Here is a 72,089-nt window from a genome sequence, read left to right on the forward strand (position 1 = left end):
TAGAACCCGTCTCGCGTAAGCGTACGCGTAATGTCAGTCCGGGGCGCTTCATCCAACAATACCGCCGAACCAAAGTATGACATGCTGGTAAGCAGTATGACTTGTATCGCCCACAACTCACTTGTGTTCTACTCTTGCATATAACATCTACGCATAAACCTGGCTCTGATACCACTATTGGGGAACGTAGTAATTTCAAAAAAATTCCTAGCACACGCAAGATCATGGTGATGCATAACAACGAGAGGGGAGAGTATCGTCTACGTACCCTCGTAGACCGTAAGCAGAAGCGTTATGACAATGCGGTTGATGTAGTCATACGTCTTCACGATCAACCGATCCTCAGTACCGAACGTACGGCACCTTCGCATTCAGCACACGTTCAGCTCGGTGACGTCCCGCGAACTCACGATCCAGTAGAGCTTTGGGAAGAGCTTCGTCAGCACGATGGCGTGGTGATGGTGTTGATGAAGCTACCGACGCAGGGCTTCGCCTAAGCACCGCTACAATATGACCGAGGTGGACTATGGTGGAGGGGGGGCACCGCACACGGCTACACTAGTACAAAACCGGGCAATAGCACCAGTTCATAAGGCCCTTTAGTGTTGGGGAACGTTGCAGAAAACAAAAATTTTCCTACGGCTTCACCAAGATCCATCTATGAGTTCATCTAGCAACGAGTAATCGGATGCATCTACATACCTTTGTAGATCGCGAGCGGAAGCGTTCAAAGAACGGGGATGATGTAGTCGAACACGACGTGATCCAAATCACCGGAGATCCTAGTGCCGAACGGATGGCACCTCCGTGTTCAGCACACGTACGGTTAGCGTAACGTCTCCTTCTTCTTGATCCAGCAAGGGGGAAGGAGAAGTTGATGAAGATCCAGCAGCACGACGGCGTGGTGGTGGATGCAGGGCATCACAATAGTAGGGCTTCGCCTATACTACGAGAGAGAGATGTAACAGGGGAGAGAGAGGTGCCAAAGGCTGAGGTATGAAGTCCTCCCTCTCCCCCACTATATATAGGAGGGCCTAGGGGGGGCGCCGTCCCTAGGAGATCCAATCTCCTAGGGGGGGCGGCGGCCAAGGGAGGTTTCCCTCCCCCCCAAGGCACCTAGGAGGTGCCTTCCACTATTGGGACTCTTCCCTTTTGTGAAACCCTAGGCGCATGGGCCTCTTGGGGCTGGTGCCCTTCGCCCATGTAGGCCAAGGCACACCCCTAAAGCCCATGTGGCCCCCCGGGGTAGGTGGCCCCACCCGGTGGTCCCGGTACAATACCGATAACCCCGAAACTTGTCCCGATGGCCGAAACAGCACTTCCTATATATAATTCTTTACCTCCGGACCATTCTGGAACTCCTCGTGATGTCCGGGATCTCATCCGGGACTCCGAACAACATTCGGGTTACTGCATATACATATCTTCACAACCCTAGCGTCACTGAACCTTAAGTGTGTAGACCCTACGGGTTCGGGAGACAGGCAGACATGACTGAGATGACTCTCCGGTCAATAACCAACAGCGGGATCTGGATACCCATGTTGGCTCCCACATGCTCCATGAAGATCTCATCGGATGAACCACGATGTCGAGGATTCAATCAACCCCGTATGCAATTCCCTTTGTCAATCGATATGTTACTTGCCCGAGATTCGATCGTCGGTATCCCAATACCTCATTCAATCTCGTTACCGGCAAGTCACTTTACTCGTACCGTAATGCATGATCCCGTGACCAGACACTTGGTCACTTTGAGCTCATTATGATGATGCATTACTGAGTGGGCCCAGTGATACCTCTCCGTCATACGGAGTGACAAATCCCAGTCTTGATCCGTGTCAACCCAACAGACACTTTAGGAGATACCCGTAGTATACCTTTATAGTCACCCAGTTACGTTGTGACGTTTGGTACACCCAAAGCACTCCTACGGTATCCGGGAGTTACACGATCTCATGGTCTAAGGAAAGGATACTTGACATTGGAAAAACTCTAGCAAACGAACTACACAATCTTATGCTATGTTTAGGATTGGGTCTTGTCCATCACATCATTCTCCTAATGATGTGATCTCGTTATCATTGACATCCAATGTCCAGAGTCAAGAAACCATGACTATCTGTTGATCAACGAGCTAGTCAACTAGAGGCTTACTAGGGACATGTTGGTGTCTGTTGTTCACACATGTATTACGATTTCCGGATAACACAATTATAGCATGAATAAAGACAATTATCATGAACAAGGAAATATAATAATAATGCTTTTATTATTGCCTCTAGGGCATATTTCCAACATTTAGTGCCGGTTCGGTAACCGGCACTAAATTGTAGGCACTAAAGGCCCCCCCTTTAGTACCAGTTCAGCATGAACCGGTGCTAAAGGGCAACCACGTGGCACGAGCCAGCTCCGTGGGCGCGTAGGACATTAGTACCGGTTGGTAACACCAACCGGTACTAAATGTTTGGGTGTGTTTTGGTTTTATTTTTTATTTTTACTTTAATTTTGTGTTTTCAATTTAATTTAGTGATTGTTTTACATTATAATGAGTTGTTAAATTATTAGGTGATTAGTTTGACTGGATGTGTGGATCCTAGCTAAGTCATCAAGTATATGTCATATCCATATTATATATACTTGATCACCTACTTAAGTGATCGAGGTAATATGGATATGGCATATACTTGATCACTTAGCTAGAATCCATCCAGTTGAAACTAATATGCAATTTCTTTCATAAATGATATAATAACTCATCATCATCATATTAATTAATATGAAAACTCTTGCATCATATATATCATCACCAACGGTTTTCATAGCAAAGATATCATCGAGTTCAACATGGTAATGATATTATAAGCGTTCATAACACCACAAAAGCAAATCACTCTTTGAGATTAAGTTCAGAACGAAGAACACGGACATGAGAGGACAAGTACTAAGAGCATGAACTAGCTAATTAATCACTCCTGCTGCTCTCTCTCAGGTAAAATAGCATAGAACATGTATAGCTTTGCTGATTCATCATATTGGAGCATGCAGATGAACCTGTCTCCTAATCGTGGGTTGCACTTCTGATTGCTGCCCCCTAGTACTTCCCTGTGATCGTTCACAATTTTGCTCCAGTCTTTTACTATTAAGCATTCCTCGCTATTAGAAATCCTGAATGCACTAAAGTGCATTGTAGGATATCTTGGCCGTAAGCTAACAATATTCATGGTACCTTTAGTCTTGATCCAATCAGGCACAACATTCATCGGGAGTCCCTGTTGAAGAACATCGTATAGTAACATACTTAGCAATGAAGTTTAGCTTAAAAAAATAATGTATGCAAAAGATGCACTGAGGAGAAATAGTAGAAATCTTATCATCTTTCCTAAATATATGTGACTGTAGTTCGGTACGAACACTATTGGTCGCACGTTTTGAGTACTAACATTCCTAAGTGCAGGAAAGAAATTTGTCTTGACAGCATCAAGATCCTCAAGCCATGAAACATAATGACTTGTCTCCTCGCAGTTTAGTTCAGCCCCGGGACAGTGGACGGTCCTGTCTACCAAGCGCCGGACATGTTTTCTTGATTGGAAGTAAGCTGTCAATATAAATTGAGATCTATTAATTATTCAACTAGTTCAAATAATCTCATATCGAAGACATAAATATGGTTGAGAAACTCACATAATGGTAGAACTGGAGGCATCTGCACATCGACCCAGATGTCTCTGTTACCTTCAATATCATCTTCCGGACGAATATCAAAGGTGATAACCATATCAGGCTCAAATGCATAAGCGTTGCATAGTGCTTGCCAAGTTTTGCATTCAAAATAGGTGTATGTGTCTGCATTGTATAATTTGACGTTGAAGGTATAACCATGCTCGGTCTTCAAGTAAACTCTTTTTACCTCCATAGTTTCATTTGGACTGAAACCTATCTTATCCAAGACAAAAATTCTTGCATGGCAGGGGATACGCTAGTAGAATAGTGAAAAATTAAAATTAAAAGTTGAAGCAAATGAAGCATAAGTTATGCTTAATTACGAAAAAAGACTTGTCGTTGTGACTTACTGTATCCACTTCGAAGTTCTCATCCAGCTTGCTGCTGAAGCGTCTATCATCAACTAGAAAATTTCTGCCGCACAGGCCGCGCTGGTCTTCGCAGTATTCGCACATAATGAAATCGTGTTCGTCGTCAGACGACATTCCTATGTTCATAGGTGAAACATTAAACACTTATTAGTTCTATTAATTCAACTAATTCTGTTAATTCAACTAGTTCAACTAATTAATTAAACTAATTCAACAAAGCACTTACGAAGAATATACCTAATTAATTGAACTAATTCAACTAACTAGTTCAACTAATTAATTCAACTAAACTAGTTCAATTAATTTTCTTACTAAAAATAAGGTAGCTAGTTCTATATAATAAAATGTTAATTAGATAATGAAATCTCATATAACTAAATTAAATATATACCTAACATATAATTTATATCTAATTCATCTAACATTTGACATTAATATTTAACATATGTTCATATATAGGTGAAACATTAAACACTTACTAGTTCTATTAATTCAACTAAATAAACTAGTTCTATTAATTCAACTAAGCATTTACTAAAAATAAACTAGTTCTATTAATTTCTTACTAAAATAAAGTAGGTAGTTCTATATAGTAATATTTTGATTAGATCATCAAATCTCATATACCTAATTTTTTTACTAAAAATAAACTTGTTCTATTAATTTTCATACTAAAAATAAACTAGTTATATTAATTCAACTAGTTCAAATCTCATATATATACCTAATTAATATCTAGCTATACTAATTCAACTAGTTCAACTTGTTCTAATTCATGGAAAATATATTTGACATTAATACTTAACATCTTTTCTATATAATTCATCTAACATTAACATTCTAACATTATTATCTACGTAATTTATCTAACATTAATCTAAACAACAGAAAATAGAAAATAAGTAAAAACAATGTGTGTGTGTGTGTGGTGTGTGGTGTGTGTGTGTGTCTCTGTGTGTGTGTGTGCGCGTGTGTGTGTGTGTATGTGTGTGTGTGTGTACGAGCGGGGGGCGGCGGCGTACGGGCGACGACAAGGACGGGCGCGGCGGGCGACAGGCGGCGGCGACGGGGGCGGCGCGCGGGGGCGACGGCGGTGACGGCGACGACGGGTGGCGGGGGCGACGGCGGTGACGGCGACGACGGGTGGCGTGGGCGACGGCGGTGACGGCGACGACGGGCGGCGGGGGTGGCGAGGGCGACGCGCAATGGGCGACGGGCGCGGCGAAGAAGTTGGATTGAGAAGAAGTACTGGTGGTCGATGAAACTGATTTTTTTGTAAGTGACATTTATATAGGAGGGGTCTTTAGCACCGGTTGGAGCCACTAACCGGTACTAAAGGCCAATTTTCGCCAGGCCAAGGGGCGGGAAACGACCCCTTTAGTACCGCTTTGTGCCACGAACCGGTACTAAAGACCCCCCCCCCTTTAGTACCGGTTGGAGCCACCAACCGGTACTAATGGTTGTGCGCTGCCACCGGCGGTGCACAATGTTTAGTCCCACCTCGCCGAGCGAAGGGCAGACGCACTGATTTATAAACCCAGCCGTGGCTGCTCCTTCGAGCTTCTCTATATAGCAGGCTTCTGGGCCTAACTAGGGCGCGCTGCCCTGTGAGTCTGCTGGCCCATCTGGGCCTGCATTTGCACACCCTAGGTCTGGCAGGCCCACTGGGCAGCGCGCCAACAAATTTTTATATAGTTTTTTCTTTTCTGCATTATTTATTTTCTTCTATTTATATTGGAGTAATTTTTTATATAGTTTTTTTCTTTTCTGCATTATTTATTTTCTTCTATTTATTTTTTAGTAATTTTTTGTATAGTTTTTTTATTTTCTGTATTATTTCTTTTCTTCTATTTATTTTCTTTTATTTCCAGTTTGTACACGAAGTGCGTCCAGTTTTTGCCGTGACCCTCTCTACTCTTTCGCACATGCTATGCCGGTGAAATGATGATACCATGTCAAGTTTCAACATTTTCAGAATTCATTTTGTAGTGATTTTCAATTTCACGGTCATTTAGCTCTCTAAACTATTAGGTAAATGACCGAAAAACAACAAATGATGTCAGAACATGTTGGAAATTGATGACGTCGCTTCGAATGCTGCATACTAAACACAAAAGAAGTCCGGAGTTCAAATAAGTTTAAAAAACATTGAAGTGCCCGTGTAACAGATGAGTTCTCGTCCAAAACCCTGATACTCCGAAAGAGTTTGTCCAGTTTGTACACGAAGTGCGTCCAGTTTTTGCCGTGACCCTCTCTACTCTTTCACATATGCTATGCGGGTGAAATGATGATACCATGCCAAGTTTCAACATTTTCAGAATTCATTTTGTAGTGATTTTCAATTTCACGGTCATTTAGCTCTCTAAACAATTAGGTAAATGACCGAAAAACAACAAATGATGCAGAACATGTTGGAAATTGATGACGTCGCTTTGAATGCTGCATACTGAACACAAAAGAAGTCTGGAGTTCAAATAAGTTTAAAAAACATTGAACTGCCCGTGTAACAGATGAGTTCTCGTCCGAAACCCTGATACTCTGAAAGAGTTTGTCCAGTTTGTACACGAAGTGCGTCCAGTTTTTGCCGTGACCCTCTCTACTCTTTCGCACATGCTATGCGGGTGAAATGATGATACCATGCCAAGTTTCAACATTTTCAGAATGCATTTTGTAGTGATTTTCAATTTCACGGTCATTTAGCTCTCTAAACAATTAGGTAAATGACGGAAAAACAACAAATGATATCAGAACATGTTGGAAATTGATGACGTCACTTTGAATGCTGCATACTGAACATAAAAGAAGTCCGGAGTTCAAATAATTTTAAAAAACATTGAATTGCCCGTGTAACAGATGAGTTCTCGTCCGAAACCCTGATACTCCGAAAGAGTTTGTCCAGTTTGTACACGAAGTGCGTCCAGTTTTTTCCGTGACCCTCTCTACTCTTTCGCACATGCTATGCGGGTGAAATGATGATACCATGACAAGTTTCAACATTTTCAGAATTCATTTTGTAGTGATTTTCAATTTCACGGTCATTTAGCTCTCTAAACAATTAGGTAAATGACCGAAAAATAACAAATGATCTCAGAACATGTTGGAAATTGATGACGTCGCTTTGAATGCTGCATACTGAACACAAAAGAAGTCTGGAGTTCAAATAAGTTATTAAAAATAAAAAATAGGTGCATTGCTGGTTAATTTGCTTCAAGCCTTTCGGAATAGTGTAGACTACACTGCACATAGCTCAGTGCAATCTATGCTATTTCGAAAGGCTTGAAGCTAATCAATATGCAGGTGAGCATTGCGCCTCTTCGTCATTGTCTGTGCACTCACGGCTTATAAATTGCTCATACTGCCTCTCTCTTGGCGAGGTGGGACTAAAATTCAGCTTACTAAGAAACTCTAGTACCGGTTCATGGCATGAACCGGTACTAAAGGTCTTCGTGGGGGCCCCAGCCTGACCATAGCCTAACACAACCTCATTAGTACCGGTTCGTGGCATGAACCGGCACTAAAGGTTTCCCACAAACCGGTACTAATGATGCCCGCCCGCCTAGCTGTTGGAACCGGCACTAATGGTCACATTAGTGCCGACTCAAATTCAAACCAGCACTAATGTGCTTCACATTTGACCCTTTTTCTACTAGTGCTAAGAGATCAATGATCAATTGTTGTGTCTCCAAGGGGTGCCCCCTCCCTGTATATAAATGATTGGAGGAGGGGGAGGGGCCAGCCTCGTATGGCGCGCCCCATGAGGAGTCCTACTCCTCCCTTCCAAGTAGGAGTAGGAGAGGAGAAGGAAGGGAGAGAAGGAGAGAAGGAAAGGGTGCATCGCCCCCCCCTCCTTGTCCAATTCATACTAGAGGGGGAGGGGACGCGCGGCTGCCCTGGCCGCCCCTCCTCTTCTCCCACTAAGGCCCATTAGGCCCAATATATTCCCCGGGGGTTCCGGTAACCCCCCGGTACTCCGGTATACGTCTGAAACCTTCCGAAACACTTCCGATGTCCGTACATAGTCGTCCAATATATCGATCTTTATGTCTCGACCATTTCGAGACTCCTCGTCATGTCCGTGATCATATCCGGGACTCGAACTACCTTCGGTACATCAAAACACAAAAAATCATAATACCGATCATCACAGAACTTTAAGCATGTGGACCCTACGGGTTCGAGAACTATGTAGACATGACCGAGACACGTCTCCGGTCAATAACCAATAGAGGAACCTGGATGCTCATATTGGTTCCTACATATTCTACGAAGATCTTTATCGGTCAAACCACATAACAACATACGTTGTTCCTTTGTCACACTACAAGAAATATGTCAACTTGTGACCCTCACTATTGGTCTCTAAAAGGTCATTGATTTTCATTTGCGACCTTTTTTTGACCAAAAACATAAGGTCAAAAGCTGGCGGTCGTAAACTGAAATTAACGACCTTCTCTGTGAGAAGGTCGTGGAATTCGACGACCAAAACCGAAGGTCGTTGATTCTATGACCTTCTGTTTTGGTCGCTAGCTCTGTGCCCAGGCCACGTCGGATCCGACATGGCAAAATTGCGACCAAATGAAAAGGTCATTGATAAGATTCAGCCCGGTCCAATTCGACACTTTACATGGGCCGAGCCCAACAATTCAGCCTATTTGTGTTTTTTCTCATATTAATTTTGGTCGGGTAGATAGGCCAAGCCCAACATTTCAGCCTTGTTATTTTTGGGCCTAGGCCTTTTTGTTTTCTTGGCCTTCACCTTTTCACAATTGATTTTTAAGCGATTTTATTCATTTTCCTGAATTGTTTGATTTGTGGCCTTTTTAGGGCCCAAGTAGTATTTGTTTCATTTCTGATGTATCAGCAATTAATGAACTGGTCCTCAAAAAAACAATAAATAATCAACATTTCCAATATTTCAATCACCCAAATTTTCACAAATGGCGACCAAAATGAGTATATTATATATATTACAATCATCCATAGTTCACATCATCTAGTAATTTACAACACCCAGGAAGTGCAAACACCTAGGAACATCAAGGAACATCTCTAAAGTAAACACCCAGGAACACCCAGGAATAAACACCCAGGAACATAAAACACCTAGGAAGATAAAACTAGCTACAAAGATGAAGTGTTCCCTTCTTCGAACTTCTTTAGCCTAGAGCTCCTATAGAAGAGAGGAAATTATGTTATCATGGCTGTCAATGAAAGCAATATCTTCCAACAAAGAACAACTAGGAAAAGAATAATGAACAGAATAATAAACAGATACACAAGCAGCTAGGAGCATGGATAACAATAGTATACTGTTGCTGAGGCATTAGTATGGATAACAGAACAATGAAGTATGGATAACAGGAACAACAGCTAATATAGTATACTACTGCCGAGGCATTAGTATAATGAACAGAACTTCCTGAAGTATACTGCTGCTGCTGAGTTTGCATTAGTTTACAAATCTTACAGAATAATTTGTTTATGCTAGGAATGCATCAGTTTGTACAATACTATAAAGGGCAAATAAAACAACAGAATTGCATAGGGCAAATAAAACGTTTTAACCTGCTGTTGTTCTACACTTCAACATGGATAACAAATCTAACAACGATGGTTGTCGTCATCCTTGCATTGGCTAGTTAAAACTTAGAGCAGCAGAGCAAATAGGTGTATTACGCAGACAAACAGGGGTGCTCCTGTTGGGTTGCAACATGAAAGAGCCAGGTTTTTATTACTGCTAAAAAATACTTAGCAACCACAACAAATTATGATCAAAGGAATGGCAACGAATCTAAGGTTTTATTTTTGGTAAAATATCCAAGGTTGAGAAATCCAAAAATGCAAAAAACACCGATCAATTGTAGTTGTTTAACCATCACCACACTAACGAACATGTGTTCAAGAGAGTTGTTTGATCCAAAGAATTGAAGACAAATAAATGAAAGAGAAATGTTTCAATTCTATTCAGAAGTATAGTCCAAGCAATATCTGACTTATGATGAAATGCATAGGTCCAGCCGATGACTACACAGCAACAACTACTTCAGAATTGGCTGGAGAAATGCTTATCCTTTTTATTCTTCAACGACGTAAAAAGAAATGCCAACACAGCACCATCAACAACAGACTCTCACCCAACTAATATACTAGAACTATATCAACCAAGCATCAGTTTTAAAAAGCTCGGTTTAAGATACTTCAATGACGTAAAATCTCAGTAGCATCTCCTTGTAACATCATATGCTCAGCTGACAAACGATTCACATGCAACTCCTCTACATTATATCACACCAACATACGGAGCTGCATCTCTAGATGAGGAACAAAAAAACGTTGATGGCATGCTAAGCATCAGTTTTAAAAAGCTCAATTTTAGATCATCAAAGATCGGAAAGGCCGCAGCGGTCTAAATGTTTCACATCCTCTGCCAAGCACAACATCATCATCATCACGGAAAGGCCGCAGCGGTCTAAACAGTCAGCTATCCAAAAAAACATAGTGACCCACATCACCATTGAGCTACTGTGAGCATGTAAGGACCAGATACAATGCAGAGCTACTAAGCAAATGGGATCGGGCAGAAGGGCAAAGAGAGGGAGGTGGCTACCTTCTCCACAGGGGAACTTCCTGGTGGTGATGTTGAGCAGCATCCTGACTGGGCCCTTGACCTTCAGCTGCTTCTCCTTGGCACCCTTCACCAGATCTGAGGTCACTGTTCAACACACGCACGCACAAACGCATCAGATCGGAGGCGCACAAATCCAGCCTCATCCAACCAAGCACTAACAAACACATGAATGATACTAACATAAGCCATATAGTACTCTTGGAAGTGTGCAGTGAATACAATGAGGAATGTTTGTTTGGTCAAGGATGGGTCAGGCACCCTTGATCACAAGACGGGGCAGCCCAGGTTGTTGATGCAGTACTTGCTCATACTACCCAAGAACATCCTGTTCAACCAAAGGAACCGGATCAGCTTGTTTCTTTCATACGCGAAAGGTGACGCCTATCACACAAGCAGGCAGGCAACTGTCCTAGAAACTTCATGATCTAAATAGATTACAAGATGAACTCCCGGAAAAAAATCGCTAAATGAACTGATCTAGAAGGTTACTACAGTGCTACTACATGGCTGCACTAAAGAATGTGAAGATGCAGTTCTAGATACGTAGGATTTGAATCAATTTTGGCTGTACAAGTAGAGTTCTTCACTGTGACCGTGAGAGATTTCCATGAAGCAGTGCAAGTCAGTTTTCAGTAGCTACTACTAAGACAGACTGCCTGAATAGTTCTATCCGCGGCATTCAGTTCTATGGAAAGAAAAATGCTATGCCAAGGCGCAAATGCGCTACAGATCAAGAGAAATTTATCTATACACATGCAGTTTCATGTATGCAGGAGCAGATGTAACACATACTTCACACTGTATCAGATTCATAATGACACATCCTAGCAAAACTGAAGCTAATTTCGATCACGCAATTGCCTCCATGGGCAAAGCTCTGTAGCAGGCTTGCCTGGCCACTCAGACAATATCCTCGATCTGCAAGGGCAAGAACAAGAGTAAGTTTTGGTCACGGTAATAACATGATGATATAAAAAATGATTGGCGGATGGTGAAATGTACACAAGACAGCATGTTTTATTGCTTCCTTCTGATTGCTCACACCAATAACATCCCGGTCCTATGTTTGCAGTACAGAAAGCCACAAAGAATTTGGTGGCAGACAGAATATTTATGCTTCCCTTTTCAATGGAGCCCCAAACCAAATACACCCTCGTCAATAATGCAAGTCCGTAGATGCAATGCAACATTGGACCACTAAATGACTATGTAAAGCATGATAATGGCCTAACTAGATCTGAGATTTCACACAAGTGGCAACTATACTAGTACAGTAGTGCACCCATGTCTCATGAAAAGCACGATCCTCGTACTGCAATTGCTTATCAGATCTAAACTACAAAACGAAATGGCTAGACATCACAGATCACATGCTTAAATTAGGAACTACGAACAGTTCATGTTCCTGATAAATTCAGAAGGGTCGCACAGATCGAAGACTAATTGCCACATTCCTGGGGGGGGGAACAATTAGACCTACACGGGAAGGTAATCCAGTAATCCGATCATGGTTCAAATTGCGCATCAATTACAGCCTAAATATTCCATACCAGAGAAGATCTGACATCGAAAGGGGCGAGAGATGGGATGAGATGGGGTATGATGAACCAGGATGCCGTGCTCGAGGCAGTAAAGTACCCAGCATACATTGCCGAACTGGATTACAGGAAGTCGCCAGGATGCCGACGCCGACGAGCGTGGCCGGCAGGATGCCGAAGACGAAGTCACCGAAGGAGATGTTGTAGCTCCGTGGCGCGCGCCGTGGTGCTCCTGCCATGGGTCGGGCGCGCGAGGACGGTCGGGCTACTCCCGCTTCTCCTCCAGAGGACTTCGCCGTGCGCTGCTCCCACGTGAGCCCTGCATGTCACCCAAGGAGAGGAGAGGAGCAATATGTTAGGAACCGCGGGAGAGGGAGGGGAGGCGCGGAGTGTCGTGCGCGTACGTGGTCGTGGCGGGGCACGCCGCCATCCTGGCCGTGGACTACCTGCCTATGGTCGCCAGGACGGCGAGACGAGGCGCTGCGCGGCAAAATCCCAAGGACGGAGTGGTTGGTTGGCTCAGAGTGGATAAGGCTAGGGGAGAACGGGAGGGAGGGAGGAGCTCGATCTCGTCTATGGTGAGGGTCGTCGATGGTGGGCGACGGTGGATCGAGATCTGAGGGAGGGAGAGGGTGACTTGGAGATGGGGATATGGGATCGAGGGGCGTGGGAGAGGGTGGAGCTGCGGCGCTTGGGGGTGGGGGTCGAGCTCCTACGGAGGGAGGTGGCCGACGCACACAGGAGGGAAGGAGGAGAGGGGAGGCGATGGGGTTCACCATGGGAGGGAGCGGGGAGGGGAGGAGGAGAGGAGAGCGAGGGGAGAAAGAAAGGAGGCGGGGGGTGAATGAAAAATGTCCACGAGGACTAGGGTTTCGGCTTAGGCGGGCTTGGGGTGAGGACAGCCGTTAGATCCGCAAAAATCCAACGGTGTTCCATCCACGATCCGCGTGAAACGCCCATGGACCAGTCAAAATGCAGTACACGCATACGATGTCATGACCATCTAAATTGGTCACGGATAACTACAAAATTGGTCATAGTTAACTAAAAATCAATTTTCTATTTTTCGAGTGCTCGAAATAAGTTTTTTTGTGAAGGACCTATAATATATTTGTTGCAAAATTGGATCAAATCATTTTTCTAAAATACTAGGTCATATTTAATTCATAGTTAACCAAATAGTTGGGTGTAAAAAGTTTTGATCCACCTCTCGTGAAAAAAACAAATTTTCGCCGATTCAGTTGGAAGCGGGTCAAATTTGAACTGTAGCTGCCTTGTAGTTTGCTCTTTATTTTTTCCAAAAATCGTTTCTAGGTACATAAGTATCTATTAAATCAGAGAAAAACCAAAAGAATTTCTAAGATTCAACCACTAGCTAGCAACGGTTATTCCCGCCGTTTTGACCGCATTTTGAAACCGGCATAAAAATTCAAACAAATCAAAAAATTGGGAAACCTTCGCATTGTGTCGTTATATGTGGCCAAGTTCCCAGGAAAAATAACAAACTTGTAATACGGCAATTATTTTTAAAAAGTGTTCTCAGAAACGAGCTATCAAGTGTGGAGATCAATGGCTTTCAGGCCAAATGATCAATTTAAGGCCACATTCATGGCATAGTTTGTTCAAATGATCTCATATTGTGCAAAAGGGTGCATATTGAAATGGCAAACAATGTTGCCTAAGGAAGTTTTCATTTTCTTTGGACGAAAAAACCATTTTCCATTTTTTGAGTGCCCAAAAGGAGGTTTTTTTGTGAAGGACCTCCCAAATAATTGTTGCAAAATTGGACCAAATCATTTTTCTAAAATACTAGGCCATATTTAATGCACAATTTACCAAATGGTTGGGTGTCAAAAGTTTTGATCCACCTCTTGTGAAAAAGACAAATTTCTGCCGATTTAATAGAAAGCGGGTCAAATTTGAACTGCGGCTGCCTCATAGTTTGCCATTTATTTTTTCCAAAAATCATTTCTAGGTACAAAAGTATCTATTTAATCAGAGAAACACCAAATAAATTCCAAGATTCAACCACTAGCTAGGAACGGTCAAGCCCGCCGTTTTGACCACATTTTGAAACAGGCATAAAAAATTCAAAAAAAATCAAAAAATTGGGAAGCCTTCGCATTGTGTCATTATATGTGACCAAGTTACCAGGAAAAATAAAAAACTTGTAATACGGCAATTATTTTTAAAAAGTGTTCTCAGAAATGAGCTATCATGCGTGGAGATTCATGGCTTTCAAGCCAAATGATCAATCTTATGGCCACATTCATGGCATAGTTTGTTCAAATGATCTCATATTTTGCACAAGGGTGCATATTGGAATTCCAAACATTGTTGCCTAAGGGACTTTTTATTTTCTTTGCATGGAAAATTCATTTTCCATTTTCCGAGTGCCCGAATTGAGTTCTTTTTGTGAAGGACCTACCATATATTTGTTGCAAAATTGGACCAAATCAATTTTGTAAAATACTAGGCCATATTTGATTCACAATTGACCAAATGTTTGTGTGTCAAAAGCCTTGATCCACCTCTGGTGAAAAAGACAAATTCCCGCCGATTCAGTAGGAAGCGGGTCAAATTTGAACTGCAGCTGCCTCATGGTTTGCTCTTTATTTTTTTCAAGAAATCATTTCTAGATACATAAGTATGTATTTAATCAGAGAAATATTAAACTTTTTCCAAGATTCAACCACTAGTTAGGAACGGTCAAACCCGCCGTTTTCATCGCATTTCGAAACGGGCTTAAAAAATATAAAAAATATAAAAAATTGGGAAACCTTCGCATTGTGTCATTATATGTGATCGGTTGGCCAGCGCGACCAATTTCGATGATCGTGTACCTTTCATCCGAGCGCAACTTTCTCTTCGGGCCTCGTCTTGTTACCGAAGTGTTGCTCGATCCGGAGGGCTATACAAGAAGAAAAAGAAGAGAGTTAATATGTGTACATACCAAAAACAATTAATGCTTAATTAATATATATATATATACCTGGCCGGACTCCGTTCGGTCACCGAAGCCGTCATCACGGTGTCCTCCCCCCTCCATTCGGTCACCGGAGCCGTCATCACGGTGTCCTTCCCCCTCCATTCGGTCACCGGAACCGTCATCATGGTGTCCTTCCTCCTTCATTGTTTGATCATCGTTGTAGCCTGCTTATTCATCCTGTCTTTCCAGACCATCGGTGCATGTGTCGTTGAAAACCACAAGACGGCATCACTTCCGTGTCCGATTATCTCCCCCAACATCGCTTCTTGTGCTTCGTCTCGGGGGTGTGGATCCATAGTTTCTGCAAATATTTACAACATGGCAATTATTATTCAAAAATGACAGATGGATATATTAGTGGCAAACGTTGAACTAGCTAGCTAAGCACAATAAGGAATCATATTAGTGGCCTGGACTCGACGCTTCTCTAGGGTTTGGGATGGCCTCGACGACAACGCTCTTTTAACTTGGTAAATTTGGGTGGCCTCAAGAGAGTTTGTCGATAGGGTAGGGGCGCAGAGGGAGGGGGTAGGAGATCGGCATCATTTTTTTCTAGGGTTTGGGTGTCATCGAGAGTTTTAGTCGAGCGAGAGGGCCGGGGGGGTGCTCCCGTGGTATATATATCGACCGCCCCTCATGTCAAAGTTATCCGGGAGGGGGTTATATCGACAACGATGACATACATACATTCAACGTACGGCACCTCCGCGTTCAGCACACGTTCAGCTCGGTGACGTCCCGCGAACTCACGATCCAGTAGAGCTTTGGGAAGAGCTTCGTCGGCACGACGGCGTGGTGACGGTGTTGATGAAGCTACCGACGCAGGGCTTCGCCTAAGCACCGCTATGATATGACCGAGGTGGATTATGGTGGAGGGGGCCACCACACACGGCTAAGAGATCAATGATCAATTGTTGTGTCTCCAAGGGGTCCCCCCTCCCTGTATATAAAGGATTGGAGGAGAGGGAGGGGGGCCGGCCTCCGATGGCGTGCCCCATGAGGAGTCCTACTCCCACCGGGAGTAGGACCCCCCTTCCAAGTAGGAGTAGGAGAGGAGAAGGAAGGGAGAGAAGGAAAGGGGGGTGCCTCCCTCCCTCCTTGTCCAATTCGTACTAGAGGTGGAGGGGCCGCGCGGCTGCCCTGGCCGCCCCTCCTCTTCTCCCACTAAGGCCCAATATACTCCACAGGGGGTTCCGGTAACCCCCCGGTACTCCGGTATATGTCCGAAACCTCCCAAAACACTTCCTGTGTCCGAATATAGTCGTCCAATATATCGATCTTTATGTATCGACCATTTCAAGACTCCTCGTCATGTCCGTGATCATATCTGGGATTCCGAACTACCTTCGGTACATCAAAACACAAAAACTCATAATACCGATCGTCACAGATCTTTAAGCGTGCGGACCCTACGGGTTCGAGAACTATGTATACATGACCGAGACACGTCTCCGGTCAATAACCAATAGCGGAACCTGGATGCTCATATTGGTTCCTACATATTCTACGAAGATCTTTATCGGTCAAACCACATAACAACATACGTTGTTCCCTTTGTCATCGGTATGTTACTTGCCCGAGATTCGATCATCGGTATCTCAATACCTAGTTCAATCTCGTTACCAGCAAGTCTATTTACTCGTTCCGCAATGCATCATCATGTAACTAAATCATTAGTCACATTGCTTGCAAGGCTTATAATGATGTGCATTACCGAGAGGGCCCATAGATACTTCTCCAACAATCGGAGTGACAAATTCTATTCTCGATCTATGCCAACTCAATGAACACCATCAGAGACACCTGTAGAGCACCTTTATAATCACCCAGTTATGTTGTGACGTTTGGTAGCACACAAAGGGTTCTTCCGGTAATCGGGAGTTGCGTAATCTCATAGTCATAGGAACATGTATAAGTCATGAAGAAAGCAATAGCAGTAAACTAAATGATCAAGTGCTAAGTTAACGGAATGGGTCATGCCAATCACATCATTCTTCTAATGATGTGATCCCGTTAATCAAATGACAACTCATGTCTATGGCTAGGAAACTCAACCATCTTTGATCAACGAGCTAGTCAAGTATAGGCATACTAGTGACACTATGTTTGTCTATGTATTCACACATGTATTATGTTTCCGGTTAATACAATTCTAGCATGAATAATAAACATTTATCATGATATGTGGAAATAAATAATAACTTTATTATTGCCTCTAGGGCATATTTCCTTCAGTCTCCCACTTGCACAAGAGTCAATAATCTAGATTACACAGTAATGATTCTAACATCCATGGAGTCTTGGTGTTGATCATGTTTTGCTCGTGGAAGAGGCTTAGTCAATGGGTCTGCAGCATTCAGCTCCGTATGTATCTTGCAAATCTCTATGTCTACCACCTGGACTTGATCCCGGATGGAATTGAAGCGTCTCTTGATGTGCTTGGTTCTCTTGTGAAATCTGGATTCCTTTGCCAAGGCAATTGCACCAGTATTGTCACAAAAGATATTCATTGGACCCGATGCACTAGGTATGACACCTAGATCGGATATGAACTCCTTCATCCAGACTCCTTCATTTGTTGCTTCCGAAGCAGCTATGTACTCCGCTTCACAGGTAGATCCTACCACAACGCTTTGTTTAGAACTTCTCCAACTAACAGCTCCACCGTTCAATATAAACACGTATCCGGTTTGCGATTTACAATCGTCTAGATCAGTGTCAAAGCTTGCATCGACGTAACCATTTACGACGAGCTCTTTGTCACCTTCATAAACGAGAAACATATCCTTAGTCCTTTTCAGGTATTTCAGGATGTTCTTGACCGTTGTCTAGTGATCCACTCCTAGATTACCTTGGTACCTCCCTGCTAAACTAATAGCAAGGCACACATCAGGTCTGGTACACAGCATTGCATACATGATAGAGCCTATGGCTGAAGCATAGGGAACACTTTTCATTTTCTCTTTATCTTCTATGGTGGTCGGGCATTGAGTCTTACTCAACTTCACACCTTGTAACACAGACAAGAACCCTTTCTTTGCTTGATCCATTTTGAACTTCTTCAAAACTTTATCAAGGTATGTGCTTTTTGAAAGTCCAATTAAGCGTCTTGATCTATCTCTATAGATCTTGATGCCCAATATATAAGCAACTTCTCTGAGGTCATTCATTGAAAAACTCTTATTCAAGTATCCTTTTATGCTATCCAAAAATTCTATATCATTTCAAAATCAACAATATGGCATCCACATATAATATTAGAAATGGTACAGAGCTCCCACTCTCTTTCTTGTAAATACAGGCTTCTCCAAAAGTCTGTATAAAACCATATGCTTTGATCACACTATCAAAACATTTATTCCAACTCCGAGAGGCTTGCACTAGTCCATCAATGGATCGCTGGAGCGTGCACACTTTGTTATCACCCTTTGGATCGAAAAAACCTTATGGTTGCATCATATACAACTCTTCTTCCAGAAATCCATTCAGGAATGCAGTTTTGACATCCATTTGCCAAATTTCATAATCATAAAATGCATCAATTGCTAACATGATTCGGGCAGACTTAAGCATCGCTACAGGTGAGAAAGTCTCATCATAGTCAACCCCTTGAACTTGTCGAAAACCTTTCGCAACAAGTGGAGCTTTGTATATAGTAACATTACCGTCAGTGCCAGTCTTCTTCTTGAAGATCCATTTATTCTCGATGGCTTGCCGATCATCGGGCAAGTCAACCAAAGTCCACACTTTGTTCTCATACATGGATCCCATCTCAGATTTCATGGCCTCAAGCCATTTTGCGGAATCTGGGCTCACCATTGCTTCTTCATAGTTCGTAGGTTCACCATGGTCAAGTAACATGACTTCTAGAACAGCATTACCATACCACTCTGGTGTGGATCTTACTCTAGTTGACCTACGAGGTTCGATAGTAACTTGATCTGAAGTTTCATGATCATCATCATTAGCTTCCTCACTAATTGGTGTAGGTGTCACAGGAACCAGTTTCTGTGATGAACTACTTTCCAATAAGGGAGCAGGTACAATTACCTCATCAAGTTCTACTTTCGTCCCACTCACTTCTTTCGAGAGAAACTCCTTCTCTAAGGATCCATTCTTAGCAACAAATGTCTTGCCTTCGGATCTGTGATAGAAGGTGTACCCAATAGTTTCCTTTGGGTATCCTATGAAGATGCATTTCTCTAATTTGGGTTCGAGCTTATCAGGTTGAAGTTTTTTCACATAAGCATCGCAACCCCAAATTTTATGAAACGTCAACTTTGGTTTCTTGCCAAACCACAGTTCATAAGGCGTCATCTCAATGGATTTCAATGGTGCCCTATTTAACGTGAATGCAGCCGTCTCTAAAGCATAACCCCAAAACGATAGCACTAAATCAGTAAGAGACATCATAGATCGCACCATATCTAGTAAAGTACGATTACGACGTTTGGACACACCATTACGCTGTGGTGTTCCGTGTAGCGTGAGTTGCAAAACTATTCCACATTGTTTCAAATGCATACCAAACTCGTAACTCAAATATTCTCCTCCACGATTAGATCGTAGAAACATTATTTTCTCGTTACGATGATTTTCCACTTGACTCTGAAATTCTTTGAACTTTTCAAATGTTTTAGACTTATGTTTCATTAAGTAGATATACCCATATCTGCTCAAATCATCTGTGAAGGTGAGAAAATAATGATGCCCGCCGTGAGCCTCAGTATTCATTGGACCACATACATCAGTATCTATGATTTCCAATAAATCTGTTGCTCGCTCCATTGTTCCGGAGAACGGCATTTTAGTCATCTTGCCCATGAGGCATGGTTCGGAAGTACCAAGTGATTCATAATCAAGAGTTTGAAGAAGTCCATCAGTATGGAGTTTCTTCATGCGCTTTACACCAATATGACCTAAACGGCAGTGTCACAAATAAGTTGCACTATCATTATCAATGCTGCATCTTTTGGCTTCAACATTATGAATATGTGTATTACTACTATCGAGATTCAACACAAATAGACCATTCCTCAAGAGTGCATGACCATAAAAGATATTACTCATATAAATAGAACAACCATTATTCTCATATTTAAATGAATAATCGTCTCGCATCAAACAAGATCCAGATATAATGTTCATGCTTAACGCTGGCACCAAATAACAATTATTCAGGTCTAAAATTAATCCTGAAGGTAGATGTAGAGGTAGCGTGCCGACGACGATCACATCGACTTTGGAACCATTTCCCACACGCATCGTCACCTCGTCCTTAGCTAATCTTCGCTCAATCTGTAGTCCCTGTTTCGAGTTGCTACTGCGAGCTCTAGTAAGGTACACATCAATAACATGTATATCACATATACCTTTGTTCACCTTACCATCCTTCTTATCCGCAAATACTTGGGGCAGTTCCACTTCCAGTGACCAGTCTATTTGCAGTAGAAGCACTCAGTCTCAGGCTTAGGTCTAGACTTGGGTTTCTTCTCCTGAGCAGCAACTTGTTTGCCGTTCTTTTTGAAGTTCCTCTTTCTTCTTCCCTTTGCCTTTTTTTCTAGAAACTGGTGGTCTTGTTGACCATCAACACTTGATGCTCCTTCTTGATTTCTACCTCCGCAGCCTTTAGCATTGCGAAGAGCTCGGGAATTGTCTTATCCATCCCTTCCATATTATAGTTCATCACGAAGCTCTTGTAGCTTCATGGCAGTGATTGAAGAATTCTATCAATGACACTATCATCCAGCAGATTAACTCCCAATTGAATCAACTGATTGTAGTACCCAGACATTCTGAGTATATATTCACTGACAGAACTATTCGCCTCCATCTTGCAGCTGTAGAACTTATTGGAGACTTCATATCTCTCAGACCGGGCATTTTCTTGAAATATCAACTTCAACTCCTGGAACATCTCATATGCTCCATGACGTTCAAAACGTCATTGAGGTCCCGGTTCTAAGCCGTAAAGCATGGCACACTGAACTATCGAGTAGTCATCAGCTTTGCTCTGCCAGCAGTAGCATCTACAGCAGGCCTGGCACCTAGCGGTGCTTCCAGGACGTAATTCTTCTATGCAGGAATGAGGATAATCCTCAAGTTATGGACCCAGTGCATGTAATTTCTACCATCATCTTTCAACTTCGCTTTCTCAAGGAACGCATTAAAATTCAACGGAACAACAGCGCGGGCCATCTATCCACAACAACATAGAAAAGCAAAATACTATCAGGGACTAAGTTCATGATAAATTTAAGTTCAATTAGTCGTATTTACTTAAGAACTCACACTTAGATAGATATCCCTCTAATCATCTAAGTGATCACGTGATCCAAATCAACTAAACCATAACCGATCATCCCATGAAATGGAGTAGTTTTCAAAGGTGAACATCACTATGTTGATAATATCTACTATACGATTCACGCTCGACCTTTCGGTCTCAGTGTTCCGAGGCCATATTTGTATATGCTAGGCTCGTCAAGTTTAACCCGAGTATTCTGCGTCTGCAAAACTGGCTTGCACACGTTGTATAAGAACATTGAGCTTATCACACCCGATCATCACATGGTGTCTCAGCACGGCGAACTTTTGCAACGGTGCATTCTCAGGGAGAACACTTGTACCTTGAATTTTTTTTAGTGAGAGATCATCTTACAATGCTACCGTCAATCAAAGCAGAATAAGATGCATAAAGGATAATCATCACATGCAATCAATATAAGTGATATGATATGGCCATCATCATCTTGTGCCTTTGATCTCCATCTCCAAAGCATCGTCATGATCATTGATACGTCCCCAATGTATCAATAATTTTTGATTGTTCCATGCTATTATATTATCTGTTTTGGATGTTTACGGGCTTTACTAAACACTTTATATTATTTTTGGGACTAACCTATTAACCGGATGCCCAGCCCAAATTGTTGTTTTCTTGCCTATTTCAGTGTTTCGGAGAAAAGGAATATCAAACGGAGTCCAAACGGAATGAAACCTTCGGGAGAGTTATTTTTGGAACGGAAGCAATCAAAGAGACTTGGAGTAGACGTCGGGGAAGCTTCGAGGAAGACACAAGGCAGGGAGGCGCACCCTACCCCGCTAGGCGCGCCCCCCACTCTCGTGGGCCCCTCATGGCTCCCCTGACCGACTTCTTTCGCCTATATATGTCCATATACCATAAAAACATCGGGGAGCAGAATAGATCGGGAGTTCCGCCGCCAAAAGCCTCTGTAGCCACCGAAAACCAATCTAGACCCGTTCCAGCACCCTGCCGGAGGGGGGAATCCCTCTCCGGTGGCCATCATCATCATCCCGGCGCTCTCCATGATGAGGAGGAAGTAGTTCACCCTCGGGGCTGAGAGTATTTACTAGTAGCTATGTGTTTGATCTCTCTCTCTCTCTCGTGTTCTTGACTCGGTACGATATTGATGTATCGTGAGCTTTGCTATTATAGTTGGATCTTATGATGTTTCTCCCCCTCTACTCTCTTGTAATGGATTGAGTTTTCCCTTTGAAGTTATCTTAACGGATTGAGTCTTTAAGGATTTGAGAACACTTGATGTATGTCTTGCATGTGCTTATCTATGGTGACAATGGGATATCACGTGATCCGCTTGATGTATGTATTGGTGATCAGCTTGTGAGTTCCGTGACCTCGGGAACTTATGCATAGGGGTTGGCACACGTTTTTGTCTTGACTCTCTGATAGAAACTTTGGGGCACTCTTTGAGGTTCTATGTGTTGGTTGAATAGATGAATCTGAGATTGTGTGATGCATATCGTATAATCATACCCACGGATACTTGAGGTGACATTAGAGTATCTAGGTGACATTAGGGTTTTGGTTGATTTGTGTCTTAAGGTGTTATTCTAGTACGAAATCTTGAATATATCGATCAGAAAGAATAACTTTGAGGTGGTTTCGTACCCTACAATAATCTCTTCATTTGTTCTCCACTATTAGTGACTTTGGAGTGACTCTTGTTGCATGTTGAGGGATAGTTATATGATCTTATTATGTTATTATTATTGAGAGAACTTGCACTAGTGAAAGTATGAACCCTAGGCCTTGTTTCCTAGCATCGCAATACCATTTACGCTCATTTTTATCACTTGCTACCTTGCTATTTTTATATTTTCAGATTACAAAAACCTTTATCTACCATCCATATTGCACTTGTATCACCATCTCTTTGCCGAACTTGTGCACCTATACAATTTACCATTGTATTGGGTGTGTTGGCGACACAAGATACTCTTTGTTATTTGGTTGCAGGGTTGTTTGAGAGAGACCACATCTTCAACCTACGCCTCCCATGGATTGATAAACCTTAGGTCATCCACTTGAGGGAAATTTGCTACTGTCCTACAAACCTCTGCACTTGGAGGCCCAACAACTTCTACAAGAAGAATGTTGTGTAGTAGACATCAAGCTCTTTTCTGGCACCGTTGCCGGGGAGGTTAGCACTTGTAGGTATATCTTTAGATCTTGCAATCGAATGTTATTGTTTCTTGTTTTATCACTAGTATAGTCTATAAAATAAAAATAAAAAATGGAATTGAGGGTACCTCATATGCTTCATCTTTTTAATATCTTTCATGAAAATAAGGATTCCGATAATTGTGCCAAAATGCTAGAAGAAGAATGCATTAGAATGTTTGGCACTAAATCTTTGGATGATGAGCATGATTGCAATGTTGTTAGTATGAATTCTTTGAATACCCATGATGCTAATGATATGCAAAGCCACAAGCTTGGGGATGCTATGTTTGATGAAGATGATATTTTTGTCCCCCAAGTTTTGATGAGCAAATTTATTTTGATGATAGCATGCCTCCTATTTATGATGATTATATTGATGAATGTGGGTTTGGAAGAGTGTCAACTATAGGAAGTAATGATCCCACTATTTTGGAGGGTGTTGAATCTTATTGTGATAATTATGAAAGTGGGTTTGGAGAGGTCATGACTTTAGTTAATGTTAATCCCACTATTTTGGAAGAGTGTCAACTTTTCATACATGTGGATCGTGTTAAGAATATGTTTTGTGATAGCTATATTGTTGAATTTTCTTATGATCCTACGTGTAATTATTATGAGGGAGGAACATATGCTTGTAGGAATTGCAATAATATTGAGTTTCCTCTCTATGTGCTTAAAGTTATGAAGTTATGCTTGTTTTGCCTTCCTATGCTAGTTGATTATTGTTCCCATAAATTGTTTGCTCACAAAATCCCTATGCATAGCAAGTGGGTTAGTCTTAAATGTTCTAGTTATATTCTTCATGATGCTCTCTTTATGTTACAATTCTTATCTTTTATGTGAGCATCATTGAAATCATCATGCCTAGCTAGGGGCGTTAAACGATAGCGCTTGTTGGGAGGCAACCCAATTTTATTTTTGTTCCTTGATTTTTGTTCCTGTTTGGTAATAAATAATCTATCTAGCCTCTGTTTAGATGTGGTTTTATGTTTTAATTAGTGTTTGTGCCAAGTAGAACATTTGGGAAGACTTGGGGAAAGTCTTTGCGATCTTGCTGTAAAAAACAGAAACTTTAGCGCTCACGATATTAGCTTCCATTTTTTATTTGAGAGTGATATTTTGTTAATTATTTTTGCAGATGATTAATAGATGAATTCCTCACGTCAAGAAATTTATTTTAGAATTTTTGGGGTTCCAGAAGTATACGTTTGATCCAGATTACTACAGACTATTCTGTTTTTGACAAATTCTGTTTTCTATGTGTTGTTTGCTTATTTTGATGAATCTATGAGTAGTATCGGAGGGTATGAACCATAGAGAAGTTGGAATACAGTATATATTACACCAATATAAATTTATAATGAGTTCACAACAGTACCTAAGTGGTGATTTATTTTCTTATACGAACGGAGCTTACGAGTTTTTAGTTGAGTTTTGTGTTGTGAAGTTTTCAAGTTTTGGGTAAAGATTCGATGGATTATGAACAAGGATTGGCAAGAGCCTAAGCTTGGGGATGACCAAGGCACCCCACGGTAAAATCCAAGGACACCAAAAAGCCTAAGCTTGGGGATGCCCCGGAAGGCATCCCCTCTTTTGTCTTCGTTCATCGGTAACTTTACTTGGAGCTATATTTTTATTCACCACGTGATATGTGTTTTGCTTGGAGCATCTTGTATGATTTGAGTCTTTGCTTTTTAGTTTACCACAATCATCCTTGCTGTACACACCTTTTGAGAGAGACACACATAATTGGAATTTATTAGAATACTCTATGTGCTTCACTTATATCTTTTAGAGCACGGTGGTGGTTTTATTTTATAGAAATAATTGATCTCTCATGCTTCACTTATATATTTTGAGAGTCCTTTAGAACAGCATGGTAATTTTCTTTTGCTATAATAAAACAACTTTCATATAAGTTCATTGAATACTAAGAGAAGTTTGATACTCGATGATTGTTTTGAGATATGGAGATAGTGATATTAAAGTTTTGCTAGTTGAGTAGTTGTGAATTTGATAAATACTTGTGTTGAAGTTTGCAAGTCCAGTAGCATGCATGTATGGTAAACATTGTGTAACAAATTTGAAACATGAGGTGTTATTTGATTGTCTTCCTTATGAGTGGCGGTCGGGGACGGGCGATGGTCTTTTCCTACCAATCTATCCCCCTAGGAGAATGCGCGTAATACTTGGTTTTTGATGAATTGTAGATTTTTGCAATAAGTATGTGAGTTCTTTATGACTAATGTTGAGTCCATGGATTGTACGCACTCTCACCCTTCCATCATTGCTAGCCTCTTCGGTACCGTGCATTGCCCTTTCTCACCTTAAGAGTTGGTGCAAACTTCGCCGGTGCATCCGAACCCCGTGATATGATACGCTCTATCACACATAATCCTCCTTATATCTTCCTCAAAACAGCCACCATACCTACCTATTATGGCATTTCCATATCCATTCCGAGATATATTGCCACGCAACTTTCCACCATTCCGTTTATTACGATATGCATCATCATTGTCATATTGCCTTGCATGATCATGTAGTTGACATCGTATTTGTGGCAAAGCCACCGTTCATAATTCTTTCATACATGTCACTCATGAGTCATTTCCCGGTACACCGCCGGAGGCATTCATATAGAGTCATATCTTGTTCTAGTATCGAGTTGTAATCATTGAGTTGTAAATAAATAGAAGTGTGATGATCATCATTAATAGAGGATTGTCCCAAAAAGAAGAAGAAAAAAAGAAGAAAAAAATAAAGAAAAAAAGAGAAAGGCCAAAAAAAGGCCCAAAAAAGAAAATAAAAAGGGTCAATGCTACTATCCTTTTTTCCACACTTGTGCTTCAAAGTAGCACCATGATCTTTATGATAGAGAGTCTCTTGTTTTGTCACTTTCATATACTAGTGGGAATTTTTCATTATAGAACTTGGGTTGTATATTCCAACAATGGGCCTCCTCAAGTGCCCTAGGTCTTCGTGAGCAAGCAAGTTGGATGCACACCAAATTAGTTTCTTTTTTTGAGCTTTCATACATTTATAGCTCTAGTGCCACAAGTAGAAAACAGGGCTTTCGTTCGGGCCAGATAAGCCCATTAGTCCCGGTTCACTCACGAACTAGGAGTAATGTGAGAATTGGTCCCGGTTCGTGCGGCTAAAGGCATTAGTCCCGGTTCAAATGAGCCCTTTAGTCCCGATTTGAGACACGAACCGGGACTAAAGAGTGCGATGCGCTTTAGTCCCGGTTCGTATCTCAAACCGGGACTAAAGATTACACCTTCAGTCCCGGTTTGAGACATGAACCGGGACTAAAGGGTGCAATGCCCTTTAGTCCCGGTTAGTGTCTCAAACCGAGACTAAAGGTCCCAGTTTCAAAACTTCAAAAAATAAAATTCTTCGAGATGTAGTTATATTACTACATCTACTACTTAGGAAAATTTAAAAACTTAAATTTGGACATGTTTTGCAAAAAAAGTGTCATGAAAAAGTAAAACGGCCGCATCCGATTTTGACAGCCTATGGCTTGTTTCGAAAATTTTAGAATCCTCAAATTCTAAAAGGAAAAAAAGTTATGCTCAAATTTCAGTTTTTTTTGAATTTTGGTTAAATCAGGTCAAACTACTTATTCAAGAAGTATTAGTGTTACTAAATAATTATTCAAGAATATTAGTGTTACTAAATAATTATTATAGTTTTTTTTTGAATTTTGGTCTAATCTGGTCAAACTGTGGTCAAACTATGGTCGCACTACTTATTCAAGAAATATTAGTGTTACTACATAATTATTCAAGAATATTAGTGTTACTAAATAATTATTTCAATTTTTTGAATTTTGGTCAAATTTGGTCAAACTGTGGTTGAACTACTTATTTAAGAAATATTAGTGTTACTAAATAATTACTGTTTTGGAATGACATCTTACTATTGTCAAATTATGGTCAAATTACTTCATGCTCAAGCTAAGCTCCTGATGGTTAATAGGATTGACATCTTACTATTGTCAGGAAAACAACAAGTGCAGACTTGAAAACGAGGGGGAATAGAACCCGGAAGTTAAGCGTGCTTAGACTGGAGTAGTGAGAGGATGGGTGACCGGCCGGGAAATTAGATGATTTGTAATGATGTGGGGTGATTGGAGATTAGAGGTTAAATAGAGCAGTGATGAGGGGTGATTAGAGATTAAAGTAGAAAATAATTCAGAAATTTGAAAACCGAAAAAAATAAAAAAATCAAAAAAATTACGGAACAATACCTTTAGTCCCGGTTGGTAGCTCCAAACAGTGGCCACGTGGACAGCCTTTAGTCCCGGTTCGTGTAAGAACCGGGACTAAAGGGGGAGGCTTTAGTAATGAACTGGGACTAAAGGCCCTCTAGAACCGTGACAAATGGCCCTTTTTCTACTAGTGTGCATCCGTTGCATGGCAATCCCTACTCCTTGCATTGACATCAATTGATGGGCATCTCCCTAGCCCATTGATTAGCCGCGTCAATGTGAGACTTTCTCCTTTTTGTCTTCTCCACATAACCCCCTTTCATTGTATTCTATTCCACCCATAGTGCTATATCCATGGCTCACGCTCATGTATTGCGTGAAAGTTGAAAAAAGTTTGAGATCACTAAAGTATGAAACAATTGTTTGGCTTGTCATCGGGGTTGTGCATGATGAGAGCATTCTTGTGTGACGAAAATGGAGCATGACCAAACTATATGATTTTGTAGGGATGAACTTTCTTTGGCCATGTTATTTTGAGAAGACATGATTGCTTAGTTAGTATGCTTGAAGTATTATTATTTTTATGTCAATATTAAAATTTTATCTTGAATCTTTCGGATCTGAATATTCATGCCACAATAAAGAAAAATACATTGAGAAATATGTTAGGAAGCATTCCACATCAAAAATTCTGTTTTTATCATTTACCTACTCGAGGACAAGCAGGAATTAAGCTTGGGGATGCTGATACGTCTCCGACGTATCTATAATTTTTTATTGTTCCATGCTATTATATTATCTGTTTTGGATGTTTATGGGCTTTACTAAACACTTTTATATTATTTTTGGGACTTACCTATTAACCGGAGGCCCAGCCCAAATTGTTGTTTTCTCGCCTATTTCGGTGTTTCGAAGAAAAGGAATATCAAACAGAGTCCAAACGGAATGAAACCTTCGGGGGATTTATTTTTTGAACAGAAGCAATCCAGGAGACTTGGAGTAGACGTCACGAAAGCTTCGAGGAAGCCATGAGGCAGGGAGGCGCGCCCTACCCCCCTGGGCACGCCCCCCACCCTCGCGGGCCCCTCGTGGCTCCCCTGACCGACTTCTTTGGCCTATATATGTCCATATACCCTAAAAACATCAGGAGGCAGAATAGATCGGGAGTTCCGCCGCCAGAAGCCTCCGTAGCCACCGAAAACCAATCTAGACCCGTTCCGGCACCCTCTTCATCATCCCTCTCCGGTGGCCATCTTCATCATCCCGGCGCTCTCCATGACGAGGAGGGAGTAGTTCACCCTCGGGGCTGAGGGTATGTACTAGTAGCTATGTGTTTGATCTCTCTCTCTCTCTCATGTTCTTGACTCGGTACGATCTTGATGTATCGCGAGCTTTGCTATTATAGTTGGATCTTATGATGTTTCTCCCCCTCTACTCTCTTGTAATGGATTGAGTTTTCCCTTTGAAGTTATCTTATCGGATTGAGTCTTTAAGGATTTGAGAACACTTGATGTATGTCTTGCATGTGCTTATCTGTGGTGACAATGGGATATCACGTGATCCACTTGATGTATGTTTTGGTGATCAACTTTCGAGTTTCGTGACCTCGTGAACTTATGCATAGGGGTTGGCACACGTTTTCATCTTGACTCTCCGGTAGAATCTTTGGGGCACTCTTTGAGGTTCTATGTGTTGGTTGAATAGATGAATCTGGCATTGTGTGATGCATATCGTATAATCATACCCACGGGTACTTGAGGTGACATTGGAGTATCTAGGTGACATTAGGGGTTTGGTTGATTTGTGTCTTAAGGTGTTATTCTAGTACGAACTCTTGAATAGATCGATCAGAAAGAATAACTTTGAGGTGGTTTCGTACCCTACAATAATCTCTTCGTTTGTTCTCCGCTATTAGTGACTTTGGAGTGACTCTTTGTTGCATGTTGAGTGATAGTTATATGATCTTATTATGTTATTATTATTGAGAGAACTTGCACTAGTGAAAGTATGAACCCTAGGCCTTGTTTCCTAGCATTGCAATACCGTTTATGCTCATTTTTATCGCTTGCTACCTTGCTGTTTTTACATTTTCAGATTACAAAAACCTTTATCTACCATCTATATTGCACTTGCATCACCATCTCTTCGCCGAACTAGTGCACCTATACAATTTACCATTGTATTGGGTGTGTTGGTGACACAAGAGACTCTTTGTTATTTGGTTGCAGGGTTGTTTGAGAGAGACCGTCTTCAACCTACGTCTCCCATGGATTGATAAACCTTAGGTCATCCACTTGAGGGAAATTTGCTACTGTCCTACAAACCTCTGCACTTGGAGGCCCAACAACGTCTACAAGAAGAAGGTTGTGTAGTAGACATCAATCACCATCGTCACCGGCGCGACACCTTGATCTCCATCGTAGCATCGTTGTCGTCTCGCCAACTATTGCTTCTACAACTATCGCTACTGCTTAGTGATAAATTAAAGCAATTACATGGCGATTCCATTTCATACAATAAAGCGACAACCATATGGCTCCTGCCAGTTGCCGATAACTCCGTTACAAAACATGATCATCTCATACAATAAAATATAGCATCATGCCTTGATCATATCACATCACAACATGCCATGCAAAAACAAGTTAGACGTCCTCTACTTTGTTGTTGCAAGGTTTACGTGGCTGCTACGGGCTGAGTAAGAACCGTTCTTACCTACGCATTACAACCACAACGATAGTTCGTCACGTTAGTGATGTTTTAACCTTCAACAAGGACCGGGCGTAGTCACACTCGGCTCAACTAAAATTGGAGAAACTGACACCCGCCAGCCACCTGTGTGCAAAGCACGTCGGTAGAACCCGTCTCACGTAAGCGTACGCGTAATGTCAGTCCGGGGTGCTTCATCCAACAATACCGCCGAACCAAAGTATGACATGCTGGTAAGCAGTATGACTTATATCGCCCACAACTCACTTGTGTTCTACTCGTGCATATAACATCTACGCATAAACCTGGCTCTGATACCACTATTGGGGAATGTAGTAATTTCAAAAAAATTCCTACGCACACGCAAGATCATGGTGATGCATAACAACGAGAGGGGAGAGTATCGTCTACGTACCCTCGTAGACCGTAAGCAGAAGCGTTATGACAACGCGGTTGATGTAGTCGTACGTCTTCACGATCAACCGATCCTCAGTACCGAACGTACGGCACCTCCGCGTTCAGCACATGTTCAGCTCGGTGACGTCCCGCGAACTCACGATCCAGTAGAGCTTTGGGAAGAGCTTCGTCAGCACGATGGCGTGGTGACGGTGTTGATGAAGCTACCGACGCAGGGCTTCGCCTAAGGACCGCTACAATATGACCGAGGTGGACTATGATGGAGGGGGGCACCGCACACGGCTACACTAGTACAGAACCGGGCAATAGCACCAGTTCATAAGGCCCTTTAGTGCCGGTTCGGTAACCGGCACTAAATTGTAGGCACTAAAGCCCCCCCCCCTTTAGTACCGGTTCAGCATGAACCGGTGCTAAAGGAAAACCATGTGGCACGAGCCAGCTCCGTCGGCGCGTAGGACATTAGTACCAGTTGGTAACACCAACCGGTACTAAATGTTTGGGTGTGTTTTGGTTTTATTTTTTATTTTTACTTTAATTTTGTGTTTTCAATTTAACTTAGTGATTGTTTTACATTATAATGAGTTGTTAAATTATTAGGTGATTAGTTTGACTGGATGCGTGGATCCTAGCAAAGTCATCAAGTATATGGCATATCCATATTATATATACTTGATCACCTACTTAAGTGATCGAGGTAATATGGATATGGCATATCCTTGATCACTTAGCTAGAATCCATCCAGTTGAAACTAATATGCAATTTCTTTCATAAATGATATAATAACTCATCATCATCATATTAATTAATATAAAAACTCTTGCATCATATATATCATCACCAACGGTTTTCATAGCAAAGATATCATCGAGTTCAACATGGTAATGATATTATAAGCGTTCATAACACCACAAAAGCAAATCACTCTTTGAGATTAAGTTCAGGACGAAGAACATGGACATGAGAGGACAAGTACTAAGAGCATGAACTAGCTAATTAATCACTCCTGCTGCTCTCTCTCAAGTAAAATAGCATAGAACATGTATAGCTTTGCTGATTCATCATATTGGAGCATGCAGATGAACCTGTCTCCTAATCGTGGGTTGCGCTTCTGATTGCTTCCCCCTAGTACTTCCCTGTGATCGTTCACAATTTTGCTCCAGTCTTTTACTATTAAGCATTCCTCGCTATTAGAAATCCTGAATGCACTAAAGTGCATTGTAGGATATCTTGGCCGTAAGCTAACAATATTCATGGTACCTTTAGTCTCGATCCAATCAGGCACAACATTCATCGGGAGTCCCTGTTGAAGAACATCGTATAGTAACATACTTAGCAATGAAGTTTAGCTTAAAAAAATAATGTATGCAAAAGATGCACTCAGGAGAAATAGTAGAAATCTTACCATCTTTCCTAAATATATGTGACCGTAGTTCAGTACGAACACTATTGGTCGCATGTTTTGAGTACTAACATTTCTAAGTGCAGGAAAGAAATTTGTCTTGACAGCATCAAGATCCTCAAGCCATGAAACATAATGACTTGTCTCCTCGCAGTTTAGTTCAGCCCCGGGACAGTGGACGGTCCTGTCTACCAAGCGCCGGACATGTTTGCTTGATTGGAAGTAAGCTGTCAATATAAATTGAGATCTATTAATTATTCAACTGGTTCAAATAATCTCATATCGAAGACATAAATATGGTTGAGAAACTCACATAATGGTAGAACTCGAGGCGTCTGCACATCGACCCAGATGTCTCTATTACCTTCAATATCATCTTCCGGACGAATATCAAAGGTGATAACCATATCAGGCTCAAATGCATAAGCGTTGCATAGTGCTTGCCAAGTTTTGCATTCAAAATAGGTGTATGTGTCTGCATTGTATAATTTGACGTTGAAGGTATAACCATGCTCGGTCTTCAAGTAAACTCTTTTTACCTCCATAGTTTCATTAGGACTGAAACCTATCTTATCCAAGACAAAAATTCTTACATGGCAGGGGATACGCTAGTAAAATAGTGAAAATTAAAATTAAAAGTTGAAGCAAATGAAGCATAAGTCATGCTTAATTACGAAAAAAGACTTGTCGTTGTGACTTACTGTATCCACTTCGAAGTTCTCATCCAGCTTGATGCTGAAGCGTCTATCATCAACTAGAAAATTTCTGCCGCACAGGCCGCGCTGGTCTTCGCAGTATTCGCGCTGGTCTATCATCAACTCATATAACTAAATTAAATATATACCTAACATATAATTTATATCTAATTCATCTAACATTTGACATTAATATCTAACATATGTTCATATATAGGTGAAACATTAAACACTTACTAGTTCTATTAATTCAACTAAATAAACTAGTTCTATTAATTCAACTAAGCATTTACTAAAAATAAACTAGTTCTATTAATTTCTTACTAAAATAAAGTAGGTAGTTCTATATAGTAATATTTTGATTAGATCATCAAATCTCATATACCTAAATTTTCTTACTAGAAATAAACTTGTTCTATTAATTTTCATACTAAAAATAAACTAGTTATATTAATTCAGCTAGTTCAAATCTCATATATATACCTAATTAATATCTAGCTATACTAATTCAACTAGTTCAACTTGTTCTAATTCATGTAAAATATATTTGACATTAATATTTAACATCTTTTCTATATAATTCATCTAACATTAACATTCTAACATTATTATCTACGTAATTTATCTAACATTAATCTAAACAAATGAAAATAGAAAATAAGTAAAAACAATGTGTGTGTGTATGTGTGTGTGTGTGGTGTGTGTGTGTGTGTCTATGTGTGTGTATGTGTGTGTGTACGAGCGGGGGGCGGCGGCGTACGGGCGGCGTCGGGCGACGACAGGGACGGGCGCGGCGGGCGAGAGGCGGCGGCGACGAGCGCGGCGCGCGGGGGCGACGGCGACGACGGGTGGCGGGGGCGACGGCGATGACGGCGACGACGGGTGGCGTGGGCGACGGCGGTGACGGCGACGACGGGCGGCGGGGGCGGCGAGGGCGGCGCGCGATGGGCGACGGGCGCGGCGAAGAAGTTGGATCGAGAAGAAGTACTGGTGGTTGATGAAACTGATTTTTTTGTAAGTGACATATATATAGGAGGGGTCTTTAGTACCGGTTGGAGCCACCAACCGGTACTAAAGGCCAATTTTCGCCAGGCCAAGGGGCGTGAAATGACCCCTTTAGTACCGGTTCGTGCCACGAACCGGTACTAAAGACCCCCCCCCCCTTTAGTACCGGTTGGACCCACCAACCGGTACTAATGGTTGTGCGCTGCCACCGGCGGTGCACAATGTTTAGTCCCACCTCGCCGAGTGAAGGGCAGCCGCACTGGTTTATAAACCCAGTCGTGGCTGCTCCTTCGAGCTTCTCTATATAGCAGGCCCTTCTAGGGCACGCTGCCCTGGAGTCTGTTGGCCCTTCTGGGCCTGCATTTGCACACCCTAGGTCTGGCAGGCCCACTGGGCAGCGCGCCAACAAATTTTTTATAGTTTTTTCTTTTCTGCATTATTTATTTTCTTCTATTTATTTTTGAGTAATTTTTTATATAGTTTTTTTTCTTTTCTGCATTATTTATTTTCTTCTATTTATTTTTTAGTAATTTTTTTGTATAGTTTTTTATTTTCTGTATTATTTCTTTTCTTCTATTTATTTTCTTTTATTTCCAGTTTGTACACGAAGTGCGTCCAGTTTTTGCCGTGACCCTCTCTACTCTTTCGCACATGCTATGCGGGTGAAATGATGATACCATGTCAAGTTTCAACATTTTCAGAATTCATTTTGTAGTGATTTTCAATTTCACGGTCATTTAGCTCTCTAAACAATTAGGTAAGTGACCAAAAACAACAAATGATGTCAGAACATGTTGGAAATTGATGACGTCGCTTTGAATGCTGCATACTGAACACAAAAGAAGTCCGGAGTTCAAATAAGTTTAAAAAACATTGAAGTGCCCGTGTAACAGATGAGTTCTCGTCCGAAACACTGATACTCCGAAAGAGTTTGTCCAGTTTGTACACGAAGTGCGTCCAGTTTTAGCCGTGACCCTCTCTACTCTTTCGCACATGCTATGCGGGTGAAATGATGATACCATGCCAAGTTTCAACATTTTCAGAATTCATTTTGTAGTGATTTTCAATTTCACGGTCATTTAGCTCTCTAAACAATTAGGTAAATGACCGAAAAACAACAAATGATGTCAGAACATGTTGAAAATTGATGACATCGCTTTGAATGCTGCATACTGAACACAAAAGAAGTGCGGAGTTCAAATAAGTTTAAAAAACATTGAAGTGCCCGTGTAACAGATGAGTTCTCGTCCGAAACCCGGATACTCTGAAAGAGTTTGTCCAGTTTGTACACGAAGTGCGTCCAGTTTTTGCCGTGACCCTCTCTACTCTTTCGCACATGCTATGCGGGTGAAATGATGATACCATGCCAAGTTTCAACATTTTCAGAATTCATTTTGTAGTGATTTTCAATTTCACGGTCATATAGCTCTCTAAACAATTAGGTAAATGACCGAAAAACAACAAATGATATCAGAACATGTTGGAAATTTATGACGTCGCTTTGAATGCTGCATACTGAACACAAAAGAAGTCCGGAGTTCAAATAAGTTTAAAAAACATTGAAGTGCCCGTGTAACAGATGAGTTCTCGTCCGAAACCCTGATACTCCGAAAGAGTTTGTCCAGTTTGTACACGAAGTGCGTCCAGTTTTTGCCGTGACCCTCTCTACTCTTTCGCACATGCTATGCGGGTGAAATGATGATACCATGCCAAGTTTCAACATTTTTAGAATTCATTTTGTAGTGATTTTCAATTTCATGGTCATTTAGCTCTCTAAACAATTAGGTAAATGACCGAAAAATAACAAATGATGTCAGAACATGTTGGAAATTGATGACGTCCCTTTGAATGCTGCATACTGAACACAAAAGAAGTCCGAAGTTCAAATAAGTTATTAAAAATAAAAAAGAGGTGCAATGCTGGTTAATTTGCTTCAAGCCTTTCGGAATAGTGTAGACTACACTGCACATAGCTCAGTGCAATCTATGCTATTTCGAAAGGCTTGAAGCTAATCAACATGCAGGTGAGCATTGCGCCTCTTCGTCATTGTCTGTGCACTCACGGCTTATAAACCGCTCATACTGCCTCTCTCTTGGCGAGGTGGGACTAAAATTCAGCTTACTAAGAAACTCTAGTACCGGTTCATGGCATGAACCGGTACTAAAGGTCTTCGTGGGGGCCCCAGCCTGACCATAGCCTGACACAGCCTCATTAGTACTGGTTCGTGGCATGAACCGGCACTAAAGGTTGCCCATGAACCGGTACTAATGATGCCCGCCCGCCTAGCCGTTGGAACCGGCACTAATGGTCACATTAGTGCCGGCTCAAATTCAAACCGGCACTAACGTGCTTCACATTTGACCCTTTTTCTACTAGTGCTAAGAGATCAATGATCAATTGTTGTGTCTCCAAGGGGTGCCCCCTCCCTGTATATAAATGATTGGAGGAGGGGGAGGGGCCAGCCTCGTATGGCGCGCCCCATGAGGAGTCCTACTCCCACCGGGAGTAGGACTCCTCCCTTCCAAGTAGGAGTAGGAGAGGAGAAGGAAGGGAGAGAAGGAGAGAAGGAAAGGGGGGCATCGCCCCCCCCTCCTTGTCCAATTCATACTAGAGGGGGAGGGGACGCGCGGCTGCCCTGGCCGCCCCTCCTCTTCTCCCACTAAGGCCCATTAGGCCCAATATATTCCCCGGGGGGTTCCGGTAACCCCCTGGTACTCCGGTATATGTCCGAAACCTTCCGAAACACTTCCGATGTCCGAACATAGTCGTCCAATATATCGATCTTTATGTATCGACCATTTCGAGACTCCTCGTCATGTCCGTGATCATATCCGGGACTCCGAACTACCTTCGGTACATCAAAACACAAAAACTCATAATACCGATCGTCACAAACTTTAAGCATGCAGACCCTACGGGTTCGAGAACTATGTAGAGATGACCGAGACACGTCTCCGGTCAATAACCAATAGAGGAACCTGGATGCTCATATTGGTTCCTACATATTCTACGAAGATCTTTATCGGTCAAACCACATAACAACATACATTGTTCCTTTGTCACACTACAAGAAATATGTCAACTTGTGACCCTCACTATTGGTCTCTAAAAGGTCATTGATTTTCATTTGCGACCTTTTTTTGACCAAAAACAGAAGGTCAAAAGCTGGCAGTTGTAAACTGAAATTAACGACCTTCTCTGTGAGAAGGTCGTGGAATTCCACGACCAAAACCAAAGGTCGTTGATTCTATGACCTTCTGTTTTGGTCGCTAGCTCTGTGCCCAGGCCACGTCGGATCTGACGTGGCAAACTGACATGGCAAAATTGCGACCAATTGAAAAGGTCGTTGATAAGATTCAGCCCGGTCCAATTCGACACTTTACATGGGCCGAGCCCAACAATTCAGCCTATTTGTGTTTTTTCTCATATTAATTTTGGTCGGGTAGATGGGCCAAGCCCAACATTTCAGCCTTGTTATTTTTGGGCCTAGGCCTTTTTGTTTTCTTGGCCTTCACCTTTTCACAATTGATTTTTAAGCGATTTTATTCACTTTCCTGAATTTTTTGATTTGTGGCCTTTTTAGGGCCCAAGTAGTATTTGTTTCATTTCTGATGTATCAGCAATTAATGAACCGATCCTCAAAAAAACAATAAATAATCAACATTTCCAATATTTCAATCACCCAAATTTTCACAAATGGCGACCAAAATGAGTATATTATATATATTACAATCATGCATAGTTCACATCATCTAGTAATTTACAACACCCAGGAAGTGCAAACACCCAGGAACATCAAGGAACATCTCTGAAGTAAACACCCAGGAACACCCAGGAATAAACACCGAGGAACATAAAACACCTAGGAAGATAAAACTAGCTACAAAGATGAAGTGTTCCCTTCTTCGAACTTCTTTAGCCTAGAGCTCCTGTAGAAGAGAGGAAATTATGTTATCATGGCTGCCAATGAAAGCAATATCTTCCAACAAAGAACAACTAGGAAAAGAATAATGAACAGAATAATAAACAGATACACAAGCAGCTAGGAGCATGGATAACAATAGTATACTGTTGCTGAGGCATTAGTATGGATAACAGAATAATGAAGTATGGATAACAGGAACAACACCTAATATATTATACTACTGCTGAGGCATTAGTATAATGAACAGAACTTCCTGAAGTATACTGCTGCTGCTGAAGTATACAGTTGCTGCTGCTGAGTTTGCATTAGTTTACAAATCTTACAGAATAATTTGTTTATGCTAGGAATGCATCAGTTTGTACAATACTATAAAGGGCAAATAAAACAACAGAATTGCATAGGGAAAATAAAACGTTTTAACCTGCTGTTGTTCTACACTTCAACATGGATAACAAATCTAACGACGATGGTGGTCGTCATCCTTGCGTTGATTAGTTAAAGATAAGAGCAGCAGAGCAAATATGTGTATTACGCAGACAAACAGGGGTGCTCCTGTTGGGTTGCAACATGAAAGAGCCAGGTTTTTATTACTGCTAAAAAATACTTAGCAACCACAACAGATTATGATCAAAGGAATGGCAACGAATCTAAGGGTTTATTTTTGGCAAAATATCCAAGGTTGAGGAATCCAAAAATGCAAAAAAAACACCGATCAACTGTAGTTGTTTAACCATCACCACACTAACGAACATGTGTTCAAGAGAGTTGTTTGATCCAAAGAATTGAAGACAAATAAACGAAAGAGAAATGTTTCAATTCTATTCAGAAGTATAGTCCAAGCAATATCTGACTTATGATGAAATGCATAGGTCCAGCCGATGACTACACAGCAGCAACTACTTCAGAATTGGCTGGAGAAATGCTTATCCTTTTTATTCTTCAACGACATAAAAAGAAATGCCAACACAGCACCATCAACAACAGACTCTCACCCAACTAATATACTAGAACTAGATCAACCAAGCATCAGTTTTAAAAAGCTCTGTTTAAGATACTTCAACGACGTAAAATCTCAGTAGCATCTCCTTGTAACATGATATGCTCAGCTGACAAACGATTCACATGCAACTCCTCTACATTATATCACACCAACACACGGAGCTGCATCTCTAGATGAGGAACAAAAAAACGTTGATGGCATGCTAAGCATCAGTTTTAAAAAGCTCAATTTTAGATCATCAAAGACCGGAAAGGCCACAGCAGTCTAAATGTTTCACATCCTGTGCCCAGAACAACATCATCATCGTCACGGAAAGGCCGCAGCGGTCTGAACAGTCAGCTATCCAAAAAACATAGTGACCCACATCACCAATGAGCTACTGTGAGCATGTAAGGACCAGATACAATGCAGAGCTACTAAGCAAATGGGATCGGGCAGAAGGGCAAAGAGAGGGAGGTGGCTACCTTCTCCACAGGGGAACTTCCTGGTGGTGATGTTGAGCAGCATCCTGACCGGGCCCTTGACCTTCAGCTGCTTCTCCTTGGCGCCCTTCACCAGATCTGAGGTCACTGTTCAACACACGCACGCACAAACGCATCAGATCGGAGGTGCACAAATCCAGCCTCATCCAACCAAGCACTAACAAACACATGAATGATACTAACATAAGCCATATAGTACTCTTGGAAGTGTGCAGTGAATTTGCACAGGAGTACGTACGTACAACACAATAGAAACCTCAAGAATCACGGTGTGGAATACAATGGGGAATGTTTGTTTGGTCGAGGATGGGTCAGGCGCCCTTGATCACGAGACGGGGCAGCCCAGGCTGTTGATGCAGTACTTGCTCACACTACCCAAGAACATCCTGTTCAACCAAAGGAACCGGATCAGCTTGTTTCTTTCATACATGAAAGGTGACGCCTATCACACAAGCAGGCAGGCAACTGTCCTAGAAACTTCATGATCTAAATAGATTACAAGATGAACTCCCGGAAAAAAATCGCTAAATGAACTGATCTAGAAGGTTACTACAGTGCTACTACATGGCTGCACTAAAGAATGTGAAGATGCAGTTCTAGATACGTAGGATTTGAATCAATTTTGGTTGTACAAGTAGAGTTCTTCACTGTGACCGTGAGAGATTTCCATGAAGCAGTGCAAGTCAGTTTTCAGTAGCTACTACTAAGACAGACTGCCTGAACAGTTCTATCCGCGGCATTCAGTTCTATGGAAATAAAAATGCTATGCCAAGGCGCAAATGCGCTATAGATCAAGAGAAATTTATATATACACATGCAGTTTCATGTATGCAGGAGCAGATGTAACACATACTTCACACTGTATCAGATTCATAATGACACATCCTAGCAAAACTGAAGCTAATTTCGATCACGCAGTTGCCGCCATGGGCAAAGCTCTGTAGCAGGCTCGCCTGGCCACTCAGACAATATCCTCGATCTGCAAGGGCAAGAACAAGAGTAAGTTTTGGTCACGGTAATAAGATGATGATATAAAAAAATGATTGGCGGATGGTGAAATGTACACAAGACAGCATGTTTTATTGCTTCCTTCTGATTGCTCACACCAATAACATCCCGGTCCTATGTTTGCAGTACAGAAAGCCACAAAGAATTTGGTGGCAGACAGAATATTTATGCTTCCCTTTTCAATGGAGCCCCAAACCAAATACACCCTCGTCAATAATGCAAGTCCGTAGATGCAATGTAACATTGGACCACTAAATGACTATGTAAAGCATGATAATGGCCTAACTAGATCTGAGATTTCACACAAGTGGCAACTATACTAGTACAATAGTGCACCCATGTCTCATGAAAAGCACGATCCTCGTACTACAATTGCTTATTAGATCTAAACTACAAATCGAAATGGCTAGACATCACAGATCACATGCTTAAATTAGGAACTACGAACAGTTCATGTTCCTGATAAATTCAGAAGGGTCGCACAGATCGAACACTAATTGCCGCATTCCCGGGGGGAAAACAATTAGACCTACATGGGAAGGTAATCCAGTAATCCGATCACGGTTCAAATTGCGCATCAATTACAGCCTAAATATTCCAGACTAGAGAAGATCTGACATCGAAAGGGGCGAGAGATGGGATGAGATGGGGTATGACGAACCAGGATACCGTGCTCGAGGCAGTAAAGTTCCCAGCACGCATGGCCGAACTGGATTACAGGAAGTCGCCAGGATGCCGACGCCGACGAGCGTGGCCGGCAGGATGCCGAAGACGAAGTCGCTGAAGGAGATGTTGTAGCTCCGAGGCGCGCGCCGTGGTGCTCCTGCCATGGGTCGGGCGCGCGAGGACGGTCGGGCTACTCCCGCTTCTCCTCCAGAGGCCTCCGCCGTGCGCTGCTCCCACGTGAGCCCTGCATGTCACCCAAGGAGAGGAGAGGACCAATATGTTAGGAACCGCGGTAGAGGGAGGGGAGGCGCGGAGTGTCGTGCGCGTACGTGCTCGTGGCGGGGCACGCCGCCATCCTGGCCGTGGACTACCTTCCTATGGTCGCCGGGCCGGCGAAACGAGGCGTTGCGCGACAAAATCCCAAGGACGGAGTGGTTGGTTGGCTCAGAGTGGATAAGGCTAGGAGTGAACGGGAGGGAGGGAGGAGCTCGATCTCGTCTACGGTGAGGGTCGTCGATGGTGGGCGGCGGTGGATCGAGATCTGAGGAAGGGAGAGGGTGACTTGGAGATGGGGATATGGGATCGAGGGGCGTGGGAGAGGGTGGAGCAGCGGCGCTTGGGGGTGGGGGTCGAGCTCCGCCGGAGGGAGGTGGCCGACGCACGCAGGAGGGAAGGAGGAGAGGGGAGGCGACGGGGTTTGCCATGGGAGGGAGCGGGGAGGGGAGGAGGAGAGGAGAGCGAGGGGAGAAAGAAAGGAGGCGGGGGGTGAATGAAAAATGTCCACGAGGACTAGGGTTTCAGCTTAGGCGGGCTTGGGGTGAGGACAGCCGTTAGATCCGCAAAAATCCAACGGTGTTCCATCCACGATCCGCGTGAAACGCCCATGGACCAGTCAAAATGCAGTACACGCATACGATGTGATGACCATCTAAATTGGTCATGGTTAACTACAAAATTGGTCGTAGTTAACTAAAAATCAATTTTGTATTTTTCGAGTGCTCGAAATAAGTTTTTTTGTGAAGGACCTATAATATATTTGTTGCAAAATTGGATCAAATCATTTTTCTAAAATACTAGGTCATATTTAATTCACAATTGACCAAATAGTTGGGTGTAAAATGTTTTGATCCACCTCTCGTGAAAAAAACAAATTTTCGCCGATTCAGTTGGAAGCGGGTCAAATTTGAACTGTAGCTGCCTTGTAGTTTGCTCTTTATTTTTTCCAAAAATCGTTTCTAGGTACATAAGTATCTATTAAATTAGAGAAAAACCAAAAAATTCTAAGATTCAACCACTAGCTAGGAACAGTTATTCCCGCCGTTTTGACCGCATTTTGAAACCGGCATAAAAATTCAAAAAAATCAAAAAATTGGGAAACCTTCGCATTGTGTCGTTATATGTGGCCAAGTTCCCAGGAAAAATAACAAACTTGTAATACGTCAATTATTTTTAAAAAGTGTTCTTAGAAACGAGCTATCAAGTGTGGAGATCAATGGCTTTCAAGCCAAATGATCAATTTAAGGCCACATTCATGGCATAGTTTGTTCAAATGATCTCATATTGTGCAAAAGGGTGCATATTGAAAAGGCAAACAATGTTGCCTAAGGAAGTTTTCATTTTCTTTGGACGAAAAAACCATTTGCCATTTTTCGAGTGCCCAAAAGGAGGTTTTTTTGTGAAGGACCTCCCAAATAATTGTTGCAAAATTAGACCAAATCATTTTTCTAAAATACTAGGCCATATTTAATGCACAATTTACCAAATGGTTGGGTGTCAAAAGTTTTGATCCACCTCTTGTGAAAAAGACAAATTTCTGCCGATTTAATAGAAAGCGGGTCAAATTTGAACTGCGGCTGCCTCATAGTTTGCTATTTATTTTTTCCAAAAATCATTACTAGGTACAAAAGTATCTATTTAATCAGAGAAACGCCAAAAAAATTCCAAGATTCAACCACTAGCTAGGAACGGTCAAGCCCGCCGTTTTGACCGCATTTTGAAACAGGCATAAAAAATTCAAAAAAAATCAAAAAATTGGGAAGCCTTCGCATTGTGTCATTATATGTGACCAAGTTACCAGGAAAAATAACAAACTTGTAATACGGCAATTATTTTTAAAAAGTGTTCTCAGAAATGAGCTATCATGCGTGGAGATTCATGGCTTTCAAGCCAAATGATCAATCTTATGGCCACATTCATGGCATAGTTTGTTCAAATGATCTCATATTTTGCACAAGGGTGCATATTGGAATTCCAAACAATGTTGCCTAAGGGACTTTTTATTTTCTTTGCACGGAAAATTCATTTTCCATTTTCCGAGTGCCCGAATTGAGTTCTTTTTGTGAAGGACCTACCATATATTTGTTGCAAAATTGGACCAAATCAATTTTGTAAAATACCAGGCCATATTTGAATCACAATTGACCAAATGTTTGGGTGTCAAAAGCCTTGATCCACCTCTGGTGAAAAAGACAAATTCCCGCCGATTCAGTAGGAAGCGGGTCAAATTTGAACTGCAGCTGCCTCATAGTTTGCTCTTTATTTTTTTCAAAAAAATCATTTCTAGATACATAAGTATGTATTTAATCAGAGAAATATTAAAAGTTTTCCAAGATTCAACCACTAGTTAGGAACGGTCAAACCGCCGTTTTCATCGCATTTCGAAACAGGCTTAAAAAATAAAAAATAAAAATTGGGAAACCTTCGCATTGTGTCATTATATGTGACCAAGTTTCCAGGAAAATAACAAACTTGTAATACGGCAATTATTTTTAAAAAGTGTTCTAAAAAATGAGCTATCATGCGTGGAGATTCATGGCTTTCAAGCCAAATGATCAATCTTATGGCCACATTCATGGCATAGTTTGTTCAAATGATCTCATATTGTGTACAAGGGTGCGTATTGGAATTCCAAACAATGTTGCCCGAGGGACTTTTTATTTTCTTTGCACGGAAAATTCATTTTCCATTTTCCGAGTGCCTGAATTGAGTTTTTTTTGTGAAGGACCTACCATATATTTGTTGCAAAATTGGACCAAATCAATTTTCCAAAATACTAGGCCATATTTGATTCACAATTGACCAAATTGTTGGGTGTCCAAAGCCTTAATCCACCTCTAGTGAAAAAGACAAATTCCCGCTGATTTAGTAGGAAGCGGGTTAAATTTGAACTGCATCTGCCTCATAGGTTACTCTTTATTTTTTCAAAAAATCATTTCTAGATACATAAGTATCTATTTAATCAGAGAAACATCAAAAGTTTTCCAAGATTCAACCACTAGCTAGGAACGGTTAAACCCGCCGTTTTCATCGCATTTCGAAACGGGCATAAATTTTTTTAGAAAAATCAAAAAAATGGAAACCTTCGCATTGTGTCATTATATGTGACCAAGTTTCCAGGTAAAATAATAAACTTGTAATAGGACAATTATTTTTAAAAAGTATTCTCAAAAATGAGTTATCATGCGTGAAGATTCGGGGCTTTCGAGCCAAATGATCAAACTTATGGCCACATTCATGGCATAGTTTGTTCAAATGATCTCATATTGTGCACAAGGGTGCATCTTGGAATTGCAAACAATGTTGCCTAAGGGAGTTTTCATTTTCTTTGCACGGAAAATTCATTTTCCATTTTTTGAATGCCCAAAATGAGTTTTTTTGTGAAGGAGCTACCATATATTTATTGCAAAATTGGACCAAATCATTTTTATAAAATATTAGGCCATATTTAATGCATAATTGACAAAATGGTTTGGTGTCAAAAGTTTTGATCCACCACTTGTGAAAAAGACAAATTTCTGCCGATTCAGTAGGAAGCGGGTCAATTTTAAACTGCATCTACCTTATTGTTTGCTCTTTATTTTTCCCAAAAATCAGTTCTAGTTACATAAGTATATATTTAATCATAAATACATGGTTTGGTGGCGATACGTCGAGGTTTGGATGTGGCCCAGGGCCCCAACTCCAAAGCGCGTAAACTCGCATGCCCGTCGTGTGGTCACCGCGTGACCTTGGCGTTGACATGCGTTCTGGGAGGCCTAGGCATGTCTAGTGGGTTGGGCACTCCCCAGGTAGGTGCTAGGAAGAAAATTACAACAGAAGAATCTCATGAGGAGACTGACCTATGCTCAAAGATGCATTAGCAGTCAAGTGTTTGATTAGCGGTATGGGAAATGCACATGGCCAATGGGCGTGAGTTCTGGCTGAGGATGATCATCTACTAAGGAGAATGTCTTAACAAATTTTTAGCTCAAAAGGAGGATCCTAGGTGGTACTTGCTTTGCCAAGTACCACGCCAGACAAAATTATGAATGTTGAAGCTGGGCTCAAAATAATGAATGGATTGAGCTGAAATTTGGTGGAGGATGGTTATTTGGGCATAGGAAAGCATTGTAGAAAATTGATACCATTTGGACATGCCAAAGTAGTACTTCCTTCACAATGCTCTTGTATGGACAGAAACTTGGGAAAACTTGTGAGAGAGATTGGATGAATGAAATGAGCTCAAAATTGGTGTAGGTAAGTTACATAGGTATGGTCATGTGCTGGTAAATTTTCAGATCATTTGGGTAAGGCTAGATAGTACTTACTTCACAAAGCTTCTCTCGAGGTAGAAACTTTGGAAATTTCCTGAGAAAGATTTCCTAGGAAAATTTAGCTGAATATTATCATGTGGCAATGATTTGGGTATGGAAGAGTGCCCAAAAAGTTTGAGGGTAATAGGAGGGGTCTAGATAACACTTGCTTTGCAACATGCCAATTTGGCCATAAAATATAAATTGAACCTGGGCTCACATAGATGATTTGACTGAGCTGCAATTTGGAGGAGGGTGATAATTTGGGCATATGAAGGAATTGCATAAATTTAATGTCATTTCGATATATAAAAAAGGTACTTCCTTCACAATACTTCTAGGTGGACAAAAACTTTGGAAATTTGCCGAGGAAGATTTGCTAGGCAAATGGAGCTGAATTTTGTCATGCGGTAATGATTTGGATAGGAAAGAGTGCCCAAAAATTCTGAGGGCAATCAAGAATATATAAATAGCACTTCCTTCATAAAGTGATGTTGTGAACAAAATAGGAAAATGAATATTGTTGAATTAGTTTTGAACTAGGCAAGGAAGGATTTTTACATATTTGATGAATATACGACTCAAAGAATTCATGAGATTTTTTTGCGAATTTTGGGAATGGCAGAAATATAGGTTGCTTCACAACCTATGGCAAAAATTGACACATGGACATGACAAATAGGCAAAACTGATGAGGTGGCGCCAAGTCATATCAATCCACCACAATTTACAAGGTTATGACCATCTATATTGGTCATGATCAGCAAGAAATAAGGCAGCGGACTAGTGTTGTCTGCTTTATGACCATTTCGTGTAAGGAAATTACGACCTTTCTGACCAAAATGGTCGCAATGGTCGGAACAGCTTTTGACCAATTCTTTCAGGGTCACTGACAGAAGGTCACTAGTTGACATATTTCTTGTAGTGTCATCGGTTTGTTACTTGCCCGAGATTCGATCGTCGGTATCTCAATACCTAGTTCAATCTTGTTACCGGCAAGTCTCTTTACTCGTTTCGCAATGCATCATCCTGCAACTAACTCATTAGTCACATTACTTGCAAGGCTTATAGTGATGTGCATTGCCGAGAGGGCTCAGAGATACCTCTCGGACAATCGGAGTGACAAATCTTATTCTCGATCTATGCCAACTCAACGAACACCATCGGAGACACCTGTAGAGCACCTTTATAATCACCTAGTTACGTTCTGACATTTGGTAGCACACAAAATGTTCTTCCGGTAATCGAGAGTTGCATAATCTCATAGTCATAGGAACATGTATAAGTCATGAAGAAAGCAATAGCAGTAAACTAAACGATCAAGTGCTAAGATAACGGAATGGGTCATGTCAATCACATCATTCTCCTAATGATGTGATCCCGTTAATCAAATGACAACTCATGTCTTTGGCTAGGAAACTCAACCATCTTTGATCAACGAGCTAGTCAAGTAGATGCATACTAGTGACACTATGTTTGTCTATATATTCACACATGCATTATGTTTCCGGTTAATACAATTCTAGCATGAATAATAAACATTTATCATGATATGAGGAAATAAATAATAACTTTATTATTGCCTCTAGGGCATATTTCCTTCAGTTAGTTCGCGGATGAAGCCGTGGTAGACGGTGGCAAAGGTATATTTCCTAGAGTTAGGCCAACTTCTCACCGGGATTTGAAACACGGCACAAATGGTATTTCTCCCGGGTCTAAGTTTGGGACCTTCTTGGAATTGAAGATGTGGCTCAATGACTACTCGGTTACGCATTATCGTCCACACAAGGTGGTTCACTCGGACGTTAATGTGCGTTACACGGTTGCATGTGAGGAGGATCGGTGTTCATGGATTGCGCGTGCAAGACCATGGAAAGGAGGGTCCACTTGGCATACAGTGAGTTGTGTACCAAGTCACATGTGGCGAGGCAAGAAGGTGGATGGCAAGGTTGTGTCCCCAAAAACACAGAGAACTCACGTCCGAGTTCATTGCTTACAGGCTTTCAACTCAATATCCTCACTTCCAACCATGAGCATTCAACAAGTCATGGACTTTGTGAAAGCAATCTTTTATTACAAGGTAAATACGTTAAGACATGAAAGGGGAAGCAAGCCGCATTTTAGATGTTGTATGATAATTGAGGGAAAGCATACAACCGAATCCATTGTAGTGTGGCACCTTGCTATCGAGCGCCACACAAAAGGGTCAGCTGAGCGTATTTTTTCTGAAAGTAGTTCAGTTTCTGAATTCTTTTCGTCCTAAGGTCAATTTTGTCATTTTTTCCTTTTTTGTAATTGATGAAAATTTTCTTGATTCTGCGAACAATTTTTGAAATTTATGAAAAAAGAGAATATTTAATTTTCTTAAAATTCAAGTTTTTGACAATGAAAGACGCCATAGAAAGTGTTTCGGGAAACCATACGGGCGCTATAGAAAGTGAGTTTTTTTTTTTGAGACAAGCTATAGAAAGTGAGTGATCCTTCGAGAGACAATAAGGAAGCGAGCGACCCATTGATGGCTGGCCCACCCACGGGCGCTACTTGAGGGAGCAGATGTATCACTCACTATGAGCGATATAATGTTTTTCATACAAATATAACATTTTTGAAATGTATGATTAATTTTTTTTATACATGATCACTTAAAAAAATTGTTTGACGTTTAATTTTTTAATTCACGTTCCACAGTTTTCATATACACCTGGAACATTCTTTTTACATGTCTAACATATTCGAAATATATGATTAATTATTTTTCAATTTTTTGTGTTTGATGACTACATTTTTTGTATACATTTTTTATTTTTCATATATATCAAGGAATTTTAAATATTTTTGAAATATATCATTAACAATTTTTCCCGAACTAGCAAAACAATGAAAGATTTAATTACATTTGTACTTAACAAAAATGCAAAAAAGATAAGGCGCTTGCACGGGCAGGATTCGGTCTCACGCCGCCACCGTCGAGGGCGATAGCTCCGGCTATTGCGACACACGCGTGTTATTTGAAGGAAACAAGTAGTACAATTTTTGCAAACTCATTATGGCCTGCCTGGCCATGGACACGGCGCTGCACAGGAGAGATTTCTTTCCGCCTCGCTTGAAGCGATACGTAGTCGTGCCCATAACTACCCCACAATTTATTTTGGTGTTATCTTTTTTAGGCAAATTTTGGTGCTAGCTTGGTCCGGCTATCATTTAATTGAAAATATGGGCCGTCTACAGGGTTTCCACACCCGCGACAAATACTAAACTAAAATAAAAATAATAAAGTTTCTAAAGAATAATGAATTTAGGGCATTCGTATTACCCTTAAAAGAAATAAGATGAAACAAAAAGTAAAATTAAATTAAAATAATGTAACTTTGTAAGAAAGAATGAATTTTTGGCATTGGTATTACCCGTTAAAGAAAAATAAAATGAAACAAAAACTAAAATGGAACCAAAATAATGAATTTTTCTTAGGAAGAATGATTTAGTGGCATTGGTATTACCCTTTAAAGAGAAAGAAAATGAAACAAAAAATAAATAAAATCAAAATTATGAAGTTTTCTAAGAGATAATTAATTAGTAGCATTGGTATTATCCTTTAAGAAGAAAGAAAATGAAACACAAATTAAATATCAAAATGATAAAGTTTTCTAATGAAGAATGAGTTAATGACATTTCTATTACCTTTTAAGAAGGATGAAAATGAAAATAATATTAGGCAAACAATGGAAATTGGCACACAATTAACACACAAATTATGTTTTTCATCGTATGCAAGAATAATCATATAATAGTGGTACTTCGGGATAAAGAAGTTTTGTAAGAAGGAATGAATTAGTGACATTCATATTACACTTAAAGAAGAAAGAAAAGGAAACAAAACTAAGAAATGAAAGGTAGATCGAATTAGTGATATTGGTATCACCTTTAAGAAGGAAAAATATATGAGAGAAACAATTTTTAAAACTTGCACACAACTTAGCAAATTTTTAATATGTATATGAAATAAACATATAGTAGTGCAATTTTAACACTTTAGTACAATTTGTACACTTGTTCTATAGTAATTGCATCTATACATTTTACGCTCATCCAACGCCCCAAAAATACCCATGTAAAGTAGCTAAAAAGTAAAAAAGAAAAACAGAAAATGCGTAGAAACAGGAAAAGAACTAGCATCATCGGTCTTTTATGCAGGCAATACAAAATGGGCTTCAGCCCAATAAAATATCGACTGACCCAAAATAGTGGTTTGTCAGACTATTTGGCCCAAAAAATGACAACAGACACAACAGAGAAAAAAGAACAAGGAGCACGAATCTTGAAGTAGAGATCAATGGCCCGCTGGGAAACTAACGATAGACGCGTCGGTGATCGCCGAGGAAGCAGCAAAGAAGAAGATCAAGAACGCCACCCCTCTGGTACCTCATCCTCGTCTGGTGCCTCGTGCATCATCTTTGGCCACCCCTACGGCTCCTACTTCGGTGCGTCAGGGCGCTGCTGCTCGCTACAAGCGTTCGTGCCCGCCTAGTGGTCAATGAATTGCCTTCAAGGTAAAAAAACTGTCTATGCAATTTTTGTAAAATGCTGTACCAAATGTTTATGAATTTTTTAAAACATGTCCAAGTGTTTCAATAAATATGCTCAAAACATCTTTAAATAATGTTTACTCAATGTAAAACAATGTACGCATAATTTTAAAAATTGTTCATATCATTCAAAAAAGATTTTCTGACATTTAAAAAAATTCTAACACTTCACAAAAGTTTGTATGTTTAAAAAATTGTTCATGGTATTTATGAAAAAGAATTAAATATTTTTAAAATAATATTCAGCCATACATTCATAGAATATTCAATGCACATTTCGCAAAAATGATCAATGTGTATCTGAAAAAAGTTCAACCAACATAAGGAAAATGTTCAACATATATTTCGAAACATTTGGCAAAGCATCTGAAAATAAATGAAAGAACAAACAAATTTGAAACTAAACATAAATAAATGACGGATTGGAAACCTAAAAGAAAACCAACAAAATAAAACACAAAGAGAAAACAAAGAAAAAAAACCGATACAGAAAACACAGAAAAAGATAATCTCGCACAGCAGAATGTAAAGCAGGTCGCTAACTTTCTATAGAACCTTCCTAAAATCGCTCTAATCAGCCAGCCCACTAAGGCGTGCACGCACATTGGCGAGACCAGCCCAATAAGGGCAGAGCCTGGTCTACGTGTAGGTCTAGGTTGCGACCAAACACACACCCGCATGCCGGTTTCGGAAGATTATAGGATTATCTTTTTGTTTTTTATTTTCAGTCTTGCCTTTTCAGGTTAATTTTTTTAATCATTTATTCGCTTGTTGCATTATGTAATAATTGATTTTTTTTAATTTGGACATAATTTTGGAAATCCAGAATTTAAAAAATTGTGAACATTTTTTTGAATTTGGCAACATTGTTTTGAGACTACATGAAACTTTATAAACTCAATTTTTGAGACTAAAGTAAACCGATACAGAAAGCGCCACCCATCCTGCAAGTGGCGGGGGCCAATGCTTGACCGGAGTATGGCAGGTATTGTTTTTACATGTCTGGCCTTCCCATGCGTACTTAGGTCAGACACACTAGATACGACATTGTTAAAGTTTAGTCGGCTAAGATTTAGGAAAAAACTAGCCATAACAGCTCTATAAAGGAAAAAGGGACAGAGCCCTCGCTCCCATGTCGCGCCCAACGGGCGGCACCGGGGCGCCCAAATCCCTTTCTCCAGGAGCCCTTCTTCTCGCCGCTTCTTGCTGCCGTTGCCGCCGGCGTATGCGGCGGCGGTGGGAGGGCATGCTGCTCTCCAACGGATACGGCCTGGAGGGCTCTTGGTATGCTGCGGGCACGATGCAGATCTGGAGGGGCGCTGGCTGGTCCACAAGGCTGCTCCTGGTGATGGATCTTGTGGTGATGGATATGGACTGCTCTCCAGCGAGCGTCTTGTGATGCGGAGATGCGACGGATTCGGAGGCCATTGGCTGCTGGGAATCGGAGCTGCATCTCGTCTCGCGGCGGCGCGCTCAGATCGGGAGCTCCATGTACGGTTCTAGCGGCATTCCTCGTCGGCCCTGGGGCTACTCCAAGTCGTCAGCGAGGTGCCTCTTGTGGCCGCGTGATGCTGCGTCACCGAAGCAGCGCCTTGCACGTGATGCTGCTGTTGAAGAATCTCGTTGTCTATGTGGTGTCATGAGATTATTGGTGCGGATATGGTCATTATTGTAGGTTGCCGATCACAGATTTGATCACTTTAGGGATTTTTCTTTTTTCCTCGCGTACACATAGCTTTGGTCTTATATTACTTTGCTAGTTGTTGGCATGTTTTCGTGTATGTGAGTTGATATTGGTTGTGTGCATCCTAACTATACAGAGGCGGATGTGTGTTCATTGTGGTATGTATCTTCTTGATGCTTCATTTTGAGTCAATAAAATTCACCTTTTATTAAAAAAATAACAGCCTTATAAGGAGCAAGGTGGTTGCATTACTAGAAAAAGGGCTATTTGTCCCGGTTCATAAGGCTCATCTATCCCAGTTGCGGAACCGGGACTAAAGGGTCATTACTAATGCCCTTAGCCTTTAGTACTGGTTCTTATACGAAACGGACAGATGGGTCTCCACGTGGCCATAGTGGCGAGCCCAGGCAGGAGGGCCTTTAGTCCCGATTGGTGGCACCAACCGGGACCAATAGGCATCCACGCGTCAGCTGTTCAGGGGCTAGGGTTTTTGTTTTTTTTCTGAAAGGGGGGGTGGATTTGGGGGTTTTGTATGGTTAATTAAGGTGTTTCATATATTGTGTTAGGTGGCTAATTAATTAATAGAGATAAGTGTCCTCTCTTATCTCCGTGCTTGGTTGACGCTACGTACTATACTTATAGAGAGGCCCTCGACACGCTAGCTAGTAAGAAAATGAAGGAAACCATTAAGTACAGAAGTTCGTCATGCATACCGAGAGAAGTGATCGACCTCTCCTTCTCTGAGAGATTGGTCGAACAACAAGTTTTCGTATTATCTATCTGACGCTACTGGCTACATACATATACAATATGTAAGATCTGTTACAATCCCCTAGCATCTGAAATAAAGTTCCACATGGTATTCTCCGGCTTTATTGATGACGTGGTCAAGAAAGAATCCTGCTAATTCCTCTTGAATTGCTTTCATGTGATCTTCTGGTAGGAGTTCATTCCGCATCTCCCACGTCTAATTTGAAGAAGGGGGTTAATACATATATATGAATGAAACTCAACAGAAATGATGTTGTAATAAAATGAAATTGTGAATATTATTGCTTACGCACATCAAATTGTCTTTTAGAGTAGCCCCGCTTATCTTTACAAGTCGCGTTGTAGATGAACTCGCACACATAGTATCCACAGTAATCATTCCTTTGTTCGTGCCACAAGCACTTTACGAGAAATAGAGGTCAATCAAGCTGATAATGAAGCATTATAAATGGCATTGATGAAAGTAGCTAGAATCAATGGGATCGAGATGCGCGGAACTAGCTAGCTAGTACTACTTACTTTTGGGTATGTCCATCGCAGCTCCCCCGGCAGTCTCAGAGCTTGTGCGGTGAATACTTTCCAAACCCTGCGAGACAAAGAAAACAATTACTTGATATCAGGAAATGAACAAAAAGTTGCTGATATGGTGCGATGATGATCGATTGAACTTACTTCTCGAGCATTTTGGTCATGTCCGCATAGGTCTCGGGAGATTTTGGTCTCGAGTCTAAGACGGTTACTAGTCCCTGCTCAAGCTTAATATCCAGGAGAATATAGTTGAAGCTGCGCACGTATGCATAACTCATCAATTACATTACTATAACCTCGCTCGAGTAATAAGGGAAACCGAATATGCACAAGACAATAACACTCACTCAAAGTTGTAAGGAAAGAGTATTTTATCTTTGTTTTGATTATTATCAATGATTTGAGCAAGTTGGCCTCAGCATCATCGTTGTTCTTTTCAACCTCAAATTGATCTATGAGATTTGTGTTAATGAACCCAATATCATACATTTCTGCTTTTCTGCAGCACTCGATGATCTTCAATCTGCATAATATAGTGAGGATAATCATATATACATGCAATGAAAGAGCTGAGCTATATATAGAGACTTAATGACAGAAGTGTTGGGTAACGTTGCAGAAAACAAAAATTTTCCTACTCGTTTCACCAAGATCCATCTAGGAGTTCAACTAGCAACGAGCCATCGGATGCATCTACATACCTTTGTAGATCGCGTGCGGAAGCGTTCAAAGAACGGTGATGATGTAGTCGTACACGACGTGATCCAAATCACCGATGACCAAGCGCCGAACGGACGGCACCTCCGCTTTCAACACACGTACGGGACGGGAGACGTCTCCTCCTTCTTGATCCAGCAAGGGGGAAGGAGAGGTTGACGAAGATCCAGCAGCACGACGGCGTGGTGGTGGATGCAGGGCGTCACAGTAGCAGGGCTTCGCCTATACTACGAGGAAGAGAGACGTAACGGGGAGAGAGGGAGGCGCCAGGGGCTAGGGTATGAAGTCCCTCCTCTCCCCCACTATATATAGGGGTGCCATGGGGGGGGCGCCGGCCCTAGTAGATGGATCTACTAGGGGGGGGGGGCGGCGGCCAAGGGTGGGGGGCTTGCCCCCCAAGCAAGGGGGCGCCCCCTCTAGGGTTTCCCCCCCAACCCTAGCCGCATGGGCCCTTGGGGTGGCGCCCCAGCCCACTATGGGCTGGGTTCCCTCCCACTTCAGCCCATGGGGCCCCCCGGGATAGGTGGCCCCACCCGGTGGACCCCCGAGACCCTTCCGGTGGTCCCGGTACAATACCGGTGACCCCGAAACTTGTCCTGATGGCCGAAACAGCACTTCCTATATATAATTCTTTACCTCCGGACCATTCCTGAACTCCTCGTGACGTCCGGGATCTCATCCGGGACCCCGAACAATATTCGGGTTACTGCATATACATATCTTCACAACCCTGGCGTCACCGAACCTTAAGTGTGTAGACCCTACGGGTTCGGGAGACAAGCAGACATGACCGAGACGACTCTCCGGTCAATAACCAACAGCGGGATCTGGATACCCATGTTGGCTCCCACATGCTCCACGATGATCTCACCGGATGAACCACGATGTCGAGGATTCAATCAACCCCGTATGCAATTCCCTTTGTCAATCGATATGTTACTTGCCCGAGATTCGATCGTCGGTATCCCAATACCTCGTTCAATCTCGTCACCGGCAGGTCACTTTACTCGTACCGTAATGCATGATCCCGTGACCAGACACTTGGTCACTTTGAGCTCATTATGATGATGCATTACCGAGTGGGCCCAGTGATACCTCTCCGTCATACGGAGTGACAAATCCCAGTCTTGATCCATGTCACCCAACAGACACTTTCGGAGATACCCGTAGTCTACCTTTATAGTCACCCAGTTACGTTGTGACGTTTGGCATACCCAAAGCACTCCTACGGTATCCGGGAGTTACACGATCTCATGGTCTAAGGAAAAGATACTTGACATTGGAAAACTCTAGCAAACGAACTATACGATCTTGTGCTATGTTTAGGATTGGGTCTTGTCCATCACATCATTCTCCTAATGATGTGATCTCGTTATCAATGACATCCGATGTCCATAGTCAGGAAACCATGACTATCTGTTGATCAACGAGCTAGTCAACTAGAGGCTCACTAGGGACATGTTGGTGTCTGTTATTCACACATGTATTACGATTTCCGGATAACACAACTATAGCATGAATAAAGACAATTATCATGAACAAGGAAATATAATAATAGTGCTTTTATTATTGCCTCTAGGGCATATTTCCAACAGTCTCCCACTTGCACTAGAGTCAATAATCTAGTTATATTGTGATGAATCGAACACCCATGGAATTCTGGTGTTGATCATGTTTTGCTCTAGGGAGAGGTTTAGTCAACGGATCTGCTACATTCAGGTCCGTATGTACTTTACAAATCTCTATGTCTCCATCTTGAACATTTTCACGAATGGAGTTGAAGCGACGCTTGATGTGCCTTGTCTTCTTGTGAAACCTGGGCTCCTTGGCAAGTGCAATAGCTCCAGTGTTGTCACAGAAAAGTTTGATTGGCCCCGACGCATTGGGTATGACTCCTAGGTCGGTGATGAACTCCTTCACCCATATTGCTTCATGTGCTGCCTCCGAGGCTGCCATGTATTCCGCTTCACATGTAGATCCCGCCACGATGCTTTGCTTGCAACTGCACCAGCTTACTGCCCCACCATTCAAAATATACACGTATCCGGTTTGTGACTTAGAGTCATCCAGATCTGTGTCGAAGCTAGCGTCGACGTAACCCTTTACGACGAGCTCTTCGTCACCTCCATAAACGAGAAACATTTCCTTAGTCCTTTTCAGGTACTTCGGGATATTCTTGACCGCTGTCCAGTGTTCCTTGCCGGGATTACTTTGGTACCTTCCTACCAAACTTACGGCAAGGTTTACATCAGGTCTGGTACACAGCATGGCATACATAATAGACCCTATGGCCGAGGCATAGGGGATGACACTCATCTCTTCTATATCTTCTGCCGTGGTCGGACATTGAGCTGAACTCAATTTCATACCTTGTAATACAGGTAAGAACCCCTTCTTAGAATGATCCATATTGAACTTCTTCAATATCTTATCAAGGTATGTGCTTTGTGAAATACCTATGAGGCGTCTCGATCTATCTCTATGGATTTTGATGCCTAATATATAAGCAGCTTCTCCATGGTCTTTCATTGAAAAACTCTTATTCAAGTAGGCCTTGATGCTGTCCAAGAGTTCTATATCATTTCCCATCAAAAGTATGTCATCTACATATAATATGAGAAATGCTACAGAGCTCCCACTCACTTTCTTGTAAACGCAGGCTTCTCCATAAGTCTGCGTAAACCCAAACGCTTTGATCATCTCATCAAAGCGAATGTTCCAACTCCGAGATGCTTGCACCAGCCCATAAATCGAGCGTTGGAGCTTGCACACTTTGTCAGCATTCTTAGGATCGACAAAACCTTCCGGCTGCATCATATACAATTCTTCCTTAAGGAAACCATTAAGGAATGCCGTTTTGACGTCCATTTGCCATATCTCATAATCGTAGAATGCGGCAATTGCTAACATGATTCGGACGGACTTCAGCTTCGCTACCGGTGAGAAAGTCTCATCGTACTCAACCCCTTGAACTTGTCGATAACCCTTAGCGACAAGCCGAGCTTTATAGATGGTCACATTACCATCCGCGTCTGTCTTCTTCTTAAAGATCCATTTATTTTCTATGGCTCGCCGATCAACGGGCAAGTCAGTCAAAGTCCATACTTTGTTTTCATACATGGATCCTATCTCGGATTTCATGGCTTCCAGCCATTTGTCGGAATCCGGGCCCACCATCGCTTCTTCATAGTTCGAAGGTTCACCGTTCTCTAACAACATGATTTCCAGGACAGGGTTGCCGTACCACTCTGGTGCGGAACGTGTCCTTGTGGACCTTCGAATTTCAGTAGGAGCTTGATCAGAAGTATCTTGATCATTATCATTAACTTCCTCTCTAGTCGGTGCTAGCACCTCAGGAAAATTTTCTTGAGTTGCGCCATTTTCCGGTTCAAGAGGTAATACTTCATCAAGCTCTACTTTCCTCCCACTTACTTCTTTCGAGAGAAACTCTTTCTCTAGAAAGTACCCATTCTTGGCAACAAAGATCTTGCCTTCGGATCTGAGGTAGAAGGTGTACCCAATAGTTTCTTTTGGGTATCCTATGAAGACGCATTTTTCCGACTTGGGTTCGAGCTTTTCAGGTTGAAGTTTCTTGACATAAGCATCGCATCCCCAAACTTTTAGAAACGACAGCTTAGGTTTCTTCCCAAACCATAATTCATACGGTGTCGTCTCAACGGATTTCGACGGAGCCCTATTTAAAGTGAATGCGGCAGTCTCTAAAGCATAGCCCCAAAAAGATAGCGGTAAATCGGTAAGAGACATCATAGATCGCACCATATCTAATAGAGTGCGATTACGACATTCGGACACACCGTTACGCTGAGGTGTTCCAGGCGGCGTGAGTTGTGAAACTATTCCACATTTTGTTAAGTGTGTGCCAAATTCGTGACTCAAGTATTCTCCTCCACGATCTGATCGTAGAAACTTGATTTTCCTGTCACGTTGATTCTCAACCTCACTCTGAAATTCCTTGAACTTTTCAAAGGTTTCAGACTTGTGTTTCATTAAGTAGACATACCCATATCTACTCAAGTCATCAGTTAGGGTGAGAACATAACGATAGCCACCGCGAGCCTCAACACTCATTGGACCGCACACATCAGTATGTATGATTTCCAATAAGTTGGTTGCTCGCTCCATTGTTCCTGAGAACGGAGTCTTGGTCATTTTACCCATGAGGCATGGTTCGCACGTGTCAAATGATTCATAATCAAGAGACTCTAAAAGTCCATCTGCATGGAGCTTCTTCATGCGTTTGACACCTATGTGACCAAGGCGGCAGTGCCACAAGTATGTGGGACTATCATTATCAACCTTACATCTTTTGGTACTCACATTATGAACATGTGTAGTATTACGTTCGAGATTCATAAAGAATAAACCATTCACCATAGGAGCATGACCATAAAACATATCTCTCATATAAATAGAACAACCATTATTCTCAGATTTAAATGAGTAGCCATCTCGAATTAAACAAGATCCCGATACAATGTTCATGCTCAAAGCTGGCACTAAATAACAATTATTGAGGTTTAAAACTAATCCCGTAGGTAAATGTAGAGGCAGCGTGCCGACGGCGATCACATCGACCTTGGAACCATTCCCGACGCGCATCGTCACCTCGTCCTTCGCCAGTCTCCGTTTATTCCGCAGCTCCTGCTGTGAGTTACAAATATGAGCAACGGCACCGGTATCAAATACCCAGGAGTCACTACGAGTACTGGTTAGGTACACATCAATTACATGTATATCACATATACCTTTTGTTTTGCCGGCCTTCTTGTCCGCTAAGTATTTAGGGCAGTTCCGCTTCCAGTGACCGCTTCCCTTGCAATAAAAGCACTCAGTCTCGGGCTTGGGTCCATTCTTTGGCTTCTTCCCGGCAGCTTGCTTGCCGGGAGCGGCAACTCCCTTGCCGTCCTTCTTGAAGTTCTTTTTACCCTTGCCCTTCTTGAACTTAGTGGTTTTATTGACCATCAACACTTGATGTTCCTTCTTGACTTCTACCTCTGCTGATTTCAGCATTGCAAATACCTCAGGAATGGTCTTTTGCATTCCCTGCATGTTGAAGTTCATCACAAAGCTCTTGTAGCTTGGTGGAAGCGACTGGAGGATTCTGTCAATGACTGCATCATCCGGGAGATTAACTCCCAGCTGAGACAAGCGGTTATGTAACCCAGACATAGTGAGTATGTGCTCACTGACAGAACTATTTTCCTCCATCTTACAGCTGAAGAACTTATCGGAGACTTCATATCTCTCGATCCGGGCATGAGCTTGAAAAACCATTTTCAGCTCTTCGAACATCTCGTATGCTCCATGTCTCTCAAAACGTTTTTGGAGCCCCGGCTCTAATCTGTAAAGCATGCCGCACTGAACGAGGGAGTAGTCGTCAACACGTGTCTGCCAAGCGTTCATAACGTCTTGGTTCTGTGGGACGGGAGCTTCACCTAGCGGTGCTTGTAGGACATAATCTTTCTTGGCAGCTATGAGGATGATCCTCAGGTTCCGGACCCAGTCTGTATAGTTACTGCCATCGTCTTTCAGCTTGGTTTTCTCTAGGAACGCGTTGAAGTTGAGGACTACGTTGGCCATTTGATCTACAAGACATATTGCAAAGATTTTAGACTAAGTTCATGATAATTAAGTTCATCTAATCAAATTATTAATGAACTCCCACTTAGATTAGACATCCCTCTAGTCATCTAAGTATTACACGGTCCGAGTTAACTAGACCGTGTCCAATCATCACGTGAGACGGACTAGTCAACGTCGGTGAACATCTTCATGTTGATCGTATCTTCTATACGACTCATGCTCGTCCTTTCGGTCTTCTGTGTTCCGAGGCCATGTCTGTACATGCTAGGCTCGTCAAGTTAACCCTAAGTGTTTTGCATGTGTTCCGAGGCCATGTCTGTACATGCTAGGCTCGTCAACACCCGTTGTATGTGAACGTAAGGATCCATCACACCCGATCATCACGGCGTGCTTAGAAACGACGAACTTTAGCAACGGTGCACAGTTAGGGGAGAACACTTCTTGAAATTGTTATGAGGGATCATCTTATTTACTACCGTCGTTCTAAGTAAACAAGATGCAAAAACATGATAAACATCACATGCAATCAAATAATGAACGTGACATGATATGGCCAATATCACATAGCTCCTTTGATCTCCATCTTGGGGCTCCATGATCATCTTGTCACCGGCTTGACACCATGATCTCCATCATCATGATCTCCATCATCGTGTCTCCATGAAGTTGCTCGCCAACTATTACTTCTACTACTATGGCTAACGCGTTTAGCAATAACGTAAAGTAATTTACATGGCGTTTCTCGATGACACGCAGGTCATATAAAAGAATAAAGACAACTCCTATGGCTCCTGCCGGTTGTCATACTCATCGACATGCAAGTCATGATTCCTATTACAATAGCATGAACATCTCATACATCACATATAGATCATTCATCATTCATCACAACTTTGGCCATATCATATCACAAACCACTTGCTGCAAAAACAAGTTAGACGTCCTCTAATTGTTGTTGCAAGTTTTACGTGGCTGAATTAGGGTTCTAGCAAGAACGTCTTCTTACCTACGTTAAAGCCACAACGTGATTTGTCAACTTCTATTTACCCTTCATAAGGACCCTGTTCATCGAATCCGCTCCAACGAAAGTGGGAGAGACAGACACCCGCCGGCCACCTTATGCAACTAGTGCATGTTAGTCGGTGGAACCGGTCTCACGTAAGCGTACGTGTAAGGTTGGTCCGGGCCGCTTCATCCCACAATACCGCTGAAGCAAGAAAAGACTAGTAGCGGCAAGAAAGTTGACAAATCTACGCCCACAACAAATTGTGTTCTACTCGCGCAAGAAGAACTACGCATAGACCTAGCTCATGATGCCACTGTTGGGTAACGTTGCAGAAAACAAAAAATTTCCTACTCGTTTCACCAAGATCCATCTAGGAGTTCAACTAGCAACGAGCCATCGGATGCATCTACATACCTTTGTAGATCGCGTGCGGAAGCGTTCAAAGAACGGTGATGATGTAGTCGTACACGACGTGATCCAAATCACCGATGACCAAGCGCCGAACGGACGGCACCTCCGCGTTCAACACACGTACGGGACGGGAGACGTCTCCTCCTCCTTGATCCAGAAAGGGGGAAGGAGAGGTTGACGAAGATCCAGCAACACGATGGCGTGGTGGTGGATGCAGGGTGTCACAGTAGCAGGGCTTCGCCTATACTACGAGGAAGAGAGACGTAACGGGGAGAGAGGGAGGCGCCAGGGGCTGGGGTATGAAGTCCCTCCTCTTCCCCACTATATATAGGGGTGCCATGGGGGCGGGCGCCGGCCCTAGTAGATGGATCTACTAGGGGGAGGGGCGGCCAAGGGTGGGGGGCTTGCCCCCCAAGCAAGGGGGCGCCCCCTCTAGGGTTTCCCCCCCAACCCTAGCCGCATGGGCCCTTGGGGTGGCGCCCCAGCCCACTATGGGCTGGGTTCCCTCCCACTTCAGCCCATGGGGCCCCCCGGGATAGGTGGCCCCACCCGGTGGACCCCCGAGACCCTTCCGGTGGTCCCGGTACAATACCGGTGACCCCGAAACTTGTCCTGATGGCCGAAACAGCACTTCCTATATATAATTCTTTACCTCCGGACCATTCCTGAACTCCTCGTGACGTCCGGGATCTCATCCGGGACCCCGAACAATATTCGGGTTACTGCATATACATATCTTCACAACCCTGGCGTCACCGAACCTTAAGTGTGTAGACCCTACGGGTTCGGGAGACAAGCAGACATGACCGAGACGACTCTCCGGTCAATAACCAACAGCGGGATCTGGATACCCATGTTGGCTCCCACATGCTCCACGATGATCTCACCGGATGAACCACGATGTCGAGGATTCAATCAACCCCGTATGCAATTCCCTTTGTCAATCGATATGTTACTTGCCCGAGATTCGATCGTCGGTATCCCAATACCTCGTTCAATCTCGTCACTGGCAAGTCACTTTACTCGTACCGTAATGCATGATCCCGTGACCAGACACTTGGTCACTTTGAGCTCATTATGATGATGCATTACCGAGTGGGCCCAGTGATACCTCTCCGTCATACGGAGTGACAAATCCCAGTCTTGATCCATGTCACCCAACAGACACTTTCGGAGATACCCGTAGTCTACCTTTATAGTCACCCAGTTACGTTGTGACGTTTGGCATACCCAAAGCACTCCTACGGTATCCGGGAGTTACACGATCTCATGGTCTAAGGAAAAGATACTTGACATTGGAAAACTCTAGAAAACGAACTATACGATCTTGTGCTATGTTTAGGATTGGGTCTTGTCCATCACATCATTCTCCTAATGATGTGATCTCGTTATCAATGACATCCGATGTCCATAGTCAGGAAACCATGACTATCTGTTGATCAACGAGCTAGTCAACTAGAGGCTCACTAGGGACATGTTGGTGTCTGTTATTCACACATGTATTACGATTTCCGGATAACACAATTATAGCATGAATAAAGACAATTATCATGAACAAGGAAATATAATAATAATGCTTTTATTATTGCCTCTAGGGCATATTTCCAACAAGAAGTAGTACTTACAGACAGTAGCAAGTGACCGTTAATTTATCGAGGGCCTTTTGATTGAACCACTGGAAGAACTCCTCAAATGGAACAGTCAACAAATCAATTCCAACGAGGTCGCACTCCTCTCTAACTCTCAGATACAAAGTATCTGTCCCCCCAGACTCTATGCAGGTTTTCATGTACCAATCATGGAATCTTCGTATCATCGTTGTTAGAGATTTTTCATCTTTGACAAGAGGCTTCCCGTAATGGTATTGGTGTTCTTCCACCTCCAAGAAATCATAATGTACATCGTCGGGTAGGTAATCTTCAAGATTGCTATAACCGGGCACCATCCCTGGATCATTAGCGACAATATCGCTAGACACCTTGAGCGGGGGGCACAATTGGTCCGCTTGTTCGCTGAGCTAAGCAATTTTTTTCCCAACTCGTCGTTCTGCTAACCTTCGATCACTGATAGTATTTCCCGACCGCTCCGCTTCGATATATACCTTTGCAGTAATGCGCTCATAGTTGTTTTTCAACGGAGACTTTGGTGGTTTCCTCAGGGCATCGATAGTGCGCTTTGCTTTCACCCGGTCTACCTTCTCCTCTGGAGGTGGATGTCTCTTTGCTTTCACCACTTCAAAGAAGTCCTTCACTTCATTTTCCACGATCTTCGCGTTTTCTTCCACGGGCCTCTCATATGGTAACTTCTCTAGAGGCTTGAGAGGTGGACCGACTCTGTATTGCCTCCCGCCTCTGGTTGTACTGCTAGACGCTGGAGGAGACAGAGCGGCTGCGGCTGTCTTCTTTCATGCTTGCTTATGAGGCGGAGGAGAAGGACTACGACGCGCCGGAGCAGCCGGGGCAGCGGCGGGTCTCTTCCGCCCTTGCTGGCGAGGCGGAGAAGGAGGAGGTTGGTGTCTGCTCGGGCGCGCCGGCGTGGGCGGAGAAGGAGGCGGAGTGCCACCACGCGCCGGAGAAAGAGGAGGCTGGTGGCCGCTCGGGGGCGCCGACACAGGCGGAGAAGGAGGCGGAGTGCCGCCACACGCCAGAGAAGGAGGCTGAGTGCCCTGATCCCTCGCCGGAGGAGGAAGCGGGGGAGGAGGCGGAGTGCCCTGACTCTCCGGAGGAGGAGGCGGAGGCATCCAGTTCGGAAGGTTGATGAGCTCCTTTCGCCATAGGCATGGAGTCTTCAGACAAGAACTCAGCCAAATCTCCCGGTCACCCGTAGGGTGGTCAAGCTGGAGGTCCTCAAATCCTTCTGTGATTTCATCGACCATCACCCTAGCATATCCTTCTGGAATCGGCCAGCAGTGAAAAGTTGCGCCAGGTTCAGGAGGTGCAACAGAGCCAACAGCCGCCTTGACTTTCAATTCCATCCACTATGTCATAAGGTGGAAATTCTGAGACTCCGTGATAGCATCCACGGGGTAGCTAGCAGGAGCCGTGAAGAAAGGCTCCTGAAGCAGCTCCGTGGAAGCAATGCTGCTTCTCCGCTGAGATGGCGGGGTAGCTTCGGGTGTAGCAGCTTCGGCAAGTCGCGCGCTGCGGGCCTCGTCTCGTTCCTCTAGCTCTTGTACCCTTGCGTGCAGCGTCTGTAGTTGGGTCAACTCCTTTTCTTCTTCCTCTCCCGGCGTCTGTAACCGCCTGCGTTGGGAAATCCAGCCTTCCATGAAAGGGAGCCTGGCGTGCCTCCTCTCCGTCCGGGGTGCTCAGGATTCCCGAGGGCCTCTGTGAGCTCGTCGTTCTCTCTGTCCGGAACGAACGTCCCTTGCTGAGCCTTTTCGATATACTCCTGAAGCTTCTCGATGGGTGTGTTCAACTGCTCGTTGGTCCAAACGCACTTTCCTGTTACAGGGTACAATTTCCCCCCAACCCCGAAGAACCAAGTCCTGCAACGGTCTGGCCAGTGTCGCGTCTCTGGTTCGATCCCTTTTCAATGAGGTCATTCTCAGCCTTGTACGACAACGGCCGGGCTTTCGGGTAGCCACCTGACCCCGTGCGATGGTGATGCTTCTTCTTTGGAGCATTTTTCTTGTTTGTCGCTGACATCTTCGCTGCTCTCTTAGATTTCTTTTTGGTGACAAATGCAGGCCACTGATCTTTGATCTTCTCAAATCGGCCGATGAATTCTAGAGTCTTGTATTGGTCGACAAACGATGCTTTCAGCTCATTCTTCCACCTCCTGAATAGCTCAGCCATCTTCTTAAGAGCATAAGCCTTGATCATTGGCTTTTTAACTGGATTCTCCGGATCCTCCTCTGGCGGGAAGGTGAAATTTTCCTGCAGCACGGTCCAAAGATCAGCTTTTTGCCTATCACTGACATAAGACACTTGAGAGTCTTTGTTCTTAGGCTTCAACCATTGCTCGATGCTGATCGGGATCATGTCCCTAACTAGAACCCCGCACTGAGCATTAAATTTTTGATTGGTCCGAAGGGGTTCAATCCACTACTAGGGAAAAGCCTATACATAGAATCTTACCAGCAGCGCGCTTTAAAATAAGACGCTGCTGCTAACTAGCAGTAGCGCTCGCGCACAAACCTCGCTGCTGAAATGAATGTATCAGTAGTGCGCCCACTCTAAGATGCGCTACTGCTATAATTGCCATGACGCCGCCGCGAGGCTAGTTCTAGCAGCAGCGCGCTTGTATGAAGAGCGCTACTGCTAGGGACCATAGTAGTAGCGCATTTACACAATAACCGCGACTGCTAAGTTTACAAAAAAATTAGTCCCACCTCGCTTCGTGAAGAGAGTTTGTACCACCTTAAATATGTTACTTCTCAAACTTTCACAACCACTTGGTCTTCATTGAACTCTATGTGTAAAATTTGTGGCCGCAATATGAGTCTTCAGCAGTTCCTAAACTGGTGAGGACTCATATTAACAAATCAGATTGTACACAAAAAGATCATTGATGATCAATGTATTTTTATGTCTATTTTTACATGCTGACACATAGCAGTAGCGCGCTCTTTGTGAAAGGCGCTACTGCTAGGTCGTTTAGCAGTAGCGCCTTTTGCTATAGCGCGCTACTGCTAAGCCATTCCATCTCCCCCACTCTCCGACCTAACCGATCCACTCACACTCACACTCACTCGATCTCCCCCTCAACCCCCCATGCCGGTCCTCCCCCGTCATCCCTCCTCCAATCTGCGCCGCCGCCACCTCCTCCTCCTCGCTGGACTCGGTACCAGCCTCCTCATCCGTCCTCCCTCTAGTCGCCGCTGGTCGGCCCCTCCTCGCTCCGCCTTCCTTCTTCGTCCTACCTCCACTCGCTGCCGGCTGGCCCCTCCTCGCTCCGTCTTCCTCCTCCGTCCTACTCTCTTCTCCCTCCTCGAGTCGCCCCTCCTTCTCCCTACTCCCTCCTCCATCCACAACCCCAAATCCCTGCTACATTTTGATTTAGTAGGCTAGTTGATTTAGTTGATTTAGAACATTTTAATTTAGTTGATTTAGTATGTAGTTGATTTACTTGATTTAGAACATCTTGATTTAGTTGATTTAGTAGGCTAGTTGATTTAGAACATTTTGATTTAGTTGATTTAGAACATTTTGATTTAGTTGATTTAGTATGCTAGTGGATTTAGTAGGCTAGTTGATTTAGTATGCACCATTTTATTGTTATTTTTCTGTACATGGATAGGTAGATGCTTTTGTTTTTTTGTAATAAGTTATTTTTTGGCAAAATGTAGGTGCCAATTTAGTTAAATGTGCCACTTGTTTTTTAATCAATTATCTTAGGCAATAGGGGCCAGATGAGATGAAATGTCTTGGTAGTTGGTACCCTTATTTGGTAAAAATTTGTGAAAAGTTTTTTCGGCAATAGGTGCCACCGAAATGCTTTGTCCATATAATTGCTTCTCGCAGAAGAACCAAAAATATCACATGCTACTGTTTTTCTTTCCTGTGAAGTGAATCGTTAATCCTTTGCTCATATAGCTTTAGGAAAATGGCGCCACCACCACCACCACTATGTCGACTGTGCAAGTCAAGGTGCACCAGCAGCCTTGCAACTGGCAAGCTGTTCGGCATCTACTTCCAACCGAGTTTTCGTCATGTGGCGGTAAGAAATTAGATGAAATGTAACAACTATTTTATTTTTAGTGTTGGCATTACTGCATTGTGTCATTTTACTTTTTTTACACAGATCGTCCCATGCAATGTGAGGTTGAAATTCAACAAGCTGATAGGAGACACTGTGACATTTGAGGCTCCTGGGGGGCCGTACACTATGGAGGTCGAGAAAGGATGCAATATGTCGCAGATTGGAGGAGATGGATGGGCCCGTTTCCTTGCCCACATGCGTCTTACTGGTCGTGAGTTGATCAGCTTCTCCTTCAGAGCAGAAAGACCCAAGCCGGCTGTCATTTATCTCAACCTGGTGGAAGATGACGAAGATGATGAAGATGACGAAGATGATGAAGATAATGAGGACCCACTCGATGAAGATGATGAGAACCCACTTCATGAAGCCATCATAGCTCAAAGAATGAGGCTGAGCGAGGAGGAGGTGTGCAACCTATGGGACATAATTCTGCCACGTGATGACTTTGTCGGGGTGCCATTCGTGACCCGCCTGACAAGTACCATGGTCGATCGGCATGAAATGGTATGTTATACGTACTTCCTGTTGTAATTTGATGATATATATATGCTTTATTGTTATACTTACAAATGCAAATTATTCGATGATATGCTTAGTGAATCCGATGATATGCTTGGTGTAGAGTCCAATGATCTGCTTTGTGGAATCTAGTCGATGATATGCTTTAGTGTAGAGTCTGATCACATGCTCTTATTAGTGTAGAATCCAATGAACTATTAATAGTGTAGATAATCCATATATACTTATTAGTAGAATTCATGATTAGTTAGTACAAATGCGTAGCACTGTGTCTTTTGATAGTGTAGAAATCTAGACTTAATAGAAATATATTTGCAAGAGTATGTGCGAGGCTATTTATTAATTGATATGTTTTTCTTATTCAGAAATTGCCAAAGAACCTATCTGTGAGTTGTGGTATCGAGCCTGATGAAGAAGGCTCAGCTGGACTACGCCTTACCGCAAGGGGCTTCGTCACCACCTGTACTTACCGCATGGACACAGACGGTCGCACACACTTAAACTTGGTTGGGTGGAAGAGATTCCTCGTTGGCAAGAATCTTCGTGTTGGACATGCCATCCTAATTACTATCAGGAACACCCACCGCCTAGGCTTGAGGATGATGATCGTCGTCGATATCATCTAGAACTACATGTGTGTGTGGCTATATCATCTAGAACTACATATGATGATCGTCGTCGATATCATGTAGAACTACATATGATGATCGTCGTCGATATTATCTAGAACTACATATGATGATCGTCGTCGATATCACCTTGTACTGCTTGAGGATGCATGTTGAGTATATATGAAATTATTATCTAGTACTCCCTCGGTTCCAAATTACTCGTCGTGGTTTTAGTTCAAATTTGAACTAAAACCACGACGAGTAATTTGGAACCGAGGGAGTACTACCTAGTACCTATAATGCTTTATGAAATTGATATGTAGTAGTACCTAGTATCTAGAAATTGATGTTTATTGAAGCTGAAATAGGGTAGGAAGCCAGGGGAAATGATGAAAGATATAGCAGTAGCGCGGGGCAAGGAAATAGCTACAGCTAATTAATAGTAGCGCGTTCCGAAAACGCACTGCTGATACAGTCCAGAGTAGTAGCGCGTGTACAGACCGCACTACTATTAACAGTTAGCTGTAGCGCCTTATTGGTAGCGCGGCTGCCCACGCTGCTAATAGCCCCAAAACCCGCGCTACTACTAGGGTTTTCCTAGTAGTGATCGGTTGGCCAGCGCGACCAATTTCGATGATCGTGTACCTTTCATCCGAGCGCAACTTTCTCTTCGGGCCTCGTCTCGTTACCGAAGTGTTGCTCGATCCGGAGGGCTATAAAAGAAGAAAAAGAAGAGAGTTAATATGTGTACATACCAAAAACAATTAATGCATCAATTAGCTATTGTCAGCACATGCTTAATTAATATATATATACCTGGCCGGACTCCGTTCGGTCACCAGAGCCGTCATCATGGTGTCCTTCCCCCTCCATTCGGTCACCGGAGCCGTCATCACGGTGTCCTTCCCCCTCCATTCGGTCACCGGAACCGTCATCATGGTGTCCTTCCTCCTTCATTGTTTGATCATCGTTATAGCCTGCTTATCCATCCTGTCTTTCCAGACCATCGGTGCATGTGTCGTTGAGAAATGACAAGACGGCATCACTTCCGTGTGCGATTATCTCCCCCAACATCGCTTCTTGTGCTTCGTCTCGGGGGTGTGGATCCATAATTTCTGCAAATATTTACAACATGGCAATTATTATTCAAACATGACAGATGGATATATTAGTGGCAGACGTTGAACTAGCTAGCTAAGCACAATAAGGAATCATATTAGTGGCCTGGCCTCGACGCTTCTCTAGGGTTTGGGGTGGCCTCGACGACAACGCTCTTTTAACTTGGTAAATTTGGGTGGCCTCAAGAGAGTTTGTCGATCGGGTAGGGGCGCAGAGGGAGGGGGTAGGAGACCGACATCATTTTTTTCTAGGGGGGGGTGCTCCCGTGGTATATATATCGACTGCCCCTCATGTCAAAGTTATCCGGGAGGGGGTTATATCGAGAACGACGACATACATACATGGAAAAATAATGTTTTCGGGGAGGGGGTATATCGACCCCCCCTCGTGTTGAAGGTATCGGGATAGAAGAGAAGAAGAAAAAGTAGAATTTTCTTATTTTTTCTTAAATGTAACTTTTGCATATATGAACATACATACATAAATTATACATACATGGAAAAAATTGCTATGAACAAAAAAACATCATATATGAATATTTTATATATACATCCATATCCATCCATCCATCCATCCATTCATACATACATACATGGACAAAAAATGCTATGAACAAAAACATCAGTAGTAATTATTTTTTTAATCATTTGGCCTCAAAAAATTCTTTTATTAGTATTTTCAAACTCTAGAATGACCTTTTTGCACTAGAACTATTTCAAATAATTCCTTTCAATTGCCACAAAATTTTTGAGAAGTCCTATGATGCCTATAGATCATTTTTATTCAAAAAGCCACTTTGGTCATTTGAAAATTTTGAGCACAACTTCCATTTTTCAGTTTTGGTCCAATCTTGGCATTGAACTACAACCCTATTTTTACTTTCTAAAAAAATTCTGAATTTTTTACATCTTGTAGTCCTTCGTACTAAACCCTTAAGTCCAAAAGGGCAGCCCCAATTTCATCTAGCAAGTGCACTAAAAAAATTCATGTAGTTTCTGTCCATCACTAAATTTTAATAAAACTTGCACTAACAAGTTTTTCATTTTATCAAACCAACTTGACCATCTTCACTAACATCGAAGGAGACATCATCATGCCAAGTTTCACATAAAACAAAGTTCCCTAGCTAGCCCTAGCATTTCATCAAACACCTTGTGTACATGGCTTAAAACATGCAATTCTCTGAAACTATGCACTGAACCAACTTCACCATCATCACATACATGAAGGAAGGACAGAGGAGAGGGGTGGGAGGGAGGAGGGAGTACCGGCTTGTCCAACGGGCAGTGGTGCGGCGGCGTTGACGGCAGGGCAGGGGCGTGGCGCAGCGTCGGGGCAGGGCAAGGGCGCGGCGGCGTTGGCGTCGAGGTCAAGGCAGGGGCGCACGGCGGCGTCGTCGGGGAATGGTAGGGGGCGACGTCGTCGGGGCATGGTAGGGGCGCGACGGCGTCGGGGTAGGGCAGGGGCGCACCGCGTCGGCGTCGGGGCAGGCAGGGCACGGCGACGGCGTCGGCGTCGAGGTCCAGCAGCCTGGCGGCGTCGAGGTGTACGTCGGTGTCGAGGCGTTCGGCGGCAGAGAGGCAGATCGAAGAACTGAATGAAAATTTTGACAAGTGCTGCTTATATACCAAGAGCATTGGTCCCGGTTCGTGGCACAAATCGAGACCAATGCCCCCCTTTAGTCCCGGTTGGTACCACCAACCGGGACCAAAGGCCTCTTTTCAGCAGCCCAAAGGGCGGGAAGCGGCGGCCATTGGTCCCGGTTGGTGGCACCAACTGGGAATAAAGGGGGGCATTGGTTCCGGTTGGTACGACGAACCGGTACCAATGCACCCCTTTAGTTCCGGTTGGTGCCACCAACCGGGACCAAAGGCCTTGCACAGCGACGTGGTGGTGGGAGTTTAGTCCCACCTCGCTAGTTGACAGGGGCGCGCAGTTGTTTATAAGCCCCACTATCGCACCCCTCTCGAGCTCCTCTCCATTGCAGGCTTATGGGCCTAATTATAACTGTTATGCCTGATGGGCCTACTGGGCCTTATGCGGGCCTGAATCCTGGCCCATGGATGGGTTTCTAGTCGTCTTCAGGCCGTGGTGGCCCAGTAGGTGGCAAATTTTTTTCCAGTTTTTTTGTTTTCTTTTTTTTGTTTCTACTTACAACAAAATACTTATTTATTTTATTTTATTTTGTTTCTAATTACTTTTTTATTTTATTTTATGATAATTCTTTTTGCTATTAAAGTTTCTAACAAAAAAAGTTCTTTATGAAAATTCTTTTTGCTTTTAATGATTTTGAACAGAAAATACTTTGATAATTTTAGTTGCATCAATTTTATATAATTTTAGTTTCATAAATTTTAGAGGCTGCTTATAATGTTTTGAACAGAAAATATTTTGATAATTTTAGTTTCAAATTTTTTATTTATTTATGTTATTAAATTAAATTTTATTTTGTTTCTACTTATATATTTTATTAAAGTTTATATTTTTTTAAATTACTTATTTATTTTATTTTATGATATTTCTTTTTGCTGAAAGACCCTGAAATTCGTATATATTATGCATTTACTGATTATTTTGAGCTATAAGACCCTGAAATTGAAAAGCACTACAAATGAACTCTGAAAAGGTTGAAAGTTGGCATGGTATCATCATTTCACTCACATAGCATGTGCAAGAAAGTAGAGAGGCTTACGGCAAAAACTGGATGCACTTCATGTACAAAACGGACAATCTCTTTCGAAGTATCAAGGTTTCATACGGAAACTTGTCTGTTACAAAGGGATTTCATTTTTTTGAACTTTTTTGAACTCCATACTTTTTCTGTGTTCAAAATGCACCATTCAAATCCACACCATCAATTTTCAACACTTTCTGACTTCATTTGTTGTTTTTCATGCATTTACTGATTATTTTGAGCTATAAGATCCTGAAATTGAAAAGCACTACAAATGAACTCTGAAAAGGTTGAAAGTTGGCATGGTACCATCATTTCACCCACATAG

The 72,089-nt window shown here is 42.5% G+C and overlaps 2 protein-coding genes, 2 non-coding genes and 2 pseudogenes across 4 annotated transcripts; all 6 read right to left on the reverse strand.

Moving 5' to 3' along the window:
• Nucleotides 1–10,256: 10,256 nt before the first annotated feature.
• On the reverse strand, nt 10,257–10,340 carry LOC125526773 (small nucleolar RNA SNORD36). The gene has a single exon (XR_007291882.1). It is a non-coding gene; the product is annotated as a small nucleolar RNA SNORD36 (small nucleolar RNA).
• A 99-nt stretch (nt 10,341–10,439) lies between these two features.
• Nucleotides 10,440–10,524, reverse strand: LOC125526774 (small nucleolar RNA SNORD36; annotated as a pseudogene).
• Nucleotides 10,525–12,250: 1,726 nt separating this feature from the next.
• On the reverse strand, nt 12,251–41,100 carry LOC147988681 (uncharacterized). The gene is made up of 5 exons (XM_087542670.1): nt 41,043–41,100; nt 39,569–39,673; nt 39,382–39,443; nt 12,711–12,972; nt 12,251–12,579 (listed from the first exon to the last, which is right to left on the reverse strand). The coding sequence occupies exons 1-5, from the start codon at nt 41,098–41,100 to the stop codon at nt 12,251–12,253; spliced, it is 816 nt and encodes a 271-aa protein (XP_087398796.1).
• On the reverse strand, nt 39,125–39,208 carry LOC125533443 (small nucleolar RNA SNORD36). Its single transcript, XR_007294314.1, has one exon. It is a non-coding gene; the product is annotated as a small nucleolar RNA SNORD36 (small nucleolar RNA).
• Nucleotides 39,308–39,392, reverse strand: LOC125533445 (small nucleolar RNA SNORD36; annotated as a pseudogene).
• A 96-nt stretch (nt 41,101–41,196) lies between the features above and the next one.
• On the reverse strand, nt 41,197–53,561 carry LOC147988682 (uncharacterized). Its single transcript, XM_087542674.1, has 5 exons — nt 53,542–53,561; nt 53,389–53,455; nt 53,201–53,270; nt 41,639–42,049; nt 41,197–41,507 (listed from the first exon to the last, which is right to left on the reverse strand). The coding sequence occupies exons 1-5, from the start codon at nt 53,559–53,561 to the stop codon at nt 41,197–41,199; spliced, it is 879 nt and encodes a 292-aa protein (XP_087398800.1).
• Nucleotides 53,562–72,089: the final 18,528 nt, after the last annotated feature.

The sequence above is a fragment of the Triticum urartu genome, chromosome 1A (genome assembly GCF_056163025.1).
Source record: "Triticum urartu cultivar PI428250 chromosome 1A, HENAU_Tu73, whole genome shotgun sequence".
Taxonomy (NCBI): Eukaryota; Viridiplantae; Streptophyta; class Magnoliopsida; order Poales; family Poaceae; genus Triticum; species Triticum urartu.

Excerpts from the sequence above, each read along its gene's own strand:
- LOC147988681 (XM_087542670.1), bottom strand. The coding sequence starts at position 41,100 with ATGCGGCAATTAGTGTTCGATCTGTGCGACCCTTCTGAATTTATCAGG. Across the intron at positions 39,674-41,042 it reads ATTTATCAGGAACATGAACT|TGACCTCAGATCTGGTGAAG; the intron begins GTTCGTAGTTCC and ends TGTGTTGAACAG. Across the intron at positions 12,580-12,710 it reads CGCCGTCCTGGCGACCATAG|GGCTCACGTGGGAGCAGCGC; the intron begins GCAGGTAGTCCA and ends GGTGACATGCAG.
- LOC147988682 (XM_087542674.1), bottom strand. The coding sequence starts at position 53,561 with ATGACCAAAATGCTCGAGAA. Across the intron at positions 53,456-53,541 it reads ATGACCAAAATGCTCGAGAA|GGTTTGGAAAGTATTCACCG; the intron begins GTAAGTTCAATC and ends TTTGTCTCGCAG. Across the intron at positions 53,271-53,388 it reads TGCGATGGACATACCCAAAA|TGCTTGTGGCACGAACAAAG; the intron begins GTAAGTAGTACT and ends TTTCTCGTAAAG.